Source organism: Triplophysa dalaica, chromosome 22 (assembly GCF_015846415.1).
Source record: "Triplophysa dalaica isolate WHDGS20190420 chromosome 22, ASM1584641v1, whole genome shotgun sequence".
Lineage (NCBI taxonomy): Eukaryota > Metazoa > Chordata > Actinopteri > Cypriniformes > Nemacheilidae > Triplophysa > Triplophysa dalaica.
In genome coordinates, this window is record NC_079563.1 from 16,133,283 (window position 1) to 16,194,230 (window position 60,948).

Sequence of the window (60,948 nt, forward strand, 5' to 3'; positions counted from 1 at the left end):
ACTATTGTTGCTAGGTAACAACACAGGGAGCAGAGGAGCCATGTGACCCATGCTTCGTCCGAAAACGCATACTGTGACAGTACGTACTGAATTTGAATAAGTAACCCATTTTGGGCATTAAAGTATGAGGTGGGAGTAATATGTATACATTTCGAACATAATGCGTCCGCCATGTTTTATGGTCATGTGACCTGTATGCTCTTTGACGTATTAACAACAAAGCTTTGATAAAAGCACAATTTAGTCATGAGAAGTTAATTTATTGGCACTTACATTAAAAACGGACGTCTGCCTTAAAGTTTTCCACTATATTTATTTTATTTACTTTTGAAATTTGACCGTTGCTCAGCTCCCTTGTCATCATGGGATAGAGAAGTGTCCATCCAATCCACACTCACGAATCTCGACGGAAATAGTAGACCATCCGGGTATTTCTTGCCTTCTGTTTTGTGCATACTGAGGTTATTTTCGCCTATTATATAGTATGGAGGTAGGCTGTTTCGGACGCAGTACCAGACTTTGAAAACGCATTTTTTTGCGATTTGCTATTGTACACACAAACGTCTTGGTTACGTATGTAACCTCAGTTCCCTGATGGAGGGAACGAGACGTTGTGTCGAGAACGACAGATGGGGTTCGCCCTTGAGAACCAATCAACTCTGACTACTATAGAAAAGGCCAATGAAATTTGGCGAATGCAATTTGCATGCCGGGCTCCGCCCCCGGAAATCCGGTATAAAAGGAGGCCGGCGTGCAGCATTCACTTACCTTTGTTCTGAAGAGCCTGAGACCTCTCAAACTGCAGCAGAATACGATACGTGTTCGTGGCATAAGGGACACAACGTCTCGTTCCCTCCATCAGGGAACTGAGGTTACATACGTAACCAAGACGTTCCCTTTCTGTCGGTCTCTCGACGTTGTGTCGAGAACGACAGATGGGGTTGCCTATGGAAAACGCCACAACGCTGTATCGCGTCACAATCTCTAGCGAAGCGACGGTAACAAGCCTGGGCGTGTCATCTCGAAGCTTTCGTGAGACTGTAACCTTCCAGTGTGGTGGTCGGGGGGTTCCAGAGCTTTCTTGGAGAAAGATGGGTACAGCCCTGACCGGTAACTTTCACGGACGGGGCCTTAGCTCTCTATAGGCGAGAGGCCGTCCAGATCAGTTTACACCGGGTAAGCGCGACTCTTAATCAGAGAAGCGCTACAGAGGCCACCTCCTACCCGTGGGGAGGAATATGGTGGATATAGGTATGGTCTCGTCCTTGGAGGAGAACGCATGGAACGTGCGGACTGAGTAGTTAACCGCGAGGTGGAGGCCCACCTGGGGAAGCTCATGGGTTACCAGGAGTGGGAACCATTCTCATGAGGATACATCAGACGGAACAGCCCACGGAGGGGGTGTTACAGACGTCCGGTAGCACTAGGTCCGGTTAGAGCTATCTGTGATAGCTCACATGGTATCCCGGCCTAAGGGGGAAGGCTGCTCTGCCCAGCCAGCCCCCAGGGGGTGCTTGTTTGGTGATGGATGGAATGCCTATTCTTAACCAGTGTCTGGGTAAGAAGGGAGGCTGGTGAGGTACCAGTTTCTTAGCGATGTGTTCGGGTAAGAAGAAAAGGTAAATAGCACACTGACCCAACCTGTTAGAGGGTGGAAAGGAGCTTTCGCAGGCATACGCCCCCCCGGATGCCAGTCCTACATGTCGCCACGCAGGACGTGGGCTGACACCGGGTTTACGCGAAGGTTGTTAACCCTTGCGAAGGTGTTTGGGCATAGCCCAACCCGCAGCTCTACAGATGTCTGCTAGAGAGGCGCTTCTGCCAGTGTCCAGGAGGTGGCTAAACTCCGTGTGGAGTGAGCCCTCACTGCCAATGGGCATGGGAGATTCTGAGATCGGAATGTCGTCGTAACGGCGTCCACGACCCAGTGCGCCAGCCTCTGTTTGGAGACAGCCTTCCCCTTCTGCTGTCCTCCAACAGACACGGAGCTGGTCAGAGCTTCAGAGCTCTGCGTGCGGTCCAGTACGTACTGGACACAACACTAATCGGGTTGGGTCTTCCTCCCCTATGGGGAGCGCCTGCAAGTTCACCACTTGGCCCCGGAGGGAGTAGTGGGAACTTCTTGGGCACGCATCCGGGCCTGGGTCTCAAGATAACGTGAGAGTTTCCAGGGCCGAGTTTAAGGCAATCCAGGGACACGGAGGATGCTCGGTGGTCCCCTACCCTCTTGAAGGAAGTGAGCGCCGTCAGGAGGGCCGTCTTACTCTATGAGGAAGATCGGAACCTCCGAGGGGCTCTTTGGGGGGCCCTGAGGCTCCCCAGGACCACTTAGGGTCCCAAGAGGGTATGGAGCGGAGATGAGGCGGATTCCGCCCTCTCGCTGCTTAGGAACCTGGTGACCAGGTCGTGTTGCCCTAGAAACTTTCCACCGACTGAGTCGTGATGAGTGGCAATAGCGACTACATACACTTTCAGTGTGGAAGGGAGATGTTAGTCTCCAGTCTCGTGAGGAGGGGAACACAATCCTGATCAAGCACCTCAGTGGGTCTTTCTCGTTGAGAAAGACACCAGGACGAGAAGAGGCACCGTCTAGAGGCGTGTAACCGCCTAGTAGATGGGGCCCTAGCCTGGGTGATGGTCTCAGCCGTATAGGGGGAGTAGCCATCTTAGGATCTTCTCGTCCCGTCTAGAGACCAGACATGGGTGTTCCAGAGGTCTGATCTGGGATGCCAGAACGTGTCCTTCCCCTGAGAGAGCAGGTCCTCTGTCAGGGGAATGGTTCAGGGGGAGTCGCTATCCAGAGCATCGGCTCTGAGGCCAAGTGCGGTTAGACCGGTGTGGTGTAACCAATAACACTTGGTGCTCCTGCTCCCTGACCTTGCACAGAGTCTGTACAAGAAGGCTCCTGGGGGGGGAAGGTGTGCTTCCGCCCATCCCGCGGCCAGCTGTGCGCAAGGATATCCGTGCCGAGGGCAGGGACTATCAAGCGGGCAAATGGTGGTGTTACGGGAGGTGAACAGGTTTTACCTGGGCCTACCCGAACAGCCTCCAAATGAGCTGGACTGCACGGGGGTGGAGTCGCCACTCTCCACGAGGCATAAACTGGCGAGAAAGCACGTCGGCTGTCTAGTTCAGTTTGCCCGGGGTGTGTGGCCTGCAGGGAACGAGTCACCTGTTGACTCCACCGGAGGAGGCGTCGAGCAAGTTGTGTTTAGCTGCTGTGTGCGAACGCCACCCTGACGATCTGTATTCGCTACAGCTATAGTGCTGTCCTCGGAACAGCACGTGTATGTCTCGCACGAGAGGCCGTAGCCTGCTCAGTGCAAGTAGCATAGCCCACAACTCTTGGCAATTGATATGCCAGCGCAGGCGGGGGTTCGTCCAACACCCCACCTGCGTGCCCGTTGCACACTACACCGCACCCCTGCAGGGAGACTTCAGTCGTCACCACGACCTGCCTCATAACCTGCTCAGAGGGACCTGAGTCCGTCGAAAAAGTCATAAAGACTAGGGGTTATGGTGCGTCGGCAGCAGGGCGGCATCACCATGCGCCTGCTGCCGGTGTGCCACGCTCTCCTCGGAACTCGACTCTGAAACCAGTGTTGGAGCGGTGTCATGTGCATCAACTCGAGGGGTATTAGCCCGCGAGGACGCCATGTGTCCCAGGAGCCTCTGAATTGTTTCAGGGGGACCGCTGTCTGCCTAAAATGTTCATTTCAGACAGTTCAACACTGGTTGGGCACAACTGCGGACAGGTGTGCCGACATGGTGACAGAGTTGAGTTCCATACCGAGAAAGAGGACGCTCTGCACTGGGGAGAGCTTGCCCCTCTCTTGGTTGACCTGGAGTCCCAATCGACCTAGGTGCCGGAGCACCAGGTCCCTTTGTGTACATAACAGATCTCGCGAGTGTGCCAAGATAGGCCAGTCGCTGAGATAGTTTAGTACCCGCTCGCCTTCCTCCTCTCAGGGAGAAAGGGCGGTCAGGGACAGACCGAAAGGGAGGACTCTGTACTGATATGCCCGCCTCTCGCACGCGAACCGTGGGAACGGCCGGTGTCGAGGAGGATCGAGACATGAAAGTAAGCGTCCTTCAGGTCGATTGCCACGAACCAATCCTGACACCTCATAGATGTCAGGACGCGCCTCTGTGTGAGCACCCTGAATGGCAGCTTGTGAAGGTGCTCTGTTCAGGGTACGCAGCCTTTGGGGGCAACCCGCCGTCTTTCTTGGGAACGATGAAGTGCGGGTGGTGACCCACTGAACATCTTGGTTTTGAGGGACGAACTCGATGCCTGTTTTGCCAGAAGGGTGGTGACCTCTACCCGAAGTACGGAGGCGTCCCTGCCTCTGACAGAGGGAGAGATGATGCCCCGAAACTTGGGTGAGTCTCTGGCGAACTGGATCGAGTAACCAAGACGGACCGCCCTCATTAGCCAGCGAGACAGTGTGGGCAGCTCTCGAGCTCCCAGGGACTGTGACAGGGTGACCAAGGGGACGGTCTGCTTCATCATTCCCACGGGGGGTGGTTCGTCGGCTGGCGGAGCTAACCATGTCGCGGGGAGTCCCCGGAGGGAAGGTTTTTGCTCCGCCTGCTTACCTGCCTGGCGGGACAACGGCACGCACTGTCGGTTTGAGAGTGGTGACGGCTGTCGTATGTGTACGACCTCACGCCTCGCCAGGGTGTGAGGTCGGTTCGCCGAGCACAGTCCAGTGGAGTGTGCGATCGGCTGCAAGTAAACCCGGGGAGAACAGAAAACTCAGTGAGTAAGTGGGCGCCAAGCCCTAACAAGGGCCCGGCTTTGGTGACGAGGCAGGAGTCGTCCCGTACCGACCGATCAGAGCCGTGGCTGTGAAGGTTCGGGCCCGATGTTGTTCTCCCTGGGGTCTTCCCGTCAGTGTCCCCTCGCGAGGAGGTTGCTGACGGGGTGTAGGTTTCCCCCTCGACCTCTGCTTCCGGGGTGCCGCCTGTGGGGGCACAGGAACCGGAGCCGATGCCGAAAGGGTCCTGGGTTGCAGGGAAGCAGACGTCACGTGAGATCTCGGAGGCCTGTAGGCGGCCGAGTCGCGGCGTGAAAAAAATGTGGTTAATTGCCACTGTCTGCTTCGCCGTCAAAAAACTGCTGAGCGCAGTCCTCGACGGTGTTACCAACAACCCACCCTGCGAGATGAGTGCATCAAGAAAGCGGACTTCCTTGCTGTCACTCTTCTGCACAAGGTATAGCCGGGGGTGTCTCTCCTGGACCACTACCGTGGACATCGTCCGACCCAGGGCCCGTGCCGCCGCCTTAGTCGCCCGTAGAGCGCTGTCAGCGGTGGCACGGAGATCCTGCATTATACCCGGGTCGGCCTTACCCTCGTGGAGCCCTCTCAACGCCCTGGCCTGGCGGACCTGCAGGATGGCCAAGGCATAGAGAGAGGAGGCAGCCTGGCCCGCAACATCGCAAGCTTTCGACACCAGTGATGCCGAAGTCTTACGTGCTTTGGACGGTAGGAGTGGTCGATCCCCCCCCAGGTGGTAGCCGTCCGCGGCACAGGTGCACCGCAGGCGGACGTTCCACCCGGGGGATCTCGACGCAGTCCTTGGCTGCCTCACCATCGAGGGAAGTAAGGGAGCCGGAGCTGGTTTCACTGGAACGGTCCGTGAGTGGAGCGTTCCAAGTTTTACACAGCTCCTCATGCACCTCCGGGAAAAACATGGCACCCGGGGTGGGCGCGGTTTGCACCGCGCACCGACCTCGGGAACCACGCATCCCCGGGTTAGCACGGATGACATCACTTCTGCTTCCTCCTGAACTCGACCGCTGGGGGTGGAGTTTTGGATTCGGCAGAGTCGGATGCCAGTCTCCCTCCGATGCTGCGAGCGACATCTCATCTACGTCACACATCGTTTCCGAGTGTGTGCGTGAGGATCCGGACGGTATGCCACCGCCGGTTGGGGAACGTTCAGAAGAGCGAATCGGGGTGCGATCGGCCCGTGAGCACTTGGCTGGCGGGTTTACGTTCGCAGAGTTCCCCGTATCACTAACGCTGCTAACGTGGGTGGTCATCGGGGCCGTAGCCACAGATGTCACAGCCCGGGTAGCAGACGAAATGGTGGCTGGTTCCCGTAGGAAGACAGCCACCCGTGACCGCAACTTCTGAATGACAATCTGCCCGCAGTGCAGGCAGATGTGTCAACGAACGCTGCTTCAGTGTGCTGGACGCCCAGACACCTAATGCAGCGATCGTGTCCATCCCCCTCCTCGATGAGGGTGCCGCACCCAAGAGAACAGCGGGACATGCCGCGCTGGAGAATGCTCAGTCAGTCCTGAAAAGGACTTTTAGAAAAAAATCTCTAACACCTCCGGAACCGCCGAGACGCCCAGGGGAAGGTCGCTGCAGGAAGGGACGATCCGCTGTAACACGTCGTAGCACCAGCGTGTAGTTGTAGAGGATTGAATCCTGAGTTGTACTCATGAGCGATGGCTCTGAAGAACAAAAGGTAAGTGAATGCTGCACGCCGGCCTCCTTTTATACCGGATTTCCGGGGGCGGAGCCCGGCATGCAAATTGCATTCGCCAAATTTCATTGGCCTTTTCTATAGTAGTCAGAGTTGATTGGTTCTCAAGGGCGAACCCCATCTGTCGTTCTCGACACAACGTCGAGAGACCGACAGAAAGGGAACCATCCCTATGAACCAAACTCTTACGGCAAATAAATGCTGGTTCCATGCCAAATGATCAAAGGCCTATATTCAATTTTGCATACACTGCATCCTAAAATTTGCATGCATTCAGCCAAGAATTGATTTTTTTTTATTATTTTTCATCTTAGTAAGGCATTACTTTAATGACTTTAAATGCAGGCACGCACATGCACTAGGAAATGATCTTCAAAGTTCTTGCATCAAATAACTAACTTAAAATCCAGAATGGGATGATCAATTCTGTCTGATGTACTGTTGGAGAATCGTTCCGGTGTGAGATTTATAACAGTCCGAGCTAATAAAGGGACACACGAGGTCAACGTGCTCTCATACTTACCCAGGCGAGATGGGGCGAAAAGGTCGCTTGACGTGGGGGCAAAATGTTTCACTTTTTGACTAAAGGCCGTCAAACATTCATGGGGTCAGAAGGGAGGGCGTGGGGTCGCGACCTCTGGGTTCATATATCGAACACACAGGGGTTCAAAGGTTAGCACAGGCATGTGAGGTGCCTGGGGGAGTGTTGGCTCCTCCCTGCCCAATTCTGCTCACCTTACTCACCTCTAGAACAGTTATCTCGACAGAAGCCTAATACACTTAATCTTTCCCTCCAAAAAAATAACTATGTGATGCCCTTGACTTGATAGATGATGTTGTTTCTCAGAAATATCAGTGATGGATTGATGTTTTTTCTTTCTATCTTGCGGCCCGGCTCACGAGCAACTGTTGAAATCATTCCACACATGAATCTTTTTGACACAAGTGCAGATCAAACTGCGGTCTGAGCTTCATTTGTGCTTCATTAACATTCAGCCAAACCGCGTAATCATTCATCAGAGAGTCCAAATACTGCCATCTAGGTTACATTACGTGCACCATGAGAGGTGTAAACATTGTTTTACATATGGACTGTTAATTCTCGTTATCTTTTGTTTTCATATTGTTTCTAAACTCATTAAGATTCACTTTGACATAAGATTTGTCAAATTCTGTGTATATAACAACGCATCACAGCAGGATTTTGGATGAAGAACTGCATGCAGAGCAAGATTAACTACTTATGAACAATCATGTCTCATCATCTTCAATCTTCAACATATCCCGCATTCAGGGAAGGGCAGTATTTATTTAAAAAAAAAAAAAAATTGTTGTAATTTCTATTTGATAAGGTTGATGAAAATAGCTTGTATTGGATTGTATTTTAGAAGTTTTAAAATACTGTCAAATACTTTGTAAGTAGTCTACATGATGACATAAAAATGCGGCATCTGATAGTCATAGTCTGTCCAGACTTGAAGACAGAAAATAGATCTATATGGAAGAAAGGTGGTCAAGAAACGTGCAGGCTTTCCATAATTTTCAAGTGTTCATGTTAAGCTTTGGTGTTTGTATAAGTAGCCCAGACTAAATAGTTAGCCAATTTACATAATGTGTTGTGTTGAAAGGCATAAGTAGCTAAGACCTGGGGCCCGTTTCAGAAAGCAGGGTAAGTGCAAACTCAGAGTAAGTCAACCCCAGAAAACGCAATACTCAGGGTTTTTGGTTTCAGAACGCGAGGTATGTAAAGCCCATTTCAGAAATCGATGTATCTTATACTCCAAGTGAGTAACCAGAGTAACATACTCCGTGAACCTAACCTGGTCTGGAGCAGGTTTTATTCCACAAACCTAGGGTTTGTTACAATCTCCACCCCTTTAAGAAGCGTGAGCGGTGTTGAAATTGCATACGCCATTTGTTTATTGATTCGTGCTCCTAATCGCGCTCAATTTAGTCACACATACCTTAAAATGGCATGTCCTTTTATTCAGGAACCCGTAGATGAGGAAGCAGCATTAATTCGCAGAGAGTTACATTTACGTCGATAGAGAATTGTGTTGCCCCGTTTGGACGTTTTATCTCTTTTAAGGCCAGTTTAAATAGTTTATTTAACATTTCCCAATCAGGCATCCTACAAGAAAGAGCATTTTATTTCTTTAAACTTTCCTGAATGAATGATGTTATTGTATTTCATATTCAGCCCTGCCACAATCTTTTTATTGCAGAAGGATTGCACCTACATGAGAGCGAGAGAGACAGAGAGCGAGAGAGTTAAATATAATTCCCGTTTTCATTTGACATATAAACTTGCGCATTATCACGTAAAGCAATTTTCTCCCTCACCAACTCTCTTTCTTTTTCTGTACGCTTGTAACAGTACCTTCAATTTCGATGGGTAAGAAATGAACAGCTGTTTTTTGTAACTTTCCTATCTTCACTCAATTGATGATGCCTTTTTGTCGCCATGCTTCACGCGCATAACCTTTGGTGAACTTACTCAGAGTGGATTGAACTAACTCAAATCAGCTGGTCTGAAACTGAAAACTCAGAGTTCAGATTTGAACTCTGTGTTGGTTGAACTTCCTTATTGAAACGGGCCCCTGTGGTCTCAGTTTGACTGTTTTTGTTAGACTTTGTTAAGTTTACAAGTTCTGTTGCTGCTTTCCGATTACATTTCTGGGTAAATGTAAACATATTTGGCTTAAACATACTGATCATTTAATTATTGTTGAAATGTTTTTTTGTTCACTTCCAAATAGGTGTCCAATAATGATAAATCAATATTTGATTGCTGAATACTGTCCCCTTATTGAAATAGCTGTATAGTAGGATCATGATTTTGCATACCATTACAAGAACGACTGTCTGACACATAATATACGATTATATTTATGATTATTATTACCAGATGATTAATAAGTAAGAAACTAGTTTCTATGAATACAGGTCCATCAGCTGTCTTCATATGAATGACTTGTCATTGAGTCAGTGTTGCTAATGCAAAATAGGCCCTTTCGTTACCAAACGAAGACAATTGTGAATAATTTGCAAAATTCTTAAATATTAAACTTTGGTTTACTTCAAAACTGACACCGTGTCTACACCGTACACACGACACTACAACAGCTTGTTCTTAATGGGTTTATCGCGTCCAGTGTGGACATTATTAAGAATCAAATTTGTGCTTGCGTGTTTTGTTGTCTTTTATCGTGTCGTGTCATGTCTGGTGTAGACACGGTGTATGCTTTATCTTGGAGATCACAGGGTTGTGAGAATATTTGATCTGTTAACTGGTTGCATATGTCAGATTTATTAACTGACTCAGGCAGAGAAAAGCTGTTGCTATCAAACTTAGTTTACTTAATCAACTGAGTCAGTGTAATGGTGAAATGATAGATCAAACAGACCAATTGATTGATGGAGCATTTCGGAAAAAATATCATGCAACCTATCATGCAAAAAATAATGTAGCTTATTTTGATACACAAAATTAAGGTATTTGGTATTTATTTAAAATATATTTTGATGTTTTTTGCCCAGCCCTGCCCGCAGTCAATAAGAGACCGAGAAACAGAGAATGGCGGTTCAGATCTATGTCAAGGCTGCAGGGTAATGTGAAAAGCAAAGCCAGTCTGAACAATTTACGAATTCTGAGTAAGGGCAGGCAGAATCAATGCCACGGCAGGCCTGCACATCATCTGTGGCTCAAAGATCGCATGCCAGAGCACATACATCAAACTCCAAAGGTGTCCTAATCTTAGTCAACTGTCTCACTATCCCTTACTTTAAGCCATTTGTGAGTTCTAGGCGGACAGATATCACTTTGACATTTTGGATACATTACATTTTTGCCCAAATAATGGCAAATTAAAACAAGTATAAAATATAATAAATATATAGATTTACACTGCATAAAAAAATTCAACAAATATGTAACCTGATTACCTACATTTTTTTAGTTAATTCGACTTAGAAATATTAGTCACACAACCTGTCTGCATCACATTTTTTAAGTTAACTAATATTTTTAAGTTGAATTAACTCAAATTTGAATCCAACCAGAACCACAAAAACAACACTTTTTTACAGCAAACGTCAAATAAAAAATATATTCTCTCTCTCTCGCTCTCTCTCTCTGTGTCTCTCTCTCTCTCTCTCTCTCTCTCTGTGTGTCTCTCTCTCTCTCTCTCTCTCTCTCTCTCATTTATAATAAAAAAACATGTATTTTCCAATTACTGTAAACTTAGTAACTAAATATATTGAAATATATTTTCACACACACACAAATCAAATAGAATAAGGCCTAGAATAAAGCTTTATGTCACTTTAGTTTGATAGAAAGCTAGTGGGTTATGATGGAAAAATGTAAAGCAACAGCGCCCTCCAGTGGGGAAGAGAACAAAAACAAACAAGATTCGCAAAGCATCTAAATTTTTGTCACAGTTCATTTGAAACTACAAAAAAACGTACAATTCTAATTATATTTCAGTATTATATACTCACCCAATCGCTATGAGAGATTCTTTCATAAACACAATTCTGATTGTGACTAAAAACAGATTTAAATAATTTTTCCTTAGAAAGGTTATGAGGGCAGATAAAAGAGCTTTCATGAAATTTCTTTAGCTAATATATGGGCTTCTTTAAGAATTTAAACAGCCCAGTCACAAGCATCCATCTGAGTTGGTTTACAGTGCGGCAGCAAAATCTGTGTTTTTTAACCTTTGGGGTTCTGTCTGTGGTCAGCTCACACCCATGTCCTGAGATTGTGTTCACACTTACAGTAGTAATCAGAAATAGACCCCTTGGACCAAGCTGGTGTCATAAGACATCACAGGACCACAATCATTACCTTGGCAATTTGTTATACAATACCACTCTACATTACACGGAAACTGTTACAAATGAATTTAAAGAAATCCATCTGTAGATTGTGTCTTCCCGTACCCCCGCCAGTGGCACGTGGTGGAAAGCACGTTTGTTTTGATGAGGGGACGCTGGGGAGTATTTTCAGCTTATCAAGAGCAAGGGGCCGGTGCAGTAAGAGAGTGCTACCAAGAGATATACTGCCCACTGTTGCTATTGGATTATAGAAGGGATTTTCAATTTGCATTAATCTGTGAGGCAACAGACAGTACAACAACCATTCAATCTCAGCGCTCTTTGTGCATGGACGTTCACACCTCTCAAAAACTGCATGAAGACGACATTCTAGGATTTTTGGACCATGAACCTCTTCTGCTTTACTCTGGTAAGAGAGTGTTTTCTCATTCTTTCAATCTGACATGCTAAGAAAAGGAAGATGTAAAATGATATTCATTTCTTTTTAGGACTGATTAAACTATTATACAAGATTAACATAAATGTGAAGTTGGCGTGTTGTGATCTGAATGGATTTACCAATACCAAAAAATCATGCATATCGGACAGTAAATTAGTCAGATCAGACCCTTGATTCTACTTGTACTAGTTTATATCGTACATTTAATTTGGACTTTTTAGTGATGGAATAAAATGGTAATATAATATATTTAATTTATATTTCCTTTGAAGTGTAAACTCTAAAATGCTTATTTAGATTGTTTCACGTAACACAGATCTGTCTGTATTAAAGACACTCTGTGTGTATGTATATACAATATATATATAAGACAGAGAGAGAGAAATTCAAACAGAAAGTGAAAAGCCAAGATTTGGCTGGCGTTAGACTTGTATGGAAACGTTGAAAGATGTACGGATTACTGCGAGCCAGAGAGCTCCTTATAGCAGATCACGGATCAACTGAAAGGACAGAGTCTATTCATGGATCAGGAACAGGTGAACAACCTCTGCAGGGCTTGAGCGATCAAGACTTATATTCATCAGAAATAAAACAAGTTGAGTTATAAAGTACAGATATTAAAAATACAAATTATTTTGTTTTCTCTAAGCAGCCACACTTTATGATAAAGGAAGACAACTTTTTAATTGCTTTTTTAAAACTTTGAAGGAGTTTGCAGATGTTGGCGTATGTTCCTTAACCATCTAGCTCATCCATGAAAAATAAATAACTAGAAATGCATATGGATGTACAATTTTCGGTCAATTAAACTCATTTTAGACATACGCTTCAAATATCAACTTTTATCCCAAGACTACTTTATGAGAAACATGGTAAATTCAGCCACATGTATCCAAATGTTTGAATGGAGCACTACCTGTCACCTTTGGTTCATGTCTGGATTCTGAAAGTTTTAGCGTTTCAACAAATGAGGTTTAAGTTATTGCAGGTAATGTTGGTATCCTTTAAAATGCAAAAATGTTATTACACGTTTGGTCTAGGATGGCTCCACAGACAGTCTGTACGAGCCCACCCAAAGTGTCCAGAAGAGCCAAGACCCTGGCAGGTTACCCAGAATGCCTTGCAGCCCCAGCTCCATAAAGAATATGGCCGTGTGGAGCGGTTCAGAGCCCTGTATTGCCGTGGTTGCGACATGCAGAGAAGCCCAGGTGAATTCACGTGGCTTTTCCCATGACCATTAGACTGATTTCGCAGGCGGTTATGTTGAATGTGACATTGAAAGGAATATTAATAAGCAAAAGTGCTGGTGGCTGTGTATACGCTGCTTAATCTGTTACTGACGTGTTTGGGGTATGGCAGGTCAGTCATTAGGAAATGATAAAAATCCTGCAAGACTTTTGATCCGAATGAGATGCTGCATGAAGATAGATATTTCATAAAAACATTTTTTATCTATACAAAGCTAGATACTAAACATTCTTGTTTCTCTACTTACAGATGCCTTCAAAGACTCACGTAAATAAAATCCACTTGGAAAAAGCAAAGAGAAAGTAAGTTCAGGCCTTTTGATGCCTCTCTATTTAAGGTTACATTGCATCTGTTGCTTGCTTGTTTTCATCACAGACTGTCAGATTTGGACTTTTTAGATTCATTCCAAATTGACTAGGGCTATCAAACGATTCATAGCGATCAAGTGCATCCAGAATAAAAGTTTGTGTTTACATAATGTATGTTTGTGTACCTACTGGTCATATTAATTTAGTATTTATAAACACAAAAAAATATACATACATGTTTATATAAACGTTCTCCTATTACAAAACATAAGAGAACAACATGTTAAGAGTCCTGAAAAAGAACTTACCGTTGTTTAACGTTCATGTTTCTCAGATCTGAATCCTTCATTAGAACCAATGCAGCTTTAGTCAGATCGCTCATGAATCTGGTTTTTGGGTGTGTCAGGGCTTCCATTAGATCATGATGGTCTGTATGCTGTTTCATGGGAGAAAGAGAGAGCCGGATCAGGATTATATTAATTGGGACAAGTGTGACGGATTAAATCACAGTTCCAGCCCACCTGCTTAACCGAGGTCAGGGTCGCATCCACTGTTGCATCGCATGGTGGATATGATCTGCTTACAAAATAGTCGTTTTTCTGCTGTGGCAATTTAGCTTTTTACCGCTTTTGCTTAAATGCATCATCCTAAAATTATATTGTAATGAAATCCAAAAGAAACAATCAAATCTAGCATGTCAAGAGGTATGACGATCGTGTTGTGTTTCTGAGTTTAAGCCTGCGTTTTTATTTACCATCTGCGAAAGGTGTTTAGCTTGTTGTTTGATTGTAATTTTTATTTGATCAACGTTTTGAAATTAATTTTTACACAGGTCCCAGATAATATCAACATCTGAAGATGAAGCCACAGGTTTGTTTTTTCATTTACCATTTTTTGCAAAATACTTAATATTTTCATTTTTATGGACAATCTTACTTAAATGAGCCTGATGCTACAAAAAAATTGAAATAAGAGTTTAAAATTCATCATCCTACAGTCAGTTTTCCTTTAAAGACTACATCTGGAAGACTATCTGGGATCTGGAAGCACTGCATTAAGCTCTGTGTCTCTGTTTTTGAATTGTTTCAGGATTAGCCATAGATTTTAAAAAAATGATTTTTTTGCATCTGACCCAACAAATACCAGCAAAGCTGTTCAGCCTTATATTTTGCAGCGGCAATTCCCACATGCCCATGCTACTGACCTACTTGTCAGCGGACTCTTGCAATAATACTATATTTACATTTTCCGTCAATGTTTTTAAAATAAACTGTTTTCTTATAGTGGGTTTTATACCCATTGTCGTACAAACAAGACAAAAGATGGATGGATACACAGCAAGAACGATTCCAACACAGGTAAAAGGTGTTGGAATCTGTGTCTGTGTTTTGAAAAGAAGGTGGGGTGGGCGAGGGGTCAGAGAAAAAGCTGGACATGTGACCGATTTATTGGATTAGGTCAATCACGACACAAAGCAATTGCAAAAGCCTCTGTGAAACAGAGGATTTTATATCTGCTCAGACGGATTTTGTGACCGTCATCTAAAATGTGATCAGGGTCATGCAAGCTTCACCAGGCTTCCCAAATTTTGAAATCTAATGTCTTGGGCTTGATCTGAACTGTGCTGTTGTTTTAATCTAGAGGCGGTCAAAGATCAGCGCCGGTCAAAACTATTCACAAAGGACGAGAAAGATGAAAGAGTGTGTTCGGAGAAAACTGTGAAGGATACCTCTGTTCAGGTATATTACCATGAACACAGACAAAACAACATTTTCTAAGTGTGCTAGTAAATTAACAAAATGAAGATGAATGCATCACCTCTATGAACATTTAACTGGACCGCAACCGCTTTGTTTTATTTCTTTGCTTTTTGTGTATTTTTCCTCTACATCTTTATTTTTGTATTGGAATGTGATTCTAAGCATATTGTTTGAAGTATAGCTGATCCTAAAGAAATCCAAATATATATTTTTCTGTCTTTATTCACAGGGTGTAAATTTTGAAGCCTGGAATCCTAATAGAGAAAACTGTGATGGGAGGCAGCAAGACACAGTGAGTTTCATTTTTGAAAACAACTGTAGTTCAAGGAACAGCTCAACAGGATCCAAATCTGTAAGAATTCTTTGTTCTTATGAACACAGAGAAGATATTAGGAAGAATGCTTGTTACCAAACAGTTCTGGGCCACCAATAATAGGAAAATTGCTTTATACATTTCTTTGTTCCATTGACCATATTTTTTTTTGAAGAATGTAGGAAAGCAAGCGGTCACTTTTGACTACCATAGTCATTTTTCTACTATGGCACACATTGTACCGTACAATGGTGACTACCAAAAGTTCAATAGGTAGAACTAAACCTAAAAGCATAGTATCCCCACAAAATACTGTTAATCATCTAATAACCTTCATTTCATTCAAAACCTATATATGACTCGTTTCTTCTAGAAACTAAGATATTTTGAGAAATGTAGTGGTTTTGTGTCTATACAATGGAAGTCAATGGAAGAGGGAGACATGTTGTTTTGTCCTTCGAAATATCTTCAAAATATTTAAAATTCTAATAAAGTCACACAGGTTTGAAATGAAATGAGGGTAAGTAAATGACAAAATAATTTTCATTTTTGGGTGAACTTTACTTTAGTATTGAGAGCAATGTAACAATACACATCTGTATAATGTTTGTACCCTAACCTGAAAGCAGAGCTGAGGTATTACCCAGAATCCTCAGCAGCTTATAGCTGTGAGTGTGTTGAGCAGAAAGAAGAGGGCTGACTGAGGCAGCTTAAAGGAGGTCAACTGTACAGTTCTTCTCTGATCTTCTCAATATCCTTTCATCTCAAGAGGGCAGAAGGAGAGGAGGAGGGGCAGGGCACGCTCAAGAGAATACAGAAACTGGTGGGAGTAAAGAAGGGTACACAAAGCGGCACAGAGGAGTCAAGGAACAGCACAGACCCTAGAAGTGAGAAACCTCATATTACTAATGATTTGTGCACAATTTTTATGGAGACTCGAGCAGAGCTCTCCCAAAAATATGGAGTTCTCACCATGAAGACTTGTATGAGTTTTTCTTCTGTGGGTTACCAATGGTAATGTAAAGTTGAATTAAGAAGACCATTACTTCTTTTAAACACAAAAGTGTCAATTTCTGTAGAAGAAAAAAGTCATCAATCCAAATTTTAGGTAAACTATCCTTTTGAAGGGATGTTTTGGGTTCAATACAAATTAAACTTCACTAAAATGTTACTTATTCTTTCAATTGTAAAAACAAATGTAAAAAATTGCATTGTATAAATAATATAATAATAACTCGTAATAACAATATAAACCAAAATCTATGTAACTTTTTTAGGTCACATGACAGAATCCAAAGGTAAACACAGTCCCATCATAACCTGCATCAGTCTGACCAAAAAAACGGAGAAAAAGCTCCCGAAAGGTTCCACACGACAACCACAGCAATCCCAGAATTCTCTGCAGCGGAAGGAGGTGGATAAAACCGAAACAGAAGCCCCCTGGAGTCCAGGCCTCTTTCAGGAATCCTGGAGTCCCACAATCTATTCTCCATCCTGGGACACGTCCACTCACACCTGCCACAGGTCAACGGCGGAACAGGTCATGTACAACTTCAACTTCACCCTTCCCAGAGACACAGACTGGGAGAAATACGAGGAGCTCTTCAGCCGACTGGACCCCTATAAACGAGACCAGCAGGCCAGATGGATTACTCACTCAGTCCTGGATCTGGACGTGCCTGATCAGCTGGTAAGATCAGTTTTTAAGATTTCAGGCTGGTTTTGTGCATGACTTAAATAGGCATGTTGTTCACCCACAAAACTTTGCTGGAATAGAAGTAGTTTCGCTGGTTAAGCGAGTTAAAACAATGGTATCGTTTTATTATTTTTAATATTTTCATGTATACATACAATATCCATTAATGTTGTCTAAAAAATATGAGAACATACGCAGCATCAATTTGCATTCACAAGTCAATTTGACCGATTGCGTTAATGTGATGGATAAATCGTAATAAAATAATAGGCTTCAAAGCGATTGTTTACCCCAAAATAAAAAAGCTGTCATCACTTATTTACCGAAGTCATTCAAAACCTTTACGACTTACTTTTTTTCTGTGGCGCACAAAAGAAGATATTCTGAGAAATGAAATGACAGTGAATAAATAATGCCATACTTTTTCTTTTTTTTGGGTGAAATGTATCTTTAAATAATTGCATTCCATCACCAATACAGAAATATATGTGCTATGTGCTGCTTAAAGTGATACTTCACACAGAAATGGAAATTCTGTCATCAGTTACTCATCTTCGAGTTGTTCCTAATCTGTTTTGATGAACACAGACAGAGATATTTGGAAGAAGCCTTACAAGACAGATTTTGCCCCCCCCTAAAAATACAATGTTAGTCAAAAATGCCCCATAACTGTTTTCTGTCATACATTCTACAAAATGTCTTCTCTGTGTTAAACAAATAAAAAAATATAAAGTATTTTTTCCTACTAAGGAGGGCAAAATCTGTCTGGTTTTAAGCATTCCACCAAACATCTTTCTCTGTGTTCATCAGATCAATTTATACAGATTTGGAACTACTTGAAGGTAAGTAAATGATGACTTTTTTGGTGAAGTATCCCTTTAATGATAATTTTTTGAAAATAAAACTGTTGTCTTTGTTCTATATGAAAACAATAGTTTTTATTTACGATTTAGTGTTCTGAATGGTTTGTTTGGATGGACGATTAAAATAATTTCGAACAAATGCCATAATTTAAACAAAAATAACTTCAGGACTGTCTGGTGCTTTGAATGATTACTGTGCTGTTCAAAGCACATTATTTTCCACGGTAGAGACATTTGAAGTCTTTGATTAGAGATGTCAGAGTAGTCACTCACATCCTGTGTGGTTGAGGAAGTGAATTTAGCCGATGCAACATAAGTGAGCTGCTTCAGGGTCGCACTGCTGTGTTTAGTACTAAGGGTCTACAGTAGCTTCAATCTCTACTGACAAAAATGCTTCAAAGGAATCCATCCAACGTATCTGACAAACAAAGGAACAAACCCAAGGTAATAAGATTGTTTTAAGGAGGTTCCAAAAGAAAGTCTGTTCTGTGGTTGTAAAATGTTAAATTACACAAGTGCTGTAACTGCACAGCAGTCTCAACTGTGAAATATTGCTCTGTGTATATATTCTGCTTCATGTTAATACAGTATTGAGAAAAACTGTGATCTCTCAGCCAGAGATCTCTACGGTAAACATATATCAGTTTTGTGAAACTCAAGACAAAGCAATAACCGTTTAGTTGCACAACGTCTCAACATAATTTTATCAATTTTGTTTCAGCGCTCCACCAGTTTTGGGATTTTTGACAGGCAGCATCCCACAGAGGTCAAAGCAGAAGATAAGAGAGATAGTTTGGTGAATGTTTCTCTTGATAATAATGTACACGTGTAAATAAAAGAGTTAACTGCACGTGAAACTTTTAACTCTGTGTTTGACTGTGCAGCCTGGGAAAACAGAATCACCTGAGGTGGACTCGAGTAAAACAGGTGGTCTTGGAAAGAAGATGAAGACTATCTCTCTGACCATGCGTAAAAAGATGGGCAGGAAATATACTAAAGCCCTTTCAGAGGAAGCGGTGAGCTCAGAGTTTTCAACCTCTGAAAGAAAAATCGTGTCAAATGTCGGTTTTATCTAAATGAATCATCTCTTAATAAGTAGTTGTTGAGTTAAAAAAAAGTTGTTTTAGGTTTGTTACTATATTTAAACTTTCGCGAGAATGTCAAGATGAAGTGTGTAATTTCTGAACAAGCAGCAACATGTGAAACTGCACAAATGATTGGGTAAAAAAGTAAGAAAAATATTTCCCAATTTACAACTTATTGGTGTAGGGTGTACATTTACTTACCGCAATACTATAAAGAGCTTGTGTGGGAGGATTATATGCGGCTCTGAGGTAAAAATGGCCACGCGCAGCACAGCTCTGGCAGATTAAAGACTTTGCTCCCCCGAGCGAGGCCTCACACTAAATCCTTGGTGTTTCGAGCCTGACGTCATCACGCAACCATGTTTTTTGGCCATTTTAAAATACATGGGTAGTTTAGATGGTTAGAGTAAGATTATGGTTAGGGTAAAGGTGTCGTAAAACCCCAAACCAACAGGCCACGCCCACTGATATGACGCGAAACACCAAGGAATTAGTGAGGGCCCGTGAGGCCTTGAGCGAACCGCGGGATTCTGAACAGATTTACCGGAAGTCCCAGTTTTGACTTGAAACTCACGCATATAAAATATGAACAGAGGTAACGCGCACAAAATAACATACATCATAAATTACTAATGACATCAAATATCTAAAACAAGGTCGGGGAACGTTTATTGATTGATAAAACAATGGATGTAAACACCGTCAGCAGTCTGACCTACGCGCATGGACTGGTTACATCTAGTCAAACCAACTAAAGCACGATTTTGTCTAAAGCACGAGTCTATTTTTATTTGGTATTAGAATATCGTTATGTATTAAACCGATTTACAGCATCTGTGTTCGTTGCAGGGGGAGGAGTCTGCGCCAGGTGAGGACGGAAGCGGAAGTGCTTTGGCGAAATACTGCAGCCAATCCAGTGACTCGGTGGAGAGTTTGTTCAGTTTTCAAAGCGGACAGAGTTCGTCCAGTAAGATGACGCCAACATTTCCTAAATCACATTATAGTCCCCGTGAACCAGAAGTCTCGATCGTTTTTACTTCCGTTCGGACATATTTTCCGTGTGAAAAGGAATTTCAAAAAAAAAAAATAGTGGGCGTGGTTTGCGTGTTTCACTGCGAATTGATTGGATCACATTTTGAAATGAAACTGGAAGGCACGCTGACGGGTGAAGGGGAGGAGTTAACGGATGGCCCCGCCCAAGGCGTCTAATTTCAAAGCGGAAGTGCGTTTTCAGATTTTAATTGACGATTATGAGGGTACAGGAATTTAAAAAGAAAATGACCCACACTGGTAAGTTATTAACTATAAACTCGGAAATATTTCACTGGGACTTAAATACTAATTCTGGTTTACACTTTATTAATTATTGTACACTCAAATTAAAGATCTTGAGTATTGTATTGTATAATGCAGATCTGCCAAATATGCAAATGGTTTGTGGTTTACTGGTTAAATTTTGCATAAACTGCATTTTCTTATACTTCAGGTGGTGTGACCAGCAGCTCAGATGGCTACAGTAATAGGGACAGTCTGCGTCTAGAAGATGATGTGCCCTATACGGGCCAGTTCTGTGGGAGAGCAAAGGTCCATACAAACTTTGTCCCCAGTCCGTATGACACAGAGTCTCTCAAACTTAAGGTAAAAAATGACAAAAACAACTAAAGGTGTTCAGTAAATTGAATCACCTTCTTAATGCTTTTTACATATCGTATCCATACTCCTCTAATTCTGCTGTTTTTTCTCTAAGGTGGGAGATGCTATTGATATAATTAGTAAACCTGCTATGGGAATATGGACTGGAATGTTGAACGGCAAAGTGGGAAGTTTTAAGTTCATCTACGTTGATGTGCTGGTGGAGGAAAGTGTGCCCGAACCGAGAATTCGTTCTCACAGGAGGAGCAGAAGAGCTCGGCCCAAAACCCTGCAGGAACTTCTAGAAAGACTCAACCTAGAGGTACATGAATCTGATCACTTAACTGATCATTGGAGACAGACACACATTTGGGAACATACTTTAAGCATCCAGTATAGCCTGTTAAATGCATATACTTGATATGATGTTTGTTATCTGATGCTAGCTGACTGGTCAACAGTAAAGCTTAATTTCTAACATTAACTTGATTGTTGACCGCTACTGCAGGAGTACAGCTCATCTCTGATGTTGAACGGTTATCAGACGGTGGAAGATCTCAAAGATCTTAAGGAGCAGCATCTTATCGAGCTGAACGTGACTGACCCTGAACACAGACACAGACTGTTGGCAGCAGCTGAAAACCTACAGGACACAGAATGTAGGTGTTAAAGCACATGCACACAAAGCCTGCAAATTCATTGAAAGTGAGACATTTTAGGCAAAACAATTTTGTAATGTTGTCTGTTAATGAAAGCTCTTGTGACATATCTCTGTTCAGATCAAGCAGGAAACGGTACAAGAATGATGATGCTGTTGTTTTTCCCCAAGACTTGTTTTTGCATTTTATCTACAAAATAAAACATCTCACGGTTAGTGCTGATTTAGGATCAGTTCTGCGGCGCTATAATCGCACCATCTTTTACCAGCTCCTTTACTAACTCAACAACAAACCTCATCAAAGCTACGGTCGTGAAAGTGCAGGTTGAAAAGTTTTTCACACATTTTCCCACAGATAAAAATCAACAGATGCTTTCCACATCATGTCTCATAGCCATGGTAACGGTAACATTTCTCGTTGACGTGTAGATGTTATTGCTGTTATAAAACCTTATGAAATATAACATTACTTGCTAAAGCATAGTTTACTAATTGAATTGAAACATCACCTCAACCCTAAAACTATGGAATTATTAAATATTTTTAAAGCGATAAAGCCATTACCTAAATATTCGAACAAGTATATATAAATTAAGAAAAAACTGGTGCAAGAGAAATAGTATATGTCATAATGGCCATGTGATGAAAGAACCAACAGGAAGTGTGTTGAGCTGTGAGGTTGTGCTGGTAAGGCCGGATCTGTCAATTATCTGCAGCCACACTTGGCAAAACACAAGAACGAGAAGTTCATTGCGTCCTTTCAAAACGTACTTCCAAGTTATGCATGAATTATGTGCATAATCACCAGATGACGTTATCATCGCGTAGTGTGTTCGAGATCAGAATCCTTCGGCACCTGACCGATCATTTCTGATTTCATATCTTTTCTACTCTATCTATATATTTAAAAAAATTGTTCTGTACACTGTAGTAGGCTTTGTGAGACATTTATTGCACTTATGCCTTTTGTTAACCCAATTGCTTCCATTGTTTACCCAACATGTAAGTCGCTTTGGCTAAAAGCGTCTGCTATATGACTAAATGTAAACTGGTTTTTGTTATAAACAGATAATCAGATTCCTGGACAGACAGATGAGGAACCCAAATCTACTACTGAACAAATTAAACCAGAGCTGAACGACTGCCCCAGAGACTCTGGCTGTTACATCGGATCAGACTGTTCAGATAACAGTAAAGAGGACACAGAACACCAGCTGGCACTTCACATCACACCTACAGCTGAACCATAACCACAGCCCCTCCGGACCGCAGTGTTTTTTCTCATCCTCTGCATCTAGCTGGTGCAAGAACACATGCTGGCTAAAAGTTAGTTTGGCTGGAGATTTGTGTGTTTGTAAATTCAGACCTGTAGCATTAAAGTGTGTGTTTGTCCATGTGTGGACATCATGGACATGGTTGGGAAACGTGTGTCATTTTAGCTTTGAGCAGATGTGAAATGTAAATAAACTGTAAATATGTGGGACAGAGGCGAGGCATTTAAACTTCGCCTCTAAGATGCTGAAAAACTATATATATCATTATATTTTATGCAATAAAAATGTTTTATCTTTATGTCATACTTATTTCATCCTTCATTGTGTATCTAGACATTTTCTGACTCTCTTTGCAGGACAGATATATGCAAGATCGTCTGCTTAGGAGGAATATATTGAACTGAAAGTGTGATAGAAATGATAAATGAAATCAACTAAGATAAGAAATGATCTGCTTTTTTGCAAATACTTTTTTTTAGAAGTCAAGATCACGCAGGAGGTAAGACAGTCTTATATCGTTGCTGCCATCTAGTGAGGGATTATCATACTACACTTTAATGGGATAGTGCACTAAAAATTATTTATAAGAATATTAAACCATGTACAAAAATCTGTGGAACACAAAAGAAAACGTTTTGATTAGTCACAGAGGTTTTTCGTCCATGCAATGGAATTCAATGGGGGTCAGTGTTGTTAGGTTACATTTTTCAAAATACCTTCTTTTGTGTTCTGCAGAAGAAAGAAAATCTAAATGCTTGAAATGACACATGGTCACGAAAACGATGAGTGAACTATCCCTTTAAAAAATAGACAGATTCCCCAAAAGTGTGGTCAGAAAAAATTATATTATATATACATATACATTATTTTGAGTTATATGTTTTGGTGCGTTGCACATTGGACCTACTAATCTGTAAACAATGTGTGTTATATCTCAAAGTTATTGGACATTTTTTCATGTAACAACAGCAGATCCATTTTAACCCAAAGCCACCATAAAAAACACACAACACAATTCAGAGATTTCTTTACAAAATAAATCGCTTAAAAAGACATTGATACAGCGGTAAGAAAATTGATCTTTAGCTACAGCAATATATGAATCATCAGGAAGCAAATAATGTTACAAAAGTTAAATAAATAAAAATAAATAATTATCCTGTCAGCTTTACAGTTTACAGGAGATCCTGAACATTTATACTTCTGCATGATCTGAACATTTAACCTATTAATCATCTGATATTCACATCAAGATCTTAAAAGAGACCGTTCACCCAAAAATCAAAATTCTGTCATTATTCTGTCACCCTCAAGTTGTTCCACATCTGTGTACATTTCTTTGCTCTAATTAACACAGAAAAGATATTTGGAAGAGTGCTTAAAACAAAACAGTTCCTGAACACCATTGACTTCTGTAGTAGGTTAAATGACAATGGTAGTCAAAGGTGCCCAGAACTATTTGCTTTCCTACACCCTTCAATATATATAATTTTGTGTTAAAAAAAGTAAATTTTCCTGCTACAGTTGTCCAGGGTTTCCAAGAACTGTTTAGTTACAAGCATTCTTCCAAATTTATTTTTCTTTGTTCATCAGAACAAATAAATTGATACAGATTAGGAACAACTCGAGGATGAGTAAATGATGACATCATTTTTCAATTTTGGGCTTTAACAGTAGGACAGTATCTGCTTTGACTCTGTTTACAGTTCACATACTGCTACAGTTACTCAACTCCATTTTTAAATACATGAAAATAATCCATACATAAGGCATCAACACAGAACACTGAAACAGTGATGTAACTATCAGAACCGTGTACAAACAAATCTGATCCAATTAAGATTCTCTTGTTCTCCGAGTCCCCCGAGTGTTTATAAATCAACAAGAACAGTAGAGAAACTCAGGCTAAAACAATTATAATAATAAGCTTGAAATGTTCCTTCCATAAATTGATTCAAACCGGAAGTCCAGGTTTCACTTTGGTCACGTGACTTGAGAGCATCGTGGTGTCTTCACAGGCATACGCATCTATTCCATTCCCTGTATACACAGAAAGCTCATCTGTGCTCCCAACTCCATTGTTGATTTCTAAAGGACGGAATGAGCATGAAACTTATTATTTTTAAACATAGTGGATAGGTCCAGAAATGGGATAAAACTCTCATGTTTTATAAAAAAATGTCATCCATCGCACATATTTTTTCTTAATTTAAATCACTCTCCTTTACGTATAGGTTAGGGGTAATAGATAATGTAAGATTTCACCTGAGAATATAAGTTTCTCCTTCATGATGTTGACGTCCCGACTCGGCCGGCGGACCACAGCGCTCAGCATGATCTGCTCAGGGTTGTAGCTACGCATGCCGCTCATCTTCCACCTGACGAACCAATAACACAGCTTTGGTGAATTCTGTCAGGAATGTTATGTAAGAAAAGTAACTTCAGGAAAACGGAACCAATTGTGGAAAGAGTGCACAACAAATAAAACTTCAGACAGAGTAAAGACATACAACTAGCCAAGACCCAAAACCAGCTCACAGCACATGCCAGCAAATGTCAGTTACCTGATCAGGTGATAACTGAGCGATTTCAGCATGTAGCGCAGGACAGATGCATGCAAAGAGCGCAAGAAAGACAGAAATGAGACAAATTGCCAGAAAGAAATAAGCAGAGCGGTCGATTTAGTCGCTCAGCGCCAATCCAGCGAGCACACGCACCCTCATTTATAAACACTAAGCGAATTACAAATAGACTGCAGTTCATGCACGTAAAGGTAATTATTCCTGTATTAAAAAGTAAATAAATAAATAAAATATTCACTTACTTTTGAAATATGAAGACGCAAATGACAACTGCTAAAGAGATGAGATCTGAGGTGATCCATATCAAGCTATATTCATCTGGACTCTACAAAACAAGATGTTTTAGCAACATTCAGCCAGTAGATGGAGATATAACTTTGTGAAAGAGCACCAGACATTGGAACAAAAATAAGAGATTTGCACACTGTCTGTACTTTATTACAGTATAACGTCAAAATTGTGAATCTTTTTTGTTTCTGAAATATTTTTGAATACAGATGTGCATGCTTTTTTTAAATAATATAAAAAACAATACCATGATCCATAGTGGATTAGGCACTTTCTTCAGGATGTGTGGAGCATCAGAGGAAACCGACTGCACTCCGCTGCACCACATGAGCGAATAAAGCCACGGCTCGTTCACTGGATACACATTCACACTCACATTACTGCCAGAAAACTGCCTGCTCACACAAACAAACGCACGCATGCGCACACACACACACACACACACACACATTAAGCATAAAAATATACAAATGTTAAACTTTTATAAAGGCTTAGCAAAAATGATATCGGTTGAATTTCAACACGGACTGAGACTGGGTAATGTTTATTTAGTGTGTGTATACCTGATATCCTGAGCTCTAGCTTGGCTGTAGTGTAGCGTCAATGTGCTGATCCCTCTGTCCTTTAGCTGAGACACTGGAAGTTTCTCATCTGACGTCTGCTGGAGTAGAGGAACTGCTGCCCGCACCTTATCTCTGTACCAGTCGGGTGTCCACATCACCTACACACAAACACACACACCTCTTCTTACATTTACATATCAGGTTAAGCGCACAACCAGTTTAGAAACGCATCACTAATCTTAGAAAAAAATGTGAACGCTCTATTAGTATTCTTCATTTTAACGAAAAGTAAAGCATATCTACTTAACTATGTACTTATTGCTGTAAACTAGTACTCAAGGTTTATTACTAAATAAAATAAATTAAAATTGGGCAAGTTTAATCCCAAGTAATAGTGAAATAGTATACTTACAAGAATACTAGTTCAAATAACTAATACCTTTTTTTAGTGAAAAAAGGTTCTTGAGATTATAAAAAGACAAGAATGAGATGGTTCTTTAAAGAACGTTTGACTGGTTCTTTGTGGAAACAAAAATGGTTCTTCTATGGCATCGCTCTGAAGAACCTTTTAAGTGTGCAACTTAATAAAAGTAACTTTTGTAAGGTTATATTTATGGTTCAGGAAGACAGTCATTACTAAAGTTAAAAAAACAACAACAACAAAACCACATTGTATTCACATTTATGCTTTTTGTCAGAAATGTTATACAAAGCGGTTTACAGTGTATTACAAAATATACATCGACCATGTGACCTCTGCGCTCCCCATCTGAGCTACAGGAACACATTGTGTGTTTGGTGCTCTCACCTGTTCTGGTTGAATACTGGATCTCTGTATCACTTTCAGAGCGTCGCTGACCCAGAGCTGATGTCGTGGGTGTTGGGGTGGAGGTCGTCGCAGATTGAAGATCACAGAGCGATTTGTTCGAGCAGCCATACGCAGGAGCTCCGAAAGGCTACACACCGTCTGATTGGCTGCGCGGTTCCGTTCCCTCTCTGACATGAACTGAACTGTCCAGTATGGGTCATCCTGAGGGATATAAAAAAACATACGTGTTATTTGGACACACAAGAATGACATGTCAAAAAACAGGGGCTGTATTTAACTACCCTGAGGAACCAAAGTCCAGCATTGAGACTCCGAATTTCTGTCCAGTTAAATAGCGAGGCGTCGTTGTTCTGACGGGAAGGAAACAGTTTGTCCACATTGGTGGTCCTGCGAAGCGTACGGTCCCTCATCAGGAAGGGCACTCCATCCAGACTGCGCACAAATCACAGACATTTTGTGAATTCACAGATCAATGAATTAATTTGAAAAATTTGGTCACCCAAAATTAAAATTCTCTATATTCTGAAATTGTACAAGAAACATCCGAATTGGTACCTGATGGCAACATCAGCCTCCAGGGAGTTTACTTTGTGTTGCAAGCCTTTACTGAAAGACATAACTGTGTGTTCTGGAGCAAGCTGAGAGAAAGAAAGAAAGAAAGAAAGAGAGAGAAAGAGAGGAGAGGCAGAATTACAACCTTAACACTTCTTAGGACTCAAACCTGTTTGTTGCACTTTCCTGTCTCATTAGCAGCTTACAGTTTGAGTGTTGCTCTCAAGCGTTTACAATAGCGTATAGGAACAACAATCCTGACAGCCAATCAGATTTCAGGGTTTGGTGCTAATATTAGGGTAAGGCTAAAGTGTGGGTCAGGGGCTTGACCTTCTCACCATTGGAGCCCCGCGACGACCGATGACAGCAGGACGAGGACCGAGCTTGGACCGGTCCATGATGCAGGGAGATGAGATGAAGAGAGGAACCAGATACAGAACCAAGAGAACACTCACATAAACCATCAGAGTTACAACCTGGAGTCCTGGGCAAATCCATAACAAACACAAAAGTGATCAAGTTGGAGCCGGTTGTTATATTACTGAGGCTTTGGTGTGCTTCTTGTCCTGGTCTGACACACTTTCCACTCCCATGACCTAACACTCACTTGATCTTTCACCTCGTACCACCTGACCAGCAACGACCCACCCCAATGCTGTGACCGCAGCTAAGGCCCCGATGTGAAGGAACGGACCTGTGAACTAAACCAGCAGAGACATACCATGAGAAAGACGCTCTCAAATATCACAATATCATGTTCAACGCAACAACACAAAAGTGTGAGCAGTGACCTGGAGAGAAATAATCACAATGTCCCACTCATCCTGCCAGAAATCATCGATGGACACAACTCCTGTGACGGTGGTGAGGAGAACTGCCAAAACTCCAATCTGTGGGAAATAAAACATTAAATGTAAAAAATCTGTCGGATTTAAAATGATGAAAATATTTACTGTCTCACCTTATGGAGCCAATATAAGTTTAGCTGCTGTCCCAGTGCAACATGACAAAGCGCAAGAACCTGGAAGGGGAAAAAGAAATTTGGTTGCTTACATACTGGTACATACCACATGATTTCAGTGCTGATAGATTGGCAGATTTTTTTAGGGGGAAAATGTGTTAAATAAAAACGTCTGCTCATCAGACCAAGGTCCTGTCATTTTTTTATTTGAAAGAGCAGATCACATATGAAGTCAGAAGGAACAATATGAGGGTGACAAAAGGATGACAGAGCTTTCATTTTAAATCTTTTTTCCACAATTTATAATACAAGTTATGTCAATAGACTTTCAATAACCAACATTGCTTGATAGTGTAATTTTATTATTCCCAAACGTGTCGATTCAAGTAACCACAATGTAAATGCAACAATTAACAGGCCATTACATTAACACGGCTGCCCTCTTTGTTTCTCAAGAGCGTGTGTAAAGAGCACTTACTATTAAAAATGCAGTGTAAGTAAATCCTGTGAGTGTTGTGGCGAGAATGGGGATAGTGCCATCCTTCCAAACGCCCGAACGGTTATATAACAACCTTTAAAAGTTCAAAACCAACATGAGCTGTTAACACACACAGCAGTGCAAAAATCTCATGAAACCAAATCTTAAAATTGTTTCTCAAAGTTTTGTTTTTTAGTCATCGAGGATTATGTAATCTGTGTTGTGACTACAATTACAAAAGTAAATTCACACCAAGGATAATAATGCTAAATATAACTTTAAAGTCAAATTTGAAGAGAATAGCGGCATCCACCTCAAAATAATGCTCAAAATAGCGATAAATAGGGACAATATTGCAAAGTTTACTTTCAGAGCGTCTTTTTCTAGCTGATACATGATAAATCATTGACAGCCTATCAAAATCCATTCAGGTTTAAAGAGAACGTGCATTTAAAATGCTATACCGCAGTGTGCAATCTTACTGAAAATAAATTCCGGTCTGTGTTTGAGGGCTGTCAAACGATTAATCGCATCCAGAATAAAAGTTTGTGTTAACATAATATGTGTCTGTTAACTGTGCATATTAATTTTGTATTTACAAATACATACATTCGTATATTTAAGAAAAATATAGAAATTAATAAATGTTTATATATAATTTAAATTATAGCTAAATATAAATAAATATACCAGCATTTTCCAAAATACACATATGTGTTTGTTTTTGTGTTTATAAAAACAAAATTAATATGCACAGTACACAGACATAATGTTAACAAACTTTTGTTCTGAATGTGATTAATTGTTTGACAGACATATTTATAATATACAAATGTATTTAATTATATTTACACAGCATTTCTGCATTTGGCAGATGCTTTTATCCAAAGCGACTTACATTGCAATGTACTATACATTTTTGTTTCTTTCCATACCCTGGGATCGAACCCAGGACCCTGGTGTTGCTAGCACCATGCTCTAACCACTGAGACACAGGAAAGCTAAAAATGAAATTTGTATTCATATTTACTTATATTCACATTTTATTTCATATTAACTGTATCAAAATAAAATGTGAATATAAGTAAATATGAATACAAATTTTATTTTTAGCTTTCTTGTGTCTCAGTGGTTACATCATGGTGCTGGCTCTACTCAACAGTTATTGATTCCTTGATGAGATCTACCGGAATTTAAGTATGGGCGTTTGTTTGTGTTGTTGCTCCTGAAACATCCATAAACGTATATAAATATAACTTAATCAACATGAGTAAATAAATAAACAAAATTCATGTTCCAGCATTAAATGGAAAAGCAGCAGGTTGATTTGTGCCGAGGACACGCAGCGGGGTCTGGACTTAATGACCTGCTGAAATCATCATCACAACAGCAGCTTCCCACACCGTGACAGGGCTGAACTCACCAGTTGAACTCGTTGTAATCATTACGAGCTTGCCACCAGAAGTAAGACCAGATGAGGAGGAGGAGAAACGAACAGCAGAGGAGGATGAACCATGCACGTTCCCACTGAAAAACAACAACAGGAAGTGATGTCGACACACGTGCACAGTGTGTCTGCTACACACAATACAAGTTTTCGATCAGTAGTGGGTGGCTTGTATAATTAATATCAGATGGTGTCCATTTTAGATGAGATTTGTATTCCAATTATATCATTTGTATCCAAAGGATCAAAGGTCACTGTGGTGAATATCTTCCTTAAGTACCTAATAATGTTCTGGCATTATGATTAAGTGTGCCAACTCCTAATACATTTAAAAACAAAGTGCCTACAATTTAATTAAATTCCTTAACCATGGAAACATCACCACCCTGCATTCCAACTAAATTGCTTGAGCAATAAAACACATGCAGCACAGTGATAAGGGGAGAGAGAGGGAGAGAGACAGAGAGAGAGAGAGAGAGAGAGAGAGAGATTGCCAGCCACAATGCATCGTTTCCCTGGAGATGCAGCACTGTCGCTGTGGGAAATTGAGGGGGCGGAGCTTTATTGTTCTATTAACAGAAGTTAAAGCTTGATGTAAAGATCACAATTTTCTCAGCTCAGCTTATAGCGATTGTGTAAAATATTGAAAATATACAATGCTATTGCAGTAATGTTCCAGTCTTGGAGAATGGGTTATTAAAAAAAGGGTCAAATGATACAAACAAATAAATAAAGGAGAACAATTTTGGTAGGCAATACGAGGATGCTTAACTGTGCAACAAGTGGATGCTTTGCACTCCCAAAATTCAAATGGATAATCTTACTAGAGACCAAATGTATGATTTTTGATATTCAATTAGTCAAACATTCACTTATTTGAGTCATTGTGAAGACCAGTATTCTTTATACTACCCAAATCCAAGGTGGTTACTGCTGTGCATTTGGGAAAGTGCCAAGCTTTGACACCTTAACTTTCATTTAATAATGATACAAAATGGCAGCAGATAAAGCAGCGCATGACATTGCTGATGTGTGACACAAAAATGTTGTGCCATAAAGAGCGTCATCGTGACCATGCAAACTGCAGCACAAAAGGTTAAATTGACAAGTTTAATAACTCTTAGGTTCAGTTACTAGATTGGATGGCTCGGTTCCCGCTGGCACCCTTGAAGAACCCCAAAAGACCTTTCACGTGGGTTTAGTTAAGGCAGAGTTTAATAAACCGTGTCTTAAGATTTTAGAAGGGTTTAGTTCAGCAATAGGGGTAAATTTGAGTAACCTGGGATATTTTTCAGTATTTCTGATTAGTAATAGTCTATTAGAAATTTCCACCCAAATCAGCTTGGAGATGGTCATGTTAACCCTTATTGTTGAGCACCACGATCATACCATACACAGTTGGCAACCGACAGGGCATTTTGGGAAGCACGTCTGTCACTACATGGATGGAGGTATTTATTAACAGGTGGATTAGAGGATGAGGATTAATTCTGTTTGGCATTAAAGCCAGCAGCCTTCAAAACTGAAGTGAATTCTAACACTGAAGTGGATACAGATTCATTCTTGAAACCTTTTTATAACTCTGACAATTTAAAGATCTTAACAATAGTCACACTTCAAGTGGCAAATGAATGCTCACAACCATAAAAGCCAAAGTTTTCCAATTATTCAGCACACACCCCATTCAGATTTACTCAAAGACTGACTCATGTCTTATTTGACATGGATCGCGGCTGATTTGTGACATTTATTATTGTTTTGTTCATTCATTCTGCGCAGTTGACAGCTGCTTGGACCTCAATCCAATCATCTCCTCTAGACCTGCTCATGAGCACGTCATCATCACATGCTAATTATAGAGTGGGCGGGGTTAACAGTGGTGACACAGCTGAAGCTAGCTAATCACAGGGATTCTTCTGATGAGTTATGGCTCAAAGACAAGGTGTTACTGCAGAGACAGATCCAAGCGGAAGGATGAACCAATGACGTCTGTGTGTGTTTGTGTTAACACTTAGAAGGACAACTTGTGGGGAAACAAAACTCCATAAACTCAATTACAAGCTTCCGTCTAGAACATGATCGGATTGAATTACCAAACTTATATTTTTACTATACTGCTTACTTCTCAAAAAGAAAAAGTATGTATTTATATTATACAAATGTGAGTTGGAACAATAGTACATTACATTCAATCTTAAAAACAAAGGTGCTTAAAAGGTACTTCACAGCGATGCCATTGAAAAACCATTTTTGGTTCCACAATGAACCATTCAGTGAAAGGTTCTTTAAAGAATCATCACTTTCTTACTTTTTATAAAACGAAGAACCCTTTTTCCCCACAATTAAACTTTTTTGAAACAGAAATGTTCTTCAGATGTAAAAGGTTCTTTATGGATCCAAAAGGTTCTTCAATGGCTTCAAAGAACCATTTGAAGCAAAGTTTTTGGCTCAAAATATTTTGCTAAATATTGTTGAACATTTTTGCACGTTAACATCTAGGAGCGTTTCATTTTTATACGGGATTCTCATTAAACTTGTGCTGTTATTTGAGCCTGACACTCTATCAATATTAAAGGACTTTAGGTAAAGCTGGGATAAGGCTTGATTTCCAATCTCCCGGCAGAACATTTGATCGCTCTGCTGCAATGGATGCTTGCTTAAAATAACAGCCATTTCTACTCGAGTCACTCCGCTAGTTAATATCAGTATTGGTCTGGTAAAAATAAAGAGAGACCTGACTAAGCATCTCCATGTGTTGTCTACAGATTGAAACTGAACTACAACACGTCCTCTGAGAATCTGAGATCCTGGCTTGAGTTTCTCTCTGTCTCATTGAGAGACAGTCAGATAGCAGAAGAGAAAGGGATGTTCTTCATTACGTGCAACCAATGCAAGCTTTTGGTTCTGCTGTATGCATAAACTAAAACCAAGAAATGTGACCCAACATGTCAGAATCATCAATTTTGAGTTATAACTAGGATGGACAGGTGTCTGACATAAATGACTACTGACATTATGCTCCGCCCTTTGCATTCTGAAGAATTACAATCAAATTTAAATTCTTTAAAATGTAAAAATATGTATAAAAAAATAACAACGTTCCAGGTTGTTTTACCCTGCCACATTATTAATAGCACAACACTTTTTGCCAGTGATTGCATAGAAAACGACTGTCTTTGTGCATTTGCCTTTATCCATTCTTCTCCCACAATGGCTGTGCAGGAAATGATGATACCGCTGTTACCTTGGAGCTGTCGTCATGGGAGCGCTGGTAACGTTTCCAACGGCAGCCGTAGATCCCGGTCAGGCAGGATAAACACAGCTGTCTCTCATAGACCTGCAAGGGTTGGTGTTTCACCATAGTCAGGCCACAGCTGATCTTCAGACATCCCACTAACACACCACCAACCTGCAGGAAGAAGAAGAAACATTTGGGTTGAAGAAACGACACTGTCTGCAAGTAAATAATGAGTAAATGCCTTGTTTTAACTTGACACTGTCAGTGTTGAAAGGTCAAAAAGTGTGTGACCCCATTAGACGATATTATTCTTGATAAATATTGTGATATTAAGTCTTCAAAATGAAACAAGGAAATCAATATTGTATATTAGATATTTGTACTAGAAAAATACCCAATTTTTTTACCATGTTAAAAACAATAAAGTAGTACATTTATAGATGGTTTGAGCAGCAACAACATAAAGGAACATAATGTGGCCGAAACTCAGTGGTAGACCTTAGCAAAGAAATCAATTGTCGAGTAGTTTTAATTTAATTTAATACTATTAATCTTTTAATGGTTCTTTAAATGAAAAGCATCTGTTGTTCTTCCAAGCAAAATTCTTAATGAGCATTAATGAGGTGTGATCATAGTTTCCACAAATGACCCATAAATGTGTCTGAACTCTCGCAAATCCATAAGTGAACCAGTGACCCAATGTAAACACAACAGATGCTCTAAAGATAAACAACAGATTTCAATGACAGTAATTAAAACGGGCTATCCGGAGACAGTCAGTGGAGGTCTGATCTCAGTCCAAGCGGTGCACACTCAGATGGACAGACCACCATAACCAGCACTTATTAGCATATCATTAGCAATCTAATAACCCCACTCACACCAAAAAGATACTCCAAGAACCTTACTGAGTCATTTCCTATCACAGGGTTGACATCGGCCATTATATGTGTAAATTACAAAACCTTAGTTACATGCACTGCTTATTGGATGTATAAACGGATTTTAGCTTTAAAGGTCCGGTGTGTCATTTTTTGGACGATCTATTGACAGACCTGCAATATAATTAAGAAATTGCAGAAATGCAATGCAATTCGCAACCTTGCCGCTAGATGCTGCTAAATTTCCTACACTGGACCTTTAACCAATATATCGAAAAAAAAAAAACAAGAATTGAAAAACAATATTTCACCAGTAATAATCTCACGTATGGGATACATCTGCCACATTTTCTGAACTCCCACACCTCAGGTGTCAAACAGCTCACAGTGGTGCGACAAATGAAAGGTTCAGCTGGAGTCATTACATCTGATTTACTGCACTTTCCTTTAGCCCCTTCACAGAAATAGCCATGTGTGTGACAAGAGCCCATCAGAGCTTCTCTATGTATTCCCATTTACAATCTCCCTCAGGTTTAACATCACATGCCTCCTTTGATTACCCAGTAAAGACAATACTGTTTCAAACCAAAGAAGCCACTATCTCTTTCAAACACAACTTCCTGATGAAATGACCCAGTCTGGGCAAGTTAACACACCATTTTGACTGTCCTGACCTCTCTTGCCAAAGTGTGGAAACACACACGGCTGATGTTAACACTGATGCCTAGTAGTTTGTTGGATTGAAAATCATATTTGCATAAACTCGAAGTCAAATTCAAATCATGTGTTGTCTACAACAGGACAGTAAATGGGGCTAAAGGTCATTTGAGTTTCGGGAAGCTGAGAAACCCAAATATTTACATTTAATTTTGAAAAGGGAATACAGGAATGCATGGATGTTCACGACGGTGAAGTGTGATGTAAACAGTTTATTTCAGGAGTGCTTGTACTTGGATAGTTCATTTAAAAATAAAAAATCTGTCATCATTTATTTACTCTAATGTTGTTCAGAACCTGTAGGCCTATTTGACTCTTTATTCTGTGAAACACAAAAGAAGACATATTGAGAAATGGTTTTGTGTTCGTACAACGGAAGTCAATAGAGGCCAGTGTTGTATGGTTATCAACATGGTTCAAAATATCTTCTTGTGTGTTCTGCAGAAGAAAGTCATTCCAGATTGGAATGACATGAGGTTGAATAAATGATGACATTCTTCACAAATCCCTCAAAACCACAATTTCTCAATTATAACAGTGGCAAACACATACTTTATCTCAGTTTATGTTTATGTGCGATTGTATCCAAAAGCTGTTTGTGTGTTTGTCAGCTGTCCTGGGGGCTTCAGCCTATTTCCATGACACTGAGCTTTCCACCAGCTTTTTAGCCGCACAAAAGCCTGCATTCTCCATCATCAGGAGGGTAAAATGAGTTCACTGCTTTAAACCTCATTCTACCGTAGGTCTGGTTTCAAAGTTTCTTCCCTTCCATGCATCGTCAGACTTTCCCCGACAGGTACGATCGCCAGCAACAGGAAGCCACTTTTGTCTGCCTCATTTCCTGCAACGCTTCAGACCCCTTCCTCAAATGACCAGAGCCCCACATGCTTCAAATGACACTACGCAGCTACTTCAAAAGAAGGGGAATGAATTGATCAGTGCAAAAACCATAAACAAAAGGTTTCACTTTGTTCTGAAAACATCAGCGGTTTCATTTAAACGCTGCAAGTGATGTTAGTGGAACCCCGTGAGGTTGCCAGATTTGCAGCGGTTTAAGATAAATCAATCAAAGAGAACCAATCTGTTAACAACTGTAATGATAACAAATAATGATGACAAATAAGCATATTTTCATCTGTTGAAGAATGAAACATTGGGGCAAATCAAACTCAACCATTAAAATGTGAAACTGCAGTGTGCAAACTTTCCAAAATAAAAGTCAGTTGGTCTGTAGACGGTACTATCTTTATCTTTAAAATGAGCATTCTTGGTGTAAAAAAGGTTTTACATTCTCTGATATAATGCATTTGGTGTCATTTTTACATTGATCCAAAACGTCTTTCAGGTACTTCAGTGCATCATGTGCACAAACATACTCATTGTTTGATCCTGATGAGATTTACAAAGAACTGATGGCAGATGCCCAGGTCAGACGTCCTGCCAAAAGAAGTCGAATGAGGTATAAAGGGTCTTCCAGCCTAACAAACTATCATAAAATCTCCAAATGAAGAGAGTTATTATTTTTGTGTGAAATCTTACAGAAATAAAAGTCAAGCTCGTAAAATGCCAATTAACCAAACTTCATTCCCTAACCTTCAATTATAATCAAGTCCACAAAGTGAGACGGAACTCTCATTAACCTCGGCAGACGTTAAATGAGATTTTAAAAATGAACACTTTCTATTCCCAGACTCATGCATGATTTAAAAAGTCTAAAAATACAATGACAGTTAATCACAACTAATGATCAGACTGAGTGAAACTGAAATTACATTTTCAAGAAGGTGCAGACACCGTAAAAAACATCTTTGGGAAGTTTTTGTGGGAAGTCATCCAGCAGGTTCGATGGAGCCATCAAGAAGGGTTTGGTTTCCCGGGAACAGAACAAGTCCTTTGTGTTGCATCTTCATTGGTGGGCTCTCTGTGGATCTTTCCAGATCATAGTGAACCTTATTTATCTTTTCACTCTCTCTTTTATAACACTGCTTTTGTTCAGACACCTTCCTGGGCTAATATACCTGCTCTGATAAAAAAACTAAATATTAAACATGGAATGCCCATATGACCCTATCTGACGTAGTCATCGTAGCACGAGGGAAATGTGATATTTTGGAGGAAACACAGGACTGTGTTTATTCCTCAGAATTACAAAATAAGGGTGAATTCAGACTCCGTAGACATAAAATGTCTCGCTGTGATAAATTCCACAGTCAGAACTTCAAGTCAACAACACCCTTTAATCTGGTTGTGCACAAACCATTTTATTCGCCTGCTGTTAGTCTTCTCGGAACTGGAGATTCCCAAAGGAATGTTGTACAGAACTTCCCAAACAACAAACTATAGAGAAATGATACTCTGCTTTCAAGATTTTGGCTGCACTGTCAAAATTGCTAGCAAAAAAAGACTTTCTGCTTATTTAATCGCGACATCCAAAACTATTATTGCCACTTTTACTTTTGTCCACTTTAAAACTTTTTGTGTTTGGCTGAATTTAGCATGCTTGCTAATGCATGAAATCAAGGGATAGGAAAACTTTTCAGCCTACATTGTGTAACAAAAATATATAAAGCCAAATTAAATAACCCATTTTACATGACTTACAAATTATAATAACTTCATACAAACTGTATGCAAATGAAAGTATTCAGAATACTACAAAAATATCCAGATTTATCATATTCAACAACAACACATAATACATATTAATAACAATAGATAGCTGATAGGGTTAAACTTCTGTTCTGTATTAAGAAAAAAACATTGAAATTAACAAAGGTTTTACCATAGTAGCCATAGTAAAACAGTAACCACAAGTTTGCCTTTGATTCACTTTTGTACCTATAGTTTAACCATGATATTTGTACTTAAACTATATCAAAACACACTGTAACCAATACACCAAAAATACCCGAACACTTTTACTATAAAGCTATAATGAAATGAAAAGTTACTATTTAATACTATAATAAAAACGCTAAATTTCGACAGGGAAAATGGAAATTCACATTTGTTACACCATGCAACATGACAATGCGTTTTTAGTAGCACAGGTATTTAATGAAGTATATTTGAAGTAAAAGTGAACATGGTACGCATTCAGTATAATAGGATAACTGTGCCATCTAATGCCCTCACTGCACATTCGTGTTTACTCTTCTACAGCATAAACAAAGAGAAACAGTGTTTTTTAATAAATTAAACTTTCTCACTTGCTCCACGTGTGACACGACATAACTGTCTATATTTAGTTATCATAGTAAACATGATTAAGTATTGGCAGCTTATTCAGACTCACCTTCTCCCTGGCAAGGTGAACAGCGCAGGTATCTCACTTCTTCTTGCGCGCGCGTGTGTACTTTAACTCGCGTTTCTTCATTCAAAGCACTTTAACAAACTCGACTTATCAAGTAGTGTCATATCAATGTAAGTAAGACTCCAATAAACTATTCGTCTGCGTTAAAATCCGCCATGATCTCTTGAAAGAGGGTTGAACTTAACTATGGTTATATCTGATGGTTGTGCGTTTGTAGGACTTTGTGATCCAGCGACGACATTACGCACAGAGTAAATCCATCCGATTGCTTGTGGGAGGAGCCACGTGTCTCTACATCTCCACCTCTTCCTCTTCAGAAAGTTACCAACGCGACTTTATTTATAGTTTGATAAATGTTTTATTTCAGACATGTTTCTAATTGTGGTTTTCTATATACGTATCTTTTTTTTGCTTATTTATTTACTCCTTTTTAGGATTTTATCCCAAAAAAGCGTGCACATACCAACAATAAAAATAGAGCATACTTTAGTACTTAGAGCAAACTGTCCAATTTTCTTAATACTGTAGTGGTTTTATACATCATAAAGACATTTTTGACTAAAGGTAATCAGTTCGAAATACACTGTAAAAAATAGTCCGGCTGCTGAGCGTCAGAGAAAATACAGTTTAAAACCGTAAAATAAATGTTCATGTAACGTAATTTTACACCAAACTTGTACATTTGCAGTCTATTGCTGTAATTTGACATTTTAGCGTATTTCAAAAATATGTGGAAAATCATAGATATATTATATATACAGCATATAAAAACAACACAGTTGTTGATAAACAGAGTTGATAAACATTTTCACCGCAAACATTTTTTACAATTAAATTCATGGAGTTACACTCTTTGATTAAAAATGGTCATGGATTATCGGTTTCATGACAAATTAATACAGAATACATCTGTGATAGTTACATTCATCTTTATATGGAACGAAACCTTGGGTCTCTTAAGGAAATCTGGGAGGACCAATGGATTTAAATAAATGTTTTCTACACAGCTTTTATATTGAACACAATTCAAGTACACTTCTGTTTCGGATCGAGGAAGAATTGATGGACAGGTTTATGAGATGTCCACCTCTGTCAGGGACAGGGTCTGATAATCCAGACTGCAGGCACAGTGCCAGAACAAACCACACTGCTTCTATTCCAGGATGATAGCACGAGATTAGCCTCTGCCCTGTGCCAAATTTGCATAACAACCTTCTAATCTTCCTCAACCTGAAGTGAAATTGTCCTTTAGCTTGCATTGCTTTGTGTTTAAGACATGTCATAGCAGTAGGACACAGCTATATTTGGTTAAAGGTGTTGTAATGTTGTAAAAGTGATTTTTATTAAAAATAATAAATGTGTTCCTAAAAATATTATTGTAAAATTAGATATTGTAATAGAAATATGCAAGAGAAACACATTTCTAAGTGCACGTTTAATCGGTCCAAAGTTTTCATTTTAATCAGTTTCAGTAAAGAACCATCAACACAAGCTTTCAAGAACGCCAAAGCTTTTTCAGCTTTATGTGTAAAACTGGTGACCCCTAGTGGCCAAATGTAGAACAAATAATGAAAGTGTAATTTTACATTGTGTCCACCAGTGGCGCCCTCATCGCACACTCTTGCACTGTTTTCAAATCTCAGCCATTTCATAACTTTCAGTTCTATAGGCTATATATATATATATATATATATATATATAACCTTTTATTTACATTAAAATAAATTCAATATTTGGCTTTCAAAATAAATTTGGGTTCTGATTCTAAGTTTTATTAAATTAATGAGGTTAGTCTGAAGAGTCTTGCCTAAGGATGAACCACATGAAATTCCCACTATGCTGAAATCAGACCAATATCTGATCAAATTAAAATATATTTTAGACAATTTAGGAAGCACTTAACAATTCTTTTCATTATTAGAGCAGGCAGACATTGATATTCTATCATGCTCGGATTTGCTTTGCGTCAACAAAGTAATAGACAACACGTGTTAAAAGAAAAATTCCTTTGCTGTCTGTGTGAAGGAAAAGCACACAATGGTTGGGCAGGTCTCCACTGATCTCAACCTGTGATAAAGCTTACAGTGGCAGCACAGACCTACATTAGTCATAGACCACAGAACAACTGAAGACTATTTCACACTGACCCAACAAACGCCAACCAAATTCATTAATTTGACATCAGAATGTATGTGTTTATTTGCATTTGTTGGATCACAGTGAATTAACCTCTAAATATCCAACCCAGCAGACTGATTCAAACTTATACAAAGGTATAAAATGAGTCTATTTTTCATCTGTTTGCTACTTCTGTCTGTGTCTTTTTTTATAGTCAGTGTGATTATTTGACCCCTAGAAATGGTTATTTATGGATGGCTGTAAACAGGTCTATTGAGGATGGAGAGCTACAGGAAGAGCATCCTGTCTTTTTCAGCCTCATTGTGTACACACATGTCTTCTACATTTATTCAGTTCCACATGAAACTGAGTTCAGTCTTAACTTCAGAGTTTTCTATTCATTTTCAATAGCACACCTCTCCTCAACATTAATATTAATAGCACAAACCGTGTGGGAAACTTTTCCAATAAAATCTTTTAACCAGTTAAACAGGCTTAAATTCGATTTTAAAATAGTTTAATATAATTTCCATTTAAGTGAGTTTAAATGACTTATGCAGCCAATACATTTGATCTTAAATGTAGAGACAGCAACTAAACTTAAGTTTCTAAGTTTTCTCTAATTTTAAAAGTTTTATTTTGTTTAAGTAATTTATATTAAATTAAGATTAAACTACTTTATACTTTGAAGAAGAATTTGTTGAACTAGATTTTTAAAGAACAAAATACAAAAAAAAATTAATTAGTTTAATATTATTGAAATGCAGGTGAATAATAAAGCCAATTTGATTTAACTTTTACAATTGAATGCACTTTTTAAAGGCACAGTGCCCATACAAAGAGAAAAACAAAATTGTTATCTAGACACAATTGACATAAACAAAGAACAAAATGGGACTTTATATAAATAGACCTAAGTTACATAATTTTACCTAAATTATATAATTCGTGTCTCCTGTTGAGTTTTTAGAAGAGACCTCATTATGTTGTCATGCAGCACAGTTTCCTATATACAGTATATAATACAATTCATTTTATTAGCTTGGTTTAGTTCATTTTTCAAACTGCATTATCATGATTTCTTTACTCAAAGGAAAAGACAGACATAATGCCTGTTCTGTTTTATCAGCTGTCTGCCTGCGGGCCCAGACAAGACCCAAACGTGGCACACAGAAGAGAAAGAGGCAGATATGTAGTGGGGGGTGTACGGAACTTCTCATCCAGACAAAACATTCAATTTTAAACTTGTTTTATAATATCTTGTTAAATACAATTCAGAACATAAAATATATTTCTCTGCCTAAATATGTTCTTTGCCTATTAAATCTAAATAACAGAAACCAGTAACATCAGTTTTTTTACTAAATTACTTTTAGTTCTTGATAGGACATTATTTAAAAAAATTGTGTCATGTAACGTCTGTACTCCTGAGTTATATCTACTTCTTAATTGTATTGACCTCTTCCCATGAAAACACTGAGCCATTGTGTACGTTTGAACAGAAATGGGGTCAGTTCCTGCTGACTTTAGGACCTGGAGGAGAGTCCAGTTTCAGCAGCAGTAACTGGATCTAGGGGAGGTCTCAAACAAAACGGAATCTTTTTAATGCTCCTTTCCCAACTTCCAGAAGTTTCTTTTCCAGCTTATAAAGTTTACGGGAAGGATTCGTTGTCGGGGAAGCCGATAGATCTGGTTGCGGAAGGTTTTAGGAGCTGTGAGAGGTAAGTTACAGATGTTACAGATGTGACATAATTTGCATTCTGAATGATCTTGCAGCACCAGTGACCCATACTGTGAATCAAAGGGTATTTAAATGTTATTATATGTGCCGGGAAATGCAAAGATGTGCAATTTTTTAACCTTTATTTCTTAGAGACTTTGCAACTTTAATATCTTTTACTTAAAAGGTAAACATGAAAAGATTTTCTAACAAAAAGTGCATGTGCTTGTATCAGCTTTCTATTGCGTGACGAATTTTAGAGGTCTTTTTCTTTATTTTGGAAAGCAGTACAGGCAGACAGGCATTTTTCCCTCTTTGACTCACCCTGTTAATGGCTGTCCATGCATGGTTTAACAGGTCATTCAAAGAGCGGGTGAGGGTTGCAATGCATTGGGAGCCTGTGTTTTATTGGCCGTTCAACAGCAGATGGGGTGTGGAAAATGCCTGAAGTCGAGATCTTCCCACACTCATGTTAGAACTTCCTGCCATCCTGGCAGTGCTGACTGGCTGTTAGTTATCCCACATAAGACCTGCGTCTGCAAATGGCATTCCTTCATGCAAAGATATTCAGTGTGACTCTCTGAATGCTGGGCATTTGACAAATGACAAAACTTTGATTTTAAAACCAAATCTATTAAAAAATCTTACAAATTCACAATAACCCATAAGAAAATATAAAAGACAGTATTTTATTAATCTTTTATAATTTATCCTACTTATCAATAAGATTAAATGGAGAGCGAGTGAACATACATTTTTCTTCAAAAACTAAAATGTTCTTCATTTACCTCGAGTTCAATTCTCTAAATGTCTTTGTTCTGATGAACAGAGAGGAAGATGTTTGTAACAATGCTTGTAAACAGTTCTTGGACACCGTTGACTACCATAGTAGGGAAATTTGCAATATAAAAATGTCTTTTTTCAGTTGAACACAAATGAAGATATTTGTCTCATGCATCTCAGATATTTCTCCTGTAAAAGACCCAGGAATCTCACACATGTCTCCTTTCGAGTTTCACAAGAGATCTCAACAATGTCACAAACTGAGTTCAGATTATGAAACATTTCTCATCAAATTTTCACATATCTTGATTATTTTCTTTCTACAATCCACATTCATCTTACATCTCCCTACTCTTAATGTTTAAACGCTTAAAAAACTCTCAAATTGAACAATTGTCCAATTTGGTTCCGTTTTGATTTCCGTGTTTTGATTTTTATACGTCTGAGACTATATTGATACTTAAAACATACCTGTCAAATCTCCTACACTATCAATGAGCAATAATACTATTTTCTTTTGTGAAGTCTTGTTGTCTTTTATGACAACATATACGTATGCAAATAATATTGTTCACCTTTTTGCATTTTTTTTTATTGTATCTAAGAGGAATACTGAGGGGTTAGTTAGGTTACAATTGTGCACGTGGCACTTATATAACATTTATTCCTTACATGTCGTCTGGACTCTTTCTCTTAGCATAGCAAACCGTTCATTAAAGGCCTCTGGGATGTATCTTGGCACAACTCAGTTATGTGGCGGTTAAGATTTAAAGACACAGCACAGCTCTTCACAGATGAAATGATTTTGTGCCTGAAATCTTTGAAAATCAGATTATAATGATTTCTCTATTATCATAATCCACCACAGGTTATAAAAATACCATGTTGCTGTCAAATGTGATTCTTCTGTGCCTACTGGGCACCGTCAGCGCGGACAAGACCCTCAGCAGCCATGCCACCTCTTTGGCTGACAACAGCGCCACTTTGGCCTTCAACCTGTATCACAACATGGCTAAAGAGAAGGACATGGAGAACATCCTGATCTCCCCCGTGGTGGTCGCCACCTCATTGGGTCTGGTAGCTCTTGGAGGAAAATCGAACACCTCCTCCCAGGTAAAGACCCTTCTGAGCGCGACTAATGTGAAAGATGTGCAGCTGCACTCCGCGCTCGCCGAGCTTCTCTCCGAGGTCAGTAATTCAACGGCCCGCAACGTCACCTGGAAGATCAGCAATCGTCTGTACGGGCCCAGCTCCGTGAGCTTTGTGGATCACTTTCTGATCAGCAGCAAGAAGCATTACAAATACGACCACTCCAAAATAAACTTCAGAGACAAGCGTAGCGCGGTGAAGGCCATCAACGATTGGGCATCGAAGTCCACGGACGGCAAACTGCCTGAGGTGACAAAGGATGTGGAGAAAACAGATGGAGCCATGATCATCAATGCTATGTTCTACAAACGTACGTCTCCACCTCTTTTGTGATTCAACAATGTGAAAGATGTTCCAAAACTAACGTGTGGTTTCCTCTCTCTCCAGCACACTGGGATCAGCAGTTCCATCACAAAATGGTGGATAATCGCGGTTTTCTGGTGCATCGTTCTTACACTGTCTCTGTACACATGATGCACCGCACAGGTGAGGACGTCACATGAACACAACCGTGATGGTTAAACATCCTAGCTGCTGACGATTCATCTTCAATTTTAAACTAACTTTAGACGGTTTGGTCTTTCAGGCGTTTATGGGTATTATGAAGACACAACCAACGAACTTACAGTTTTGGAAATGCCGTTGGCCCATAAGATGTCGTCTATGGTGTTCATCATGCCGTACCAAGTAGAGTCTTTGGAGAGGGTGGAGAAACTGCTAACACGCGAACAGCTGGACACTTGGATTGGCAAACTGGAACAAAGAGGCGTCGCCGTGTCCCTTCCCAAGGTCAGCATGGAGGTCAGCCACAACCTGAAGGTAAGAGCAAAGTTGGAAATTTGACGTTTTTGGAATGCTCAGTACAAAATGTCTTATGAACTTAATTCTGTCTTGCAGAAACATCTCGCAGATCTGGGTCTGACTGATGCTGTAGATAAGGCCAAAGCTGATTTGTCTAACATGTCAGGGAAGAAAGACCTGTACCTGTCCAACGTGTTCCACGCCTCTGCCATGGAGTGGGACACGGAAGGAAACCCACCCGACAGCAGCGTCTATGGCACAGACAAGCTCAAGGACCCCAAGCTATTCTACGTTGACCATCCCTTCATTTTCCTAGTGAAGGACAACAAGACAAACTCCATTCTGTTCATTGGCAGAATGATGCGGCCGAAGGGTGATAAAATGAGAGATGAATTATAATGCAGGGTCTAATTTATACCAATATTTGTGTGATAATTTTGTTTGTATGTGCATGATTTGTATATGTGTGTGTCAGCATTTAGACAGGACGGGAAAGTTACATTTCGGGACCACCGTATAAGTGCACATTCCGTTATTTTTACGCCGTGTTTTGTCATTTGTTTTGAAACAATGCAAATGTTCACAACAAAGTCACAAGTAATGCACATGCTCACCTGAGGTTTGGGATGTATTCTAAGAAGGACAGCATGCTTATATTAAGTGTGATCTCCAGCAAGTGTACTAAATATTCACACAAACAGCATTCTGCTCAGGGGCTTATCTTTATCGATGAGTATTGATTCCTCGTTGAACACGAACTATGGCAACTGTTAGACGTTATGCCATACCGGTACATTCCCCTCAGAAGTGCACACATGTGTCTTCACTGAATACCATGTATGCACTAGACAGCATGTGATATGAGCTCAAATCTGCACTCGGCTTCGCACTGAACATGTTTAAGACCAGTTTCACACTGCACCAAAACACTTATGTCAGTTTGGGTTGTTTCTCCTTTTTCAATAAAATCTGCATTTTTTAGGGAAGTTGTGTTTTATTTTGTATACTTTGGTTACTCAATTCAACTACTTCTGCAGCACTTTTAATCTTTTTGAATGGGAAAAGCAAAGCAGCTTGTCAATAAATACATATTATTAGAGTCGGTTGTAAGACGAAAGTAAAAAAAGCAGTACAGACATAAGAAAAAATATATAGAAAAAAGGAAAATTACAAAATCTAGAATAAATATATGGTGGCATTAAAAAATACATGGTATAGGCCTAATAATCATATTCACAATATGTTCATATTTTAAATAATACACTTCTATTTCTGTCATGACTGTATATTTAGATTAGATTCAACTTTATTGTCATTACACATATACAAGTACAGTGTAACGAAATGTAGTTTAGGTCTAACCAGAAGTGCAATTACCAAGTGCTGGATATACAGTGTGAATAAATACAGAATACAATTAGGAAAAATACTATACAATTTACGCATCCTGCATAAAGTATAAAAATATATATGAATGACTCCAGAATGTCCCACATTAATACATTTTACAGTATACAAAATAACCCATAATGCATTGAACTTCGCCCTCTCTTTTTGTAACAAAAGTCTCAAATTAATATTACCAGCAACGTTTTGAAGCCATTAAACTTATTAATTTAAGTCTATGTGTTAAAATCTCTCAACGAGTTTGTACTAAAGTAAATAATTACTATATTACTATTAAAATATTTCTGCTCTTTTTTCTAACAGCTTTAAAACATTATGCAGTTCAATCTTGCCACGTATACTCAGATCTGAATGACTGTATACGATTTTGGCGGCATCTAGCGGCCTTCGTTGAAACTGCTTAAAAGATCACAGACTGCCTAAATAATTCAGCAAAATCTCAACAATCTGGTTTTAGCTGGTAAAACCTAAACTTGTGAATCACACTGAAGACATAAAACAAGTTTGTTTGACTTTTGTCTGTAACTCAGAATATTTTAACTTCAACCCACAAAACGAGCAAATGTCGTGGTGAACGTCACAGTGTTTGTTTAAACATCTACAGTCAATCTTTATGCTTTATAAGTCTAAACTTTCACCCACTCATTAATAACATCAACTTTTTAACAATAAAACCATTAGAATTTCTTCGACGGTTTCTTCAAGCAGGGAATGTAGACTACTTCGTGTTAACTTTATTACTACGTTATAATGTAATTGTATATATGAGAGCCAGAATAAAAAAAATCTTTGAATCGGACTGAACTACGAGCGCAGATATAGTGACGTACAGTTGCTTATGTTTGTATTGCGACTGTTATCGCACGAAATCGGTTCAGATTGGATGGAGCTCTGAATCCGTTAACGTGCGAGCAACTCCTCCTTCCGCACGTCCGACCTTTGAAATCTCCGTCTCTCTCATCATGGCTCCGGCGGCGGACAGGCTGGGCTACTGGGGAACGCCGACCTCAACTCTCGACTGGTGTGAGGAGAATTATGTGGTGTCGTATTACATCGCAGAATTCTGTAAGTACCATAAATCCTTACGTTTTCGTGCGGTTCACGCGGTTCTTGGTCGTGTAGGACGGTAAACACGGATGTTAACTCAGGAAAGAGTAGCACTTCGAATCCTACTATGGGGAAGTCTCGTATCTTAATATTCACGTGGCAGACCTTCGCTATTGGGTGATTGCCATGAATTTGTTTAATATTAATAATCAAGTTCTTTGCGATTGGATAATTTTGAAGCGATGTCAACGTGGCGTGTTAAATATTAAATAACCAAGCCTTGTTAATCCAAACGTTATGAACGTATGCGTAACCTCGTAAGTCTTTATCATAGTAGGTTTAGTAAGTTTGCAGCTGGGAGAGGCTAGCGATCCTCTGTCTGTTTATATTGAATGTAAATCACGTAGCTTAATAACAACAATCACAATGACAGGAAAACATATGAATAAAATCAAGCGCGTGGCGGGGGGGCGAGTAGAGAGGACGTCATGCCGAAGATACTACGAGATAAGAAAGACGTGTATCGTTGTATTCCCGTATTCTTTGTAGTAATTTACTTTATATTATGCAAACACTGTGTTATTACCATATCTGACATTACTGTACCATGGCAGGGCTTGACATTAAAGTCCGGGTGAAATAAAAAATGATTATTCTTATTTTTTCATGAAATATTGCAGCGTTTAATGTAAATAGTTTATCAATGTATGTCGTGTACTTTTTAAAATGAATGTACCCTAATAATCTTCAATTTGGCAATCTGAAAATGGATTTACCCCGGAACAGCCATTTCGAATGACGTAAATTAGACGGCTTGACCGGAGCATCGGTTAACTCCTCCCCTTCAACTAGTCTCCTGCCAGTTTAATTTCAAAATCAATGCGACAGCAGTTTTTATACATCCACTAAATTTGCAGTGAAAAAGGAGAAGCCACACCCACATTTCCTTTTCACTCGGAAACGTGTCAGAATACGGAAGTATAAACGATCGCGCCTTCCGCAATGTCATGTGGTTGTCCTATGGTGGTTGTCCTTTGGACAAGTAAATTTGTCATTCACTTCTCCAAGTACAAATATTACTTGTCCGAAGATTTTAAAAGATTATATTTCATATGAAGTGTCAATATAATAGTTTCAGATCCTGATTGGTCAAGTTTGCTTAGTTAGTTTACACAGTGTTCACTGCGGCGCCCTAAATGTTAATAATCTCATTATTGCTATAGAACAAAGACAAGCAGTTATTATTATAAGGGTCAGTGTTACTTTATTTTCACATAGCACTGGTGCTACGACGCCAAACAGTTTTAGCACAAGTATAAAACTGCAAGTGCAGTTCATCAAATGAATTGGCAGATAACTTCCAAATAACATTAATGTTGCATAGCCTACATATGGATAAATCAGAGCCATATCATTTTTAGTTTACCTAAATCTGTTGAGTTTTGTATAAATTCTGTGTATTTTTTTTTACTATACAATAGAGGTATATTTGTCCACATCAATTACTTTAGTAAATTGAACCTTACTATAGTATACTACAGTGTATACTACAGCTAATCAATTTACTACATGGGTACTACAATTTCCTTTAGCAAATACTATAGTACACTAAAGTATTTTGATTTCCGTGTGTTCTAGATAACACAACTTTTTTTCTGACGGGTCTTCAAGGAGACACTTGTGTTTTAGTGTGTTTGACGATAGCTTCACTCAAACAGTAAAGAGCTCGTAAAATAAACTCTCCGAGCAACTCTAGAGACGCACTGTATGTGTAGTATGTGTAACATATACAACATATCTCATTCACTCAAACACACCGAAAAGCCAGAAGACGCATTTAACGTAAATAACAGGATTCCGTGTCTGCATCTAGTTATATGGACTAAAAGCAGTGTGCCATTGTTAATTGACACACGCAAACGCAATTCACACAAACACGCAGCTCTGTCTTATGCACCTATTCTTATTACTCTTAGCACAGTCCGATTTTTTTCGCAGCACTTTTTTTTCTCTCTCTCACATATCCATACAAAACATTCACTTGTCTCGGACAAGCGGGCAAGTTTAATGTTGAGCCCTTCGTGGTTCTTTACAGTATAGAGTTATACAGTACTATACTGGCAAATATAGAATGTCAAGTAATAAAAGCTTCAGGACGGACCTTTTAAACCAAAACTTTCAGTATGTAAACAAATTGTTAAATTAACGTATTACCACTTTGAATTCTGTTATCGTTTAACTAAAAGTTTTGCTTGAATGCTGGTTATATATGGCATATAACACGCGTTCATTGTGTTTCTGTTGTTCAATTGGTAAATCCATTACATTTGCAGCATCAACGGTTACGGGTTCGATCGCAAGGAACACACATTTATAAAATGTATATCTTGAATCGTTTTGTATAAAATGTATATGTAAATATATAACATGCCACATATTAGGTGAACCTTAGCTAACTGGTCACTTTGAAAGTTGGCCAAAGGTCAACAATAAATGCCACAAACCAGCTAAAGGTTCAATTAATATAATAACAGGGTTATTTCATTCCTGTCTCCTTATACATCACTTTCTTTATATCCAAGAGGTGTTTGAAGCAAGGGAATAGTGTTTAGTAAATTTAATGAGAAACAACGGGAATTTCTGTCTAAATGTGTGTTTGCTTATGAAAGAATGTGCCATGTTCAGCACAAAACCCATGTATCCAAACAATGTCTCAATGGCCTGCATACACCTTGTTGACTCTTTCTACCACATGTTTGGTTTATTGGTCAATGAAACACAATGAGGTACAAAAGCAGTTTGACAACTGATGTTTGGATCATAAATCAGATGGACAGAATTATTTGTGTCACGGTTTTAATATTATTATTATTTTTTCCACAGGGAACACGGTCAGTAACCTGATTATGATCCTCCCTCCAATATATGGAGCCATTCAGACGTATAAAGCCGGACTGGAAACACGTTACGTTTTGTCGTTTTTAGGACTTGCAGGTAGGAACAGAAGCAAAGCATCATTCACCTACATTTATATAAATATACACTTTAAATGCTTAAAATAAACTGCCCTTTCCTATAGATATTAATAACAGAATTGCATAGAACTGTCCAGCCTGTACAACTGTCTAGTCCAGCTTGGTGCTCCACATTTTTCTAAAGCCCTCTGAACCACTGCAAATGTTATAACCGTTGACAAAATCCTCTCCTGATGCATGTTTTCTATCTAACTTTTTTCAATTACAGCGGTAGGCATCGGCTCATGGAGTTTCCACATGACGCTACAGTATGAAATGCAGGTAAGCAAGAATCTTTGTCAGCCTCTCTACAACTACTGTGCATGTGATCTCAAGCACACCAGAAGCTTATTTTCACTTCCAGCTTCATAACCACAAAGCTGCTTACGGCACATGACCAAAGCAATAGCTGAAAATCACAACAGTGAGACACAAATGCTATCCTCTCTGGATTGTCTTTTGCTTTTAGTTGCTGGACGAGCTGCCGATGATCTACATCTGCTGCGTCTTCGTCTACTGTCTGTAAGTTTACCTTTCGCACACCTGATGTCACATTTGCTTTCATCTTTGAATGCTCACTGCAACAGTCGGAAAATAAAAATCTGTCGCTTTTTTACTGATGAGTGTCATATGATTGAGGGTCAAATGACACTCAATCCCACCCATATCCCACCCGATCATGTTTTACATTTTTCATCACTGTGTTTGAAGTTAACACTGTGTGCGAATGTTAACATTACAGATACGAGTGCTTCAAGCAAGAAGGTGTTATTAACTATTTCTCAATAAGCCTTTTGCTGACCTTCAGTATTACCGTTAGTGTGGTAAGTTTTATTTTGCTGTACATTTTTTTTAAAACACAGCTGATATTTTGGACACTGAAGCCAGACTTAAATGTACGAAACATTTTTGTAACATTTCAATGCTTCATATTTTGGATAAGCTATGATCTGACACACTCAGTTCAGGTCATGGAATATGAATGATTTCTGCTGATAATTCGTAATGTGATGAACAACACACTTGGTTATTCTGCCAGTACACCTGTGTGAACCTCATACATCAGCTATATGCGAACCTGGACAACAAAACCAGTCTTATGGGTCAAATTTTCGAAATTGACATTTTTACATCATATGAAATCTGAATGATTAAGCTTTCTATTGATGTATGAGTTGTTATGGATAGGACAATATATGGCGGAGATACAGACGTTTATAACTCAGGAATCTGAGGGTGCTTCAAAATATAAACGTTGAGAAAATCACCTTTAAAGTTGTCCATCAGAGGTGCTGTAGCAGGCCATCCACTCACAAAAATAACGGTTTTAAGTATAAAGGGAAGGAAACACACAAAATATCTTGGAATATCTATAGTTGGAATAGAATTCGTACATTTTATATGTCGCTTAAGTGTCCAAATAATACAATAATATTAATGTTTTTACATGTGTTTAGAGAGCATTGCATAAATTCAGTGTCTTTTGTAGGTTTACCTGCTATGGAAAGAGCCGATCTTTCATCAGGTGAGAAATCTCTGTTTCTTATTGATAAACTCATATGTCCTCCCTTTGTTTAAACTGTTATTGGACAATAGAAATTGTATTTGTTTTTCTGATTTGTTGCTTTTTGAAACATTTCTGTGTTTGCTCTGAATTCTGTCAGGTGCCCAGGGGGCACATAAGGCAATCCGTGTGTAAAAAGCTCCTCTGGCTATGTTTGTTTTTGTTGTGTAATGGCAGTTGGTGGTTGCTTTATATGCCACCTGACCTTCTGTAAACACAAGGATGTCATTAATAACAATATACAATCACTATTCAAACAATCCTGCTTTCATCACATGGGGGTGGTCTTTATAACATTTACATTTTAGCATTTGGCAGACGCTTTTATTCAAAGTGACTTACATTGCATTATCCTATACACTTGTTTTTTTTAAGTATGTGCAATCCCCTGGGATCGAACCCATGACATTAGCATTGTTAGCGCCATGCTCTTACCACCCTGAGCTACATAAGTTAAAAGCATTTTTCACTTTCCCCAGGTCATGTATGCTGCACTGATGATTTTCTTGGTGATTCGGTCTGTTTTTATAGTCACATGGTGAGAACATGCATGTGTGGTTATAGTTTTTTTGTAATGATTACATAAAGCCACTCTTAATCAACATGATTATTCATTTTGTAGGGTCTATCCTTGGCTCAGAGCCCTGTGCTTTATATCTTTATGTGTCTTCCTGCTGGGATTTGTATTATGGAACATCGATAACATCATGTGTGACTCTCTGAGGTATCTGAAGTTCCACACAGATGATGTATTTTTGTATGCAAAACCCGGATGGGAGTAAGTAATTTAGTACTTCACTTTTCATCGCCCCAAAGTCTGGTTTAATGCCTTTCGAGGTATTAAAATGCTGATGACCGTTGATAGCTTCATCACAGGCTTGTGAGAAAGGTCCATAAGATTTGTGGTTAACAAAACCTCAAACTATTTTCATGTTCAAATCCATGACATAAAACACGCCGGTAAGAACACGTTTGTGAAATTTAAAGCTTTATCGTGTCTAGTATATTTTTCTTTGTTCTGTTAAACACAAATGAAGATATTTTGAAGAATTTAGGAACATAACACGTTCTGGGGCACTTTTGACAATCATTTTTGACTACCCCGGAAATGTCAGTTGCTAACATTCTTCTAAATATCTTTCGTCCTGTTCAACAGAACAAAGAAATGTATACAGGTTTGGATCTACTTGAGGTTGAGTAATTCAGTAAAAGTTCATTTTTGGCAGGAGTATCCCTTTAAAAACGCTGGTCGCTAACAAGTTGCTAAACACAACCACATCCTATGGCAGGGACGTTAAACATCATCACGCATATAAATCTCATAAATAATGCAACATGGACAAAAATCTCTAAAAACATGGATGGAGATTTATATAAGAAGTAATTACTTACAAGAGAACAGGTTTTTAATAAAGTTTTAAAAAGGTGTCGAAGGCTAAGTGATGGTGACCTTACGTGCATGAGGATGTTTACCGTCTGTATATAGCAACATGTTAGCTTCTGGCGTTTGTATTTGGGCGTCAAAAATAGCAAATATTGTGTACATTCTTGTAAAGATTATATTGATAGACGAACATCATAAACATTTGTTAATGACAGAGAAAATTTATTTTCAAAAGAAAAATCCAAAGGCTTCCGATCGAGGGAACCAGTGCGGCGCTAACTTCCGGGTTGGCCTGCAAAAATACATCATCTCTACACCACACTATACTTATATTTATTCAAATGATACAAGTCTCAAAAGAGTTACTGTATTGACCAGTTGACTGTTTTAATTTCAGAGCCACACGGCAACGTCTTCCCCCTGTCATTGGGGCGGTTACACAGCTCCACGCTTGGTGGCATATCCTAACAGGCCTGGGCTCGTATTTGCACACACTTCTCAGGTACTGGTAGTGAAAAAAAGACTCTTGGAGAAATTCTGCCATTAGTAGTCAAGATAATGATTTAGATTTTCGTTTCTTAGCCTACAAATTCGATCGACCTACCTCAAGCACAGACCAAAAGTTAAGGTAAGTGCATTTGGGGTTTATTCTTTATATATCGCTTCTTTAAGTTTTTAAACCAACGTTTTGAATCTGTTTAGTTTTTATGCGGGGTTTGGCCGGTGCTGCACATTGAATCACAGAAGACGAGTTGAAAGGGAAACGAGAGGAGGATAATAGACCAATCAGAGACCTTGTACAAGAGGTACAGCCAATCAGCTTCAACAGCAGCAGCAGGAAATGACCAGTGGCTATCGGTTTGGTTCTCCCATTCCCCTCCGGCTTTGTTGGACAAGTGCATTTATGAGAATGCTGCCATGGAAGGAAGCTTTTTTAGTTTATTTTAAATTAGAGAATTTTGTTGTTGTTCTGTGATTTATTTGCACAATGTGTTATTTGCATAAATTGTTTTACATATGAGGGCCAATTGTAAATTTTAATGGAAATATTGTTTACAGTTTAAAGTTTCTTTAAATAATAAACAATAGATGGTAATACGTTACAAAATACAAATGAATTAAATAAGTTATACAACATGCATACAAGAATACATAAAGTATACATTTCAAGCCCCTCGTGTCGCCGATATGCAACTGAATCATTTCAGTTCATTCAAAATGTTCATGATGATTATAAAGAGAGCATTAACATAAATATGTTTCTGTAATTTTATGAAGGTTTAATCATAAACCTACTAATAAACATTGGGCTGCAGGTTTCAAGACACTCAAATACTTTAATTCATTGATTATTTACTATGATTAGTAGATTTATGATTTATTTAGTAGGTTTATTTATTTATGTTTCATGAGGGAGGGGTCAATGTAAAAGAGCTCTTACGTTGACTACTTTAACTGCCCAGCCTGTGTTCCCTGTCAGAAAGAGAGACAGTGTGGTTACGAATGAAGGTTTGTGATTTGTTTTATATTGTGCCAAGTTACGGTGTTTAATAATCTCTTTACGACGCACAGTAAATACAACTTAAAATTGTAAAGATCGGGGTGAGATGTTAGGTGTTGGATATAAATTTGAATCTGATTTTCTGATACAGAAATGCTGCTGTTGGTGTGGACTAACACGGAGGGTGCCTTAGATTCAACTGTGTATTCAGTGTTGCCTTGATATTTAGGTATATCAACAAAATATAACAATGCTTCCCATATATCTAATAATGCAGACTTGAGAAGACATGTGTATATAAGTGAACAAACAACAGCAAAATTACTGCCACTGTTACTGCAATTTCTGTATGTGCCTAAATCACTTAAACAGTACTTACAGGTATAGGCAAAAATTTTAAAACGTCTATTCTTCCTCTCGACTTAAACGGTTTGGTTATAATCAAAGAATATTGTGGCTTTCTCTCTCAACATTGTCCTTCAAAGACTATGTTTGTTGTATGTGTTTTGGTAAATAACCTTTTTGACTCATTAAAGTCTATGTTGCCAAAATAAAATTTTTGGTAATGCTGTTTTATTTCATTATAAATTGTGAGGGTTTGTTATATGAACTGGTGTCTGTAAAGATATTAAGGCCTTTCAGGTTAAAGAAAAAAAAGTGCAAAAATGCATTAACAAATTAGGCTTTCTAAATGGATAGTCCAGCCAAAAATACTCACCCTCTTGTCATGTCAAACCTGTATTACTGTCTTCTGCAGAACTCAAAAGAATTAGGTTAGTCAATACTTAGGTTTTGTCAACTCAATAGAAGTGAACCGCTGTTGTTCGGTGACCAACATTCTTGAAATTATCTTCTTTGTTTTGCAGAGCAAAGTAAGTCATACAGGTTTGGAATGATTATAAGGCATACTATCCCTTAAAGGGGTCATATGACACGGCTAAAACTAATATTATCCTTTGTTTTAGATGTAATGCAATGTGTATACACGATTTAATTTTGCCACATACCACGCATGTTTGTATCTTCTCTATGCCCCGCCTCTCTGAAAAGCACAGATTTTTAACAAAGCTCATCGCTTTGAAAAGTGAGGTTTGCTATTATTGGCCTGAACATCAGGTTCCAAAGCAAATGTACTAACAGGTACGCCCGCCTTACTTGAATATACTTTTGGGTGGTCTTGGTCAAATCATACCACAAACTAACGTAGATTTGTGTGGGTGTGGTTACAGGAGGCATTTCAGGAAGGTCTGGGTGAGCATCTAGATAGAATGCATATTTGTTCCGACACTTTAATTTTTGCAATCTTACTAATGACACACCAAAGACACAGAAAAGCACGTATTCGTGCCATATGACCCCTTTAAAAATAAAAACGCAGACTGCAGGTTTTTATTTGAACAATAGAGGGCACCACTAATATGACCTCTATTGAACCCGCACACCTGTGCACACCTGAGTCATGTCAGACAGAGATGTCTCTGACTCATTTCCGCCCTCTTAATCAGCACGTTTAACCTGTTGTTAAGAAGAGGCTCCGGTATGCTGGGGAATTCTCTCCTACGTCAGAAGTTTCAAGGAGGTGAATGTAAAAACTCTTAAATTGCTTAAATGTTCTGTCTTTGCAATATGGGAAACCATCATACACACAGTTCCTGTGACACTTTTAAACCTTTTTTTACTAACTTTTAGTTTAACTGAAAATACAACCAATCTTTATTTGGGCATCTTCATGTTTTCAGGCAATTAGATCTTAACAGGGTCTCTTAAAGGGATACCTTCCTAGCAAATACAAATTTCCCCATGTTTTACTTGCCCTCAAGGCATTCTAACTGAAGATGGTTTTCTTCTTGTAAAATAATGCAGTCTAAAATACCACATATCATTTAACTTCCAAGCGGTAGAATGGGAGTGAATGGGTGTTGACTTTTACAAAGTCTTTGTTAAAAGGTCTTAACAATGGTCTTCTGAAGCGAATCGATGCGTTTGTTAAGGAGAAATATCCATATTAACAGCAACATTGATGTCTAGCTTCCATCATCTCTCGAATGCGCCTGAAAAAGAGGCTTGTTTTTCTGGCAGATGACAGAGGCGTGTCGTAAGTTACGGTGATGAACAATGTTTTTTTTGTTTTGTTTCATTAGTATGGCATCTACTCTGGCGGAAGCTTTCGTCACCATCACTTGACGGAAAAACAAGCCTCTGGTTCACGTGCATTCGAGAAGCTAGACATCAATGTTAAAAGCCATGTCAATCTGGATATTTCTCTTTAAAAAAACGCATAGATTCACTTCAGAAGACCTTTGTTAAAACCACAGAGCCGTGTCGAGCAGTTCTTTGATCGATGGATGCACTTTTTGGAGGATCAAACACCCATTCACTCTCATTCCACCGCTTGGAAGTAAAATGAAACGCGGTGGTATTAGAACTCCGACTGCATTATTCTTCAAGAAGAAAAACATATTCAGTTAGGATAACATTACATTTGTTTATATCACCACCTCTCTAAGAATACACTCCATGGGTTTCTTAAAAAATTACTCCATGACAAGTAAATGAATTACAAAAAATGAATCACAACCACAAAAAAACCCCAAGCATTCTTAAATAATACATTTGGAGGTGGTTTTGATATGTTTCAGCACTTTAACAAAGCCAATCATGTAAATCTACACTGTAAATGGAAAAATTCCCTGACTTCACATCCTGAACCAGCAGACGGGAGCGTTTTATGTGTCACCGCCACTGATAACACAGATGACATGCTGTACCAGCAGATGCAGGGGCATGGAGCACATGCCCAAGCTGGAGGTAAACAGGAAGTGAAAGACACGTTGGTATCTAAAATTACTGAGTGACCGGATCGGTGAATCCTAAAATGGTCCGTGTTTGGTTTGCTTGTATATTTTTGTACAATCCCTGAGTAAGTTGAGCGGAAGTTAATAAGTTAATTGTAAGTTAAGTTTTGATAAATGAGAAACAAACTGCATTAGTTCTTTCACAAGTGATCTGTAAAGAATAGTTCACCCAAAATACATTTTCTTTCATCATTTATTCACCCTAATGTCATTTAAAAATCTAGATAGATATTTTGAGAAATGTTCTTGTTGTTGTTTGGTTACCAATGTATTAAATATCTTTTGTGCTCAGCAGAAAATAAGAAAGGATTTTGGGTGGACTATACCTTTAAATCCTACTAAAGTAAATAAGATTTTATTTAAAATGAATGAAGTAATGAAGTGTAGACTTAAAAATAAGACTAAAACGTACTTAAATAATGTAAAGTCTTTAAAAATGAGAATTTGACATTTGCATCTAAACCCTCCAAAAAGTCACCTCCAATGTAGTGCATTAATATAAGCATGATATTTTTACAAACAATGATGTTGACTATGTACAGTTGCCCATTTTAAGATTTTCAAACCAGTCATAATAACTGTAATATTAGTCATGTGATAATTCATTCAAATCGAGCAGTGAATCAAAGCTTATCGTGTGTATTGTCTGAGACTGAGGCTTGCCAGTCCAGAGTTCAGGTAAATATCAGGTATTCAGGAAGTGAATCGATGAAACATCCGATTGTATTTAGCTAGATGACTTCTTGAGGTTCTTAAAGTTTCGAAGTGTAAATCACACAATCATTTTTCATATGGATAGCTGTGACGTTTGAAGATGATTTCTTCTTTTAACAACAATATTATAAAGAAAACTTCTTTAGCATTGATCACATTGTGCCCCTCTGTTCTGTGGCCTGTAAGACAAAAGAATTGGAGAAACAGCTAAATCTGAAAATGTTTGTGGTGCTTGTGCAAAACCTACTGTATGTAGTACAGAAATTGTGTGTAAGTGTCACTATTAAAACGACAGTAGAATTCAATTGTGTATTAATTAGAATTGAGCTCAATTATGTGTACATGCAAGCTTATTGTTTCATAAAAAGACTTCTATTCCCTTCATACAAGCTCATTGATAAAATCCTGATTTAAGTCAAAGCTGGATGTGATGTCACATGATATTACACAACATTTTTCAAGGGGCTCTTTATGAAATCACAGCTTCACACACAGAAAAAGTCTCACGGGAACTTCCCCTTTTCCAGAACAGTTGTTAGTAAACAACAGCTCTGAATCACCGACAGAGGATGTGAATATCCATTTTTTTCTTCAGTTGTCTCTGCTGAATTGGCACATGTAAATTGGTCTATCACAGTATCCGAATTTCACGACACCATTATTGCTAAAATATTTATGATAATTATCAAGATGATATTATCCCGATATCTAGAATAAAAAATAAACAAGGCGATCACCTAAAAACGCTTTAATTTCAATCATTTTTTATTAACACAATTTCAACAATTCACTTTGTCTAGCACAAATATTATGATTCAAGCTGATGCAATGCAAACTACTCCATCTATCTAGTGTACTTTTTCAAGATCTTAACATAATCAGTACCAGGTGTGTGGTGCTAAATAGTGTTGTATATTTCCTGCAACAATAAACATCCCTCTGGGAAACATTCTTTCAATCAGCAATATACAATTAAATTCCAAACCTTTGAATTTGGCAATTCACAAAAGCCATGCACATACCTTTACATTACTTTAGCTTATTCTAAAAAATAAGGGTGTAGCTGGTAGTTTTTCGTGACTGGGCACGTATCTCAGGTCAGAGAGTATCTGTTAAATGCATAAGGTGCATACACGAATAGTGCTAGGAATGTCAGTAAGATTAACATTAGGATTTTGATGTATATGTACTTCATTTACTAGATCCATAAAACATTTACTGAAGCAGATGAATATTTACTAATGCTCTTCCACCAATGCACAAAGTCTTGAACTAGGCTCACCTTGTAAAAAATTATCCTGTAAAAAAATTACCAGACATTTACCAGTCATATTACAGACATTTCCACTGGTGCAAAAATGCAATTGAAGTCAGTGCAAAATCTAAAATACAGGTAAAACAACTATAAAAAATGAATACGGAAAATTCTTTCATGTTAATAATTGCAGAGCTCTCAGTTTATCAGCTGACGACTGATATTATAGTGCTGACTAATAGTCACAGCATTGTGTAGCGTGTGCGAAAGAGACAAAAGAATGTGTTAACCACTAAAGTATAAAGCTAGAGGAACTTTCATTAATTATAACACTGGCTCTGTTCAGAAACCTAGACAACCTCGGTGGGAAAAAAACAGACATTCAAATCATATTTATTAAAAGTTAAACATTTGACTTAGTAACTGTTGATTTATTTTATTTTTTAGGCTACACAATTCCATTCTACTTTAAATGTTGCTTAGAAGGTTACAATGTGTGCTTTCTACTGTAATGACATGGACAGGTCACCATTCAATAAGGGAGGTGTCACACATTTTCTCCACCAAGTTCAGCCATGAAGAGCACATGAAGACAACAAAGGCCACCATGTTAAAAATAAGACAATGCCATGTCAAAAGGAACAGTGCATGACAAATGAAGGGACACATCCGGCAGGTGCTACTTACAGTTAATTCAACAAAAACATTTTTTCACAATGTGTGGGACTAAAACACACAAAGCCGTAAGAGGAACTTTGAGTTTGGGTTTTCTTATACAATAGCTAGGCCACTTGTTTGGGACCTTGGATTAAATAAGCTTGATTTAGTTATCTGGAATGGCCAAATGTATTCCTTCACAGGATGTTAAGTTTGATTCCAAAATAAATGGAATAAAAATAGCATTTCACACCATTTTTGGTGGTGGGGATGGAATTGCACAGTTGTTATGTCCACCGTGTCTTGCTAAAGGGTTTCCTGTTGCATGATTTATATTGCTGTGTCTCATTGAATACTTTAGCAATCTGCCTCAGAGGTGCTGAAACAAATCTCATCAAATGATGATGAAAGCGTGCTTGTAGACATCTGGATTCATTGCCATTTTTGCATGAGAATCTACCCACTTCCTAAAATGTTGTGTTTCAGACCTTATAAAGAATTGTAATGAAAT

The 60,948-nt window shown here is 39.1% G+C and overlaps 5 protein-coding genes across 5 annotated transcripts; 4 read left to right on the forward strand and 1 right to left on the reverse strand.

The window, feature by feature from the left end:
• The first annotated feature begins 12,877 nt into the window (after positions 1-12,877).
• On the forward strand, positions 12,878-17,244 carry LOC130412079 (uncharacterized). The gene is made up of 7 exons (XM_056737209.1): positions 12,878-12,990; positions 13,280-13,332; positions 14,171-14,208; positions 14,980-15,077; positions 15,328-15,390; positions 16,181-16,298; positions 16,689-17,244. Exons 1-7 carry the CDS (start codon positions 12,898-12,900, stop codon positions 17,141-17,143), a joined length of 918 nt encoding a protein of 305 aa, XP_056593187.1. The 5' UTR covers positions 12,878-12,897; the 3' UTR covers positions 17,144-17,244.
• Positions 17,245-18,261: 1,017 nt separating this feature from the next.
• LOC130412078 (SAM domain-containing protein SAMSN-1-like) lies at positions 18,262-22,917 on the forward strand. Its single transcript, XM_056737207.1, has 8 exons — positions 18,262-18,414; positions 18,692-18,766; positions 18,855-18,986; positions 19,905-20,022; positions 20,542-20,693; positions 20,803-21,009; positions 21,196-21,346; positions 22,414-22,917. The coding sequence occupies exons 1-8, from the start codon at positions 18,361-18,363 to the stop codon at positions 22,593-22,595; spliced, it is 1,071 nt and encodes a 356-aa protein (XP_056593185.1). The 5' UTR covers positions 18,262-18,360; the 3' UTR covers positions 22,596-22,917.
• Positions 22,918-23,634: 717 nt separating this feature from the next.
• On the reverse strand, positions 23,635-38,708 carry gdpd5a (glycerophosphodiester phosphodiesterase domain containing 5a). Its single transcript, XM_056736491.1, has 16 exons — positions 38,451-38,708; positions 33,564-33,728; positions 30,296-30,399; positions 28,873-28,966; positions 28,395-28,454; positions 28,225-28,323; positions 28,041-28,134; positions 27,772-27,917; positions 27,437-27,519; positions 27,163-27,313; positions 26,861-27,082; positions 26,053-26,210; positions 25,737-25,884; positions 25,444-25,526; positions 24,885-24,997; positions 23,635-24,707 (listed from the first exon to the last, which is right to left on the reverse strand). Exons 2-16 carry the CDS (start codon positions 33,678-33,680, stop codon positions 24,574-24,576), a joined length of 1,806 nt encoding a protein of 601 aa, XP_056592469.1. The 5' UTR covers positions 33,681-33,728; positions 38,451-38,708; the 3' UTR covers positions 23,635-24,573.
• Positions 38,709-42,173: 3,465 nt separating this feature from the next.
• On the forward strand, positions 42,174-46,025 carry serpinh1a (serpin peptidase inhibitor, clade H (heat shock protein 47), member 1a). The gene is made up of 5 exons (XM_056736635.1): positions 42,174-42,307; positions 43,958-44,548; positions 44,626-44,724; positions 44,825-45,057; positions 45,136-46,025. Exons 2-5 carry the CDS (start codon positions 43,972-43,974, stop codon positions 45,436-45,438), a joined length of 1,212 nt encoding a protein of 403 aa, XP_056592613.1. The 5' UTR covers positions 42,174-42,307; positions 43,958-43,971; the 3' UTR covers positions 45,439-46,025.
• A 145-nt stretch (positions 46,026-46,170) lies between these two features.
• acer3 (alkaline ceramidase 3) lies at positions 46,171-54,782 on the forward strand. Its single transcript, XM_056736637.1, has 11 exons — positions 46,171-47,511; positions 50,377-50,487; positions 50,737-50,789; positions 50,977-51,029; positions 51,250-51,331; positions 51,997-52,032; positions 52,551-52,609; positions 52,694-52,795; positions 53,853-53,957; positions 54,038-54,083; positions 54,158-54,782. The coding sequence occupies exons 1-11, from the start codon at positions 47,409-47,411 to the stop codon at positions 54,209-54,211; spliced, it is 804 nt and encodes a 267-aa protein (XP_056592615.1). The 5' UTR covers positions 46,171-47,408; the 3' UTR covers positions 54,212-54,782.
• The last annotated feature ends 6,166 nt before the right edge of the window (positions 54,783-60,948 follow it).

Bases quoted from the DNA above. Each gene is read 5' to 3' on its own strand.
- serpinh1a (XM_056736635.1), top strand. From the start codon at position 43,972: ATGTTGCTGTCAAATGTGATTCTTCTGTGCCTACTGGGCACCGTCAGC. The intron at 44,725-44,824 runs GTGAGGACGTCA...TTGGTCTTTCAG, and splicing joins ACACATGATGCACCGCACAG to GCGTTTATGGGTATTATGAA. The intron at 45,058-45,135 runs GTAAGAGCAAAG...TCTGTCTTGCAG, and splicing joins AGGTCAGCCACAACCTGAAG to AAACATCTCGCAGATCTGGG.
- gdpd5a (XM_056736491.1), bottom strand. From the start codon at position 33,680: ATGGTGAAACACCAACCCTTGCAGGTCTATGAGAGACAGCTGTGTTTA. The intron at 28,324-28,394 runs GTGAGACAGTAA...TATTTCCCACAG, and splicing joins ACTTATATTGGCTCCATAAG to ATTGGAGTTTTGGCAGTTCT. The intron at 27,918-28,040 runs GTGAGTGTTAGG...GGATTTGCCCAG, and splicing joins GGTACGAGGTGAAAGATCAA to GACTCCAGGTTGTAACTCTG.
- LOC130412079 (XM_056737209.1), top strand. From the start codon at position 12,898: ATGCCTTGCAGCCCCAGCTCCATAAAGAATATGGCCGTGTGGAGCGGT. The intron at 13,333-14,170 runs GTAAGTTCAGGC...ATTTTTACACAG, and splicing joins TTGGAAAAAGCAAAGAGAAA to GTCCCAGATAATATCAACAT. The intron at 15,391-16,180 runs GTGAGTTTCATT...TTTCATCTCAAG, and splicing joins ATGGGAGGCAGCAAGACACA to AGGGCAGAAGGAGAGGAGGA.
- LOC130412078 (XM_056737207.1), top strand. From the start codon at position 18,361: ATGCTTCAAAGGAATCCATCCAACGTATCTGACAAACAAAGGAACAAA. The intron at 21,010-21,195 runs GTACATGAATCT...CCGCTACTGCAG, and splicing joins TAGAAAGACTCAACCTAGAG to GAGTACAGCTCATCTCTGAT. The intron at 21,347-22,413 runs GTAGGTGTTAAA...TGTTATAAACAG, and splicing joins AAACCTACAGGACACAGAAT to ATAATCAGATTCCTGGACAG.
- acer3 (XM_056736637.1), top strand. From the start codon at position 47,409: ATGGCTCCGGCGGCGGACAGGCTGGGCTACTGGGGAACGCCGACCTCA. The intron at 52,610-52,693 runs GTGAGAACATGC...TTCATTTTGTAG, and splicing joins TCTGTTTTTATAGTCACATG to GGTCTATCCTTGGCTCAGAG. The intron at 52,796-53,852 runs GTATCTGAAGTT...TTTTAATTTCAG, and splicing joins ATCATGTGTGACTCTCTGAG to AGCCACACGGCAACGTCTTC.